The sequence below is a fragment of the Uloborus diversus genome, chromosome 2, assembly GCF_026930045.1.
Source record: "Uloborus diversus isolate 005 chromosome 2, Udiv.v.3.1, whole genome shotgun sequence".
Classification (NCBI taxonomy): Eukaryota; Metazoa; Arthropoda; class Arachnida; order Araneae; family Uloboridae; genus Uloborus; species Uloborus diversus.
In genome coordinates this window covers 148,429,503-148,501,591 of record NC_072732.1, presented here as the reverse complement: position 1 = coordinate 148,501,591, position 72,089 = coordinate 148,429,503, and positions in this window count along the sequence as shown.

The window sequence follows — 72,089 nt, the reverse complement described above, 5'->3', positions numbered from 1 at the left end:
TTTATCGATTCCCTCAAGGTCAGAATCATTAATACCTGGCTCCATTGAAGAAAGCAGTAGTTTTCGATTTGGACTCATTGAATACCCCAACCTAAACAATAACCTAAAAGGAGTGCTGGTAGCATCTACGCTTGTGGACCTTTCTATGGATGTAATTCCTGTGAGAGTCGCCAACGTGAGTGAAAGGCCCAGGAATATCCGAAAAGGTGATGTGTTGGCAACTTGTACTCCAGTAAACTGCATCATTAGAAGAATCAATTCCCCTGAGACTGTGTCTTCTGAGTCCTTGACATCGAAGTTAATTGGGAGTGCGCCGTTATCGAATGATCAAAGAACTGCTGCGGAACAATTGGTGGACGACTTCAAGCATCTGTTTTCATCTACATCGGAGGATGTGGGCCGGACGGATTTAACGCAGCATAGGATCTATACTGGAGAACACCCCCCTATTAAACAGCATCCAAGACGACTACCGTTTGCCAAGAAGGAAGAGGTCGAGACCCTCCTGAAAGAGATGCAGGAGAATGATGTCATCGAACCCTCATCCAGTCCTTGGGCCTCTCCCATCGTCTTGGTCCGAAAGAAAGATGGCTCCACCAGATTTTGTGTCGATTACCGGCGGCTGAATGAAATCACCAAGAAAGACAGTTACCCTCTTCCACGGATAGACGACACCTTGGACACTCTGTCCAGACACAAGTGGTTTTCGACCCTGGACTTGAAGAGTGGCTATTGGCAGGTTGAGATACACCCTGATGACCGAGAGAAGACAGCGTTTACAACTGGACAAGGCTTATGGCAGTTTCAAGTGATGCCCTTCGGCCTCTGCAATGCACCAGCTACGTTCGAGCGTCTTATGGAGACAGTGTTAAGAGGACTTTCTTACGAATCCTGTCTGGTCTACTTAGACGATATCATCATCGTGGGACGCAGCTTCGAAGAACATCTGGCAAATCTTAGGAAGGTGCTGCGAAAGCTTAAGGAAGCCAATCTGAAGTTAAGCCCGTCCAAATGTAATTTGTTCCGCCGGGAAGTGAACTACCTTGGTCACATCATCTCTTCTGATGGTGTACAAACCGATCCAGAGAAGGTATCTGCTGTCAAGAGTTGGAGTCGTCCCGAAAACATCCATCAGCTGCGAAGTTTCCTGGGGCTCTGCACCTACTACAGGAAGTTTGTAAAGGGTTTTTCCAACATTGCACGACCTTTGCATAAGCTGACGGAGAGCAAGCAAAAGTTTGAATGGTCCAAAGAATGCGAAGATGCATTTCTACGACTGAAGGAGGCTTTAACATCAACGCCTATCCTCGCCTATCCTCAGCCTGAAAAATCCTTCATCCTGGACACTGATGCGAGCAACGAGGGCATCGGAGCTGTTTTATCCCAAGAAATTGACGGAAATGAACATGTCATCGCTTACTGGAGCAAATGCTTATCAAAGTCGGAGCGAAATTACTGCGTCACCAGAAAGGAGTTACTGGCCATAGTGAAAGCTGTAGAACACTTCCATCATTACCTCTACGGCCGAAAATTTCTGCTTCGGACAGATCATGCCTCATTAACTTGGCTTTTGAACTTCAAGAATCCAGAAGGCCAGATAGCCAGATGGATACAGCGGCTCCAGGAATATGACATGGAGATCAAGCATCGAAAAGGGTTATCTCACGGTAATGCTGACGCTTTATCAAGGAGACCCTGTCCTGAGAACTGCCACTATTGTTCCCGAATCGAGAAACAGTATGGAACGACTAGCCCTATCGCCTATCAGGTGACAGTGACTCCAACATCATCAGAACCTGATCCATGGAGTGATGACCAAGTTCGAAAAGATCAACTTGAAGACCCCGACATAAAACCAATTTTAGAGTTCATGGAAAGTGACAGTCGACGACCTAGCTGGCAGGACGTTTCCATCTTCAGTCCTGCAAAAAAAAGATACTGGGCTTTATGGAACTCGCTCCATTTACGGAACGGCGTGCTACACCGAAAATGGGAATCTGACGACGGCAAAACATCTAGGTGGCAGTTACTACTTCCCCGATCAAGGATTTCAGATGTTCTGCAAGAAATACATAGTAGTGCGACTGGAGGACATTTTGGTGTCTTGAAAACCCTCAATAAAGTTCGGGAGCGTTTCTTCTGGAGCAAGGCGAAGGATGACGTGGAGAAGTGGTGCCATTCTTGTGACGCCTGTGCTGCTCGTAAAGGACAGAAGAAGAGAAGCAGAGGGAAGCTACATCTGTACAACGTTGGAGCTCCTTTCGAACGAATTGGGATCGACATCCTGGGTCCTCTACCAAGAACTGCTGATGGGAACAAATACATTCTTGTTTCCATCGACTACTTCACCAAATGGCCGGAAGCATATCCCATTCCAGATCAAGAGGCTACCACCGTAGCAGAGACTCTAGTCCAACATTGGATCTCGAGATATGGAACACCTTTGCAGATTCATTCCGATCAAGGGAGGAATTTCATCTCTGCTGTGTTTAAGGGCCTATGTCAAATTCTCGGAATTGAGAAAACTAGGACAACACCACTACACCCACAATCGGACGGCATGGTGGAGAGTTTTAACCGCACAATCCTGAACAATCTCTCACTTATGGTATCCAGAAATCAACAGGATTGTTACAAGAAGCTACCTTTGTTCCTGCTGGCCTACCGCAGTGCTGTCCACGAGACTACCGGATATGCCCCATCTCAGATGCTCTTCGGACGAGAGCTTCGGCTACCTTGTGATCTCGTCTTCGGTCGTCCTCCGGATGCGCCTGCATCGCCTGAGGAGTACATCCAGGATCTCCAGGCCCGGTTGGAAGACGTTCATAACTTCGCACGAGAGCGAATCAACATAGCGGCGGAGAAGATGAAGACCCGATACGACACAAGGTCTACTGGACATGAATTCAACGAAGGCGACAAGGTTTGGTTATGGAATCCCATCCGACGGAAAGGTCTTTCACCCAAGTTGCAGTCGCATTGGGATGGACCTTACAAAGTCCTTAACCGACTAAATGACGTCGTAGTGAGGATCCAAAAATCACCTAATGCAAAACCTAGGGTGGTACATTATGATCGGTTAGCCCCATACTATGGCCATAGTTCATGAGTATTACGTAAACAACCATGGTTGATAACATAAAAGTTGTAGATAATTTTTGCTTTTAATGTTTAGTAATATTTCTTGTTTTATTTTGTTTTCTGTATCTGTTAGTTATTAATTAATGTGTATATTTGTAAACTTGTGATAGAAATTTGGCACCCTTTCTGGGGATTGCACTGCCCGGGACGTGCAGTCCTTAGGAAGGGGGCAATGTTACAAATCCTGTAAATAGTAATTATTGTAGGAACGTAACCTGTAAATAATTTCCCGTAATGAATATACAACCCCTTAACATATGGCTAAAGTATACAACCCCCTATTCTTTTTTTCTTATTTCATTCACTGATTTTATCAATGGAAGTGTAGTTGTAGAACGTTGTAGCATTTTCTAGAATATTTGAGAGATTTCTTTTCGGTGTATTTAAGCCGTTAGCGATGGATAAACAGTTAGTTTCGATTCAGATTTCGAACTGAGAAGATTTTTGCTCTGTTTATAGCGAGGCATTTCGCTGTGTTGTTTTCGTATTTGGAAGTAAATACGTGTGTAAACGTTGAGTTTACGGTGTTGTGTGATAATTGCTTAATTGTTGATGAATAATTTAGCAGTTGTTGAAGATCTTTCCTGTACATAGTGTAAATAAATTTCCTGTGTTTTTATCAAGAACTGTGTCTTCATTTCAAGAAAGTGGAAGTCGCACCGAATCCGCTACAATATTTTGTTTTGCTTTGAATAAATAATGAACTTTAAGACTTTTCTTCTTTTTTCTTTTTACTTGCTCTCCACCTGGACGGACATTTCTCTACACAAAGAAGGCTCCCCACAGATTGAAAATTGTTGGAATAATGCACTAATAGTGAAAAATAAAAAAAAAATAAAAAAATAAGTTTGTCAAAGCGATGAAAGTAGGGGAAATGCTCTTGCTAAATAGAAAGCTCTGTCCTGGGGGGAAATTAGCTTAAGAGTTCCAATTGTTCAAGGTGTTTCCCAACCTAGCAATTATCCCAACTTAAAAAACTGAAAAAATATTGCATAAGAAAAAAGACTTACCTACAATATGTTCTTTTCAACCCGAAGCGAATTTCAAGAAAATTTCATGGCTTCAAAATTTTGGAGCTCTATCTTGTCATTTTCTTCTGAGAAAGTGAAAGCAATGTAAAGCAAAAAAAAAAAAAAAAACCCTCGCTTTAAAATCTTAATCTCTTGCATTAATGAGAAATTTTCAGAAGTTAGGTTCTTTCTTGTTCTGTCAATGGTGATGGAATAAGAAGTTGGAATTAGGCACCTTTAAAGCATCCAATGGCTGAAATAAATAGAAAAGGAAATAGGAATCCTACCTCTCTAATCGCAAGGAGGGAGAGCGAAATCCGCTTAGGTAATTTTAGGCTGAAATGCTTTTAATCCTTTAGGGAAATTTGCGCTTTCTTTTAAAACGAAAGTTGGGAACACATACTGCTTGGAATTGAAATTTCTTTGACTTTCCTTTTCTCTTTCACGATTTACAGTAAATTTGAAAGTATGTTTTGTGGAATAAAGAGCTGCGATAGATAGATTATGTTGCAAGATATTCAAATATCATATTTAGGAAATTTTCCACAGAGTTCTTCAAAGACCTTTTTCAAAAAAAAAAAAATCAATTTCTATAGTGATCGGTATTTTCTAACCTTTTACAAATAAGCATTTCAACAGCATGAGTACTCTTAATAATTTTTCAACAAAAAATTTGCCATTTAAAATCTTCGCATTTTGTTTGTAATTAAAGAAAACATTCAGATTGGAAATTGAATGCATATTATCACAACATACTTTGTTATTTGCTAACTTTGCAATTAAAATTGATTTTTTCTTCAAAAAGGTATTTTTTCACTTTTGGATTTACTAAAAAAGAAAAAAAAAACTTTTTTCTAAAAAAAATTTTGCGGAAGAGACTCCGCGTGATAGTAATGTTTCGTTAGATTGTTCAACCTTCAATGTGATAGCGCATCTCAATGTAAGATAATTCCGGATCTTAATTTAACATTACAACGCCTCAATATAAAGTTAATTCAGAGACAAAAGCTGTAAATATTTCACACTCAGCTTATATGCCTCTTAAGTTTTATCTTGCCACAGTGGAGAAATAGTACTGTCTGTCCATCGATTATAATATCCCTTATTAATATCCTGAAATGGATGTATCTATTAGTTTATAGGGGTGTTAGTTGGTTTGTTTCAGATGTGCACTTTTGCCTCTCTATTATTTAGCTTAGTTTTGTAAAAAGGAAGGTTTGACCACAGCAACATTTTTTAAATCTATGTATATTCGATCTATATTCTCACGGCAAAAATTAATTGATTTATTTATTCACGACAAAGTTTTGAGCTTACCATTTTGCTTTTACGTTCTTGAACGAAATGAAAATGTTTTATTTTCTTTTCTATAGTTACACTATTTCCATGGTAACTATTATTGTTTCCCCTTATTTTATTTTTAAAAAAACAATAAAAATGAATAGGGCACTAGTGATATTATAAAACGCGTGCATCAAAATCCCATCGTTAATTTCCCTTCTCCCCTGCTAGATTTATTCAGATGGAATCGTCTTTACGTGGCACTCTGCCAAATTACATACAATCGTGGTCAAACAGTGGATGATAATGTACCTCCGTAACACGTGAACGTCCAAGGTTGAAAAATATTCATCTATTACAAAAAGGAGGTTACTAATCTACAATAAAATTAATTCGACTTTACATCATTGTACTAATAGTTATTGCTGTTATTAATTATTATCTTTCAAAACAATTTTAGCCGTTATTTTTTCAACCATTTTAAGTTTACTTTAACTTTGAGAGAGATTTCTTTTTTTGTAAATGTTTAAGTAACCCAATTTCTCTTCAATATAAATGTTCTTTGTAGTTGTATAAGAAACATCGCAGATGAAAATCAAAAATCTCCGCAAAAGTAGAGAATGAACAAATTGAAATATAAGTGCCAACTCTAATATTAACAACATTCTAAAACTCTCCCGAACCAGCAGCATGGAAATTGTGTCCCAAACACAAAGTGGTATGATTTATAAAAATAAATAATTGTGGCTGCTGCAAAATCATTTCTTTTTAAATGATGATATTTCAGAAGGGTTGTCAAACGAGTGATAAATGGACTTTCTACAATTTCAGAAGGTTGCTATCGTTTATTACAAAAGTGGTCTATTGGTTAATTTGTCAGCGTCATGGTAGCAGGCTTTTTTTTTTCCAAGTCCACTTCCTTAAAGTGATTTTTTTAGCTATGATTTTTTCTCACAAAACTGTCAAGGATAAAACTCGAATATACGTTTCTTTTTTGCGTGATGTTGAAATAAATTCCATTTCTTTTACTAAGTGTAATTGAGATGGCTTATCACATTTAATGCTCACAATGTTACAGCATTTAGAAATTTTCATCCGTCTCATAGGAAAGAAAAAATCGCGCATAGTTAATCATTTGTTTTCATTATTTTATTCATTACACGTCCTGATATGCACGGCATGCTAAAATAAGGAATGTACCTTTTTATTCTTGAAATTAGTACTTAATATTTTGTACTTATGCAGCCAATTCTGCAATATTCATTACACCCATCCAAAACTTGAATTAATTATTTAATTCCACATAAATAACACATTTCGACTATTAATTTGTTGAAAAATGTTTTTGGGATTTTTTTAGAAATAAGTTATTTTTTCCCACCTACGAAAATCAACCGTTATGTTAACAGTTCCAGAATATTAATTTTTTCATAATTTTTAAAGCTTTTTTTGTCTAACTCTTAGTTAGATGCCAGATAATGATATGAACCTCCAGATTGGAAATATATAGATAAAAACCTGTTTTAAAGCTAAATGTTTAAACGTTTCCCACGAAAAACGTGGTTTTTACCTTATAACTTTAATTGACCATTATTTGAAAACTAATTACTTCATGCTTTTAGATGTTTATATCCCAGTAATATATTTAATTCCATAGTTGCAATGTTTCAAATGTCAAGAGATGGCATTTTCTTTGCTGGAGCTGTTGGCGTAAATAAAAACTTTGAAATCGTGGTTTTGAAAAACTAAAGAAAGAAAGAATAAACTTCATTTAAACAGAGTGCTTTGAGTTCGATAAACTTCGTCTAGTTTCTTATTAATTTCTCGGTTGATATTTTTTTGTGGATTTAGAAATCAGAACATCAGGTCAGTTCTGATTTGAAAAAAAAAAAAAAAAAGATTCAAGTTGAAAGAACTATAATTTCTAAAAATTAGCTTTTCCAAATTTGTAATCTTCACTTCTTAAACTTACTGACCCTCCTAGTTTGCTGAACTAGCAGAAACGACAATTTTAGTCCTTTTAAAACTGCCTTTTTTGTATAATATTCATTCAGCTATGAGTCGCACGAAATTACTGAAATTGCTGAAAATATTTATCTTCCAGAATCTAGAGAAGTCTGCTAAGCAAGTAATGACGTATCCCAAAGGTCACATACTAATAAATCTAAACAATAAACAGACATATTTATTAAAGCAATAAAGTCTAATTGACATTTTCTAACATAATTAAAATAATAAATTAGCAGCAGAAGAGTTTTCTTAATTAAATGTCAAAATTCATAACTCAAAGTGTAGAAATTTAGTTCATGAGTATTAGAGACTTTGTTTTAGATCTCGTTAGCGTAAAGCTCAGAATATATATTTCGTAAGAGCGTTTTTGAACGGAAGGATATTGGATGCAAGACAATGGAAACACTTAAAATGGTCATTTTTATAACTACCTTTGCATGTTATCTGACATTTATGTGACTTTTATATTTTAATGAGTATTTTTTAAGATAGGGTAAAAGCACCGAATATGTGGTGCTTTTTGTTATCATTGCTGCTGTTGTGATTAAGAAAAAAATGATAGTGATCGTAAGATGAAATTAAAGTTCTGCGATTAAGGGTCATTTCCTTAATAATAAAAAAAAAGCTAGTATTTACTTGAATGAAAAATAATAGCTTTGTGTTACAATATGATTAAAGTGAAAAACCAACGTAAATAAAGCACACATTTTGAAGAAAATACAGCATACAGCTATTTCAAGGCTACAATGAAGCCTCTTCATCAGTGCAAAAAGGTCACCAATACAGCCGAAAGTCGCGAGAGAACTGACAACGACCGCGTGGACACCGGTATTTATACCAAAGAAGACCAACCAGTAGGAGTTCAGGACACAAGACAACAAACAACCAATCAGCAAACGACATATTTTCCATGATATTTGGAAGCAATTTCTATAATTGCTCTTTCGGACTCTTCGTTGTCTCTCACTTTTTATGTCTCCTGGCTTCTGATTGGTTGTCTCTCCCCCTTGCTCTGAGCCCGGGGTTGACATTTCGTTTGCTAATTGGTTGTTTGTTGTCTTGTGTCTTGAATTCCTATTGGTTGGTCCGCTTTGGTATAAATACCGGTGTCCACGCGGTCGTTGTCAGTTCTCTCGCGACTTTCGGTTGTGCTTGTGAGCTTTTTGCACTGATGAAGAGGTTTCAATGTAGCCTTTAAATAGCTATATGCTGTACTTTTTTCAAAATTTGTGCTTTATTTACGTTGGTTTTTCACTTTAATCATAGTATTCATTTGGTTCAAAAATCAGACAAAGGTTTTTTGTTTTGTTTTTTTACTTTCGTAGACTATATTAGCGTATTTGAGGCATTTTTGACTTCGAATGTACTGTATATTCTCCTGTTCATCTGAAATTGTCCCTGCGCAATCACATATGAGGCAGTGAGAAGCAAAGAGATGTAAGTGCCAAAATTAAAAATTTGAAGATTACCAGTACAAATGGAAGGTGAACCTGTGCTCTGTCTTATGGCAAAAAACATTAACTAGTCTCGCTGGTAGGTGCTGCTGTATAGCATGATTTAGAAAAACTTTTCAATGAAAACCTACTTAGGAAGTTGTCTTTAAACGTGTTTTACTCAAGACATTAAAATGTCCACTTACATTCCTTTGATTCTCATTGCCTGATATACAGAACAATTTTCATCTGTATGTTCCCTTTTTTATTTTTGCTTTTCAAAGAAGAATATATTTAGTCCCGTATTGCGTATCTTGCTCAATATTGTGTCCTACCCCATATTCCGCACTTCTCCCACTATTTTTTCATTAACATGCATTAATTATGCTTAAAATTAAAAAAGTACTAAAAAGGAATGCACTTAATGCTAATACAGAAAACTAGCAACGTCTTAGTTAGAATTTTCATAGTAAAATCAGTGAACTGTAACATTAAAAATAGTTCGGAACCGTGAAACAAGCAAGCACCTAAAACCTCCCTAACTACAGCTCAAACCACTACTTCTAGTCACAACAAAGAGCATTAACTCTTGTTCAAAAAGTACCTACATTCTCCGTAAATGTCGTAAGCACGTTCAGAAAATTCCCCTCCATAGGTCGCTATAGGGACCGTTATATTGGCGGACTTTAATTTATTTTGGTTGCATTCAACTCGATTGTGTTTAACTCAAACGAATTTTATTACCAGTAAGGTAGCGAGAAATTTCCTTCTGAGTTAGGAAAAGCAAATTTCTAGCTGTGCTATTGGTAGATTAAATTGCCCGTATTCGATCTGATCGAAATCTGTTCGATTTGAATCGGCCCCTTAGTTGAGCTGCTTTCATGTCATTTTCTCGGGAAACAATTGTTTCTATTAACTCAGAGGTTGTCAAGTCATTTTATTTGAGGCGTCGATACTTTTTCAAATTTTTATCGAGGACCAGAAAAACATTTACACAGCAGTGGTCTTGAACTTTATTTTAAGAAAGGGCCAACTTTTTGTTGTAAAGTGCTTGCGGGTTCCAAAGATCAAACTCTACAGGGTGAGTCTCAACTGTTGGACAAAACTATAAGGGGCGTTAGAGTGGATGATAAACAGGATTCATAAGGAACAATGATCGTAAACGCAATGCTGACGTGCTACATGCACACAAAGTCCGAAACTTATGGATACAAAACAGCTCACAAATTTATTACACAAAGACGATTTAACACAAAAATATTAAAGAAATATTTAGAGCAATCGTTAAGGGGCAACAAAGGTGCAGCTGTCGATGAAAAATTGCCAAAAGGCTCGTGATTGCGACACGAAGTGCTTTGTCATTTCTACGTATGTATTACAGCTGCAGGCCGCAAATTTCATCAACCATTTTAAATCTTTCTCAAAGACTAAAATTTTGTGTAAAATCGTCCTATTGTAGTAACTTTGTGACCCGTTTGGCATCCATAAGTTGCTGGCTTTGTGTGCGTGGGACGTGTCAGCATTGCGTTTGTGACCACATGTTCTTTAAGATTCCTGCTTCTTATCCTCCCCTCTAACACTCAGAAGTTTTCCCCCGGAATTTAGATTCACCGCGTTTATACACATACCTCAATTTATAGGAATACAATGTAAAATTTTAAAATATGTTCTTGTTCAGTTGGAAAAAGCAAGTTTTGCTAGTAGTCCACGGATCATAGGTTGAAAATCACTGTTGTACACTAACAACTAAAAATTTGAATCACTCACACAATTACTTCTAAAATACTAGAAAATGACAAAGGTAGCGCTTAAAGGTAGTGTTGCTTACGTAAAAATGTTCTTAACTATTTTTTTTTTTTGTGTAATTTTATACTCTCAAAATATTTTTGGCTGTCTTGTTTTGACCTTCCTCGGTTAAGACCTGGTTACCGACTGCTGCATGACTCCTTAAAAAGTCAAAGAATCTCTACAACTACCAAATATATTACTTTTAACTGAAGGAAAGTATAGTTTTTTAGCATTTTCCCAAGCTAACTTCTTCTTAATTGAAATTTCTTTAAAAAAAAGTGCATTGTTACTAAAAAAGAAAAAAAAGAAAGATCCGTGTTAGTCGCTTAAAATAAATTTTGATTAAACGATAAATAACAACTGCACTTAAAGTTCTGGCAAATAATGTTCTTCAAAACACATTGTGTGTCTTGTTCATTAAACACAAACGTAAAACTTGTTTTTTTAAAAATCTTTCTTTTAAGCAAGAATGCATTTTAATTGCTTCCTTCTTATTAAATTTATTTTACTGTTCTCGCATTCTCTTCCACACTTACTACCAAAAATACTCGTAAAATGGGTGAAAAGAAGTTGTGTTCGTACATTAAAGCACGGAACTGCAGAGCAGCAATTTTTCTTCTGTTTTAAATGCATTTAATCCTGCTCATCAATTTCATTTCTCCCTTTTAAAGCACTTGAAACTTTTACTTTTAAATTTCCTAATTTGACTTTTTTTACTAGAGAAATCTCTTAAAAGAGAAGATAGAGGTTAGATTACTTACTTCAGAATGGAGAACGTTTCTGTTATTTACGTCAAAGGAAATTTTTGAGGTTAAATCTTAGATTTTCAGCTGTTACTTGCAATTGTTAAATTTTGTTACTTATCTAACTAGTTTTGGCGGAAAGAAGAAACATTTATAATTTCTAAAAAATGGTCCCCCTTTGTGCGGGAAATATTAGTAATTAGCACATTTTTTGTCTGTTTTTTATTGACTTGCTCTCATATTTGAAAACGAGTCCTTTAAACTTTCGGTTCTTAACGTAGTGGACAAGTGGAACAATTTCAAGGGAAGTGTGAATGCTTAATTCAATGAAACAAAACTGAAATTATGCATAATTTTTTGTTCTCATGTACATATTTTTGACATTATAACCGTTTTTGCCGCTTTTCGGGCAGTTTACATTTAAAAAATTGTATTCTACAGTACCTTAAATCCATTTGTATTTAATTATCTGGTTTTATTTTTTATAAAAATACTTTACTTAAAGCAAAGTTTGTGTGGCAATGTTAAATGTTATGTGACGAACTTTTCAATGCTTGAGCTATCAGCTCTACCAACCAGCTTCAGTTCCAAATTCCGATGGCACTACTTGTAATGGTAACAAATGTTAGTAGGGGAAAGTCTGAAAGGAACATTTTGCGAGTTATGAATGAAAGACGTGAGCAGGAAATTAGTATTTTAGAAAGATATGCTGATGTCTTTACGGTACTCTGTAATATTTGAACGAAGCTCTAGGGAATAACTACATGGCCAGTAATATTAAGTTCTGACTTCCCACAGCTTATTCTCATCTTATCACCAGGAAACGACATGAATTATATAATTTAAAAAAAGTTTATCATTCGGAAAAGTACAGGCACACATTTTTAACGCATAAATTATTGATTCTCGTCAAATTCGCCTAATTTTAAAACTTGGCTAGAAGCGCAAAATGCCACGTGACTTTAGTGTCTGCATCTGGCAAGACAATGGTCATCAGCAAAGCGTGTGAAATATGTCTTCTATTTCTCACCGAAACTTGCTAACTTTCGAGACTTTCCTTAAGGCATATTTTAAGACCACTTATTTCAATAAACGAGAGACGAGAGCTCATTATTTACGAGTCGGAAAACATTTTTTACTCGTATCTTTTGATTGCTAGTTATTTTGATTTTCTTTTTCATTATTACACTAACGTATAGTTTCTGGTTAGTAAGCACGAATATTTAGAAAAAGAAGAAGAAGAAAAAGATTGCTTCACTTTTTGTTGTTATCTTAAATACATGCACGATTGAAATTTTACTGTAACGTATGAGCAGAAGCATTGGTTCTCTTATGACAAAAATTTCTAAACAATTAAGGTGTCCCTATCGCATTAAAATCGGCATTTTCGATGACATTAAAAAAAAAAAAAAATGTTATGATGCCTAATGCATTGACCTTCCAGAAGTATCTTACTTTTGACTCTACGTGGGTTGAAATTAGAGTTTTAACTGTATTATTAAAGAGTTTTAAATGAAACTCCAAACTGGAAGTTGCATGTAAATCCGTTTTTTTTTTTCTTTTTTTTTTATGATATTTTTGAAGAAAACTGTGTACTTTAACATTGATGCCGCAAAAAGTTATTCAAGAATTGATGTGAAAATTTCTAAGATAAATTGTTGCAATATGTTTGCTGCATTTCTCCAAAATCTAAGTTTGATTTTGTAACTAAGTGATGTTTTTATGTACACAAGATTAAACAAAAGTTTTTTTTTATTTTAAATACTAATATAGGAACTTTATTTAGCAATATTTTAGAAGTATTTTGAAAAACAGAAAAACACACATAAGTGTCATTTCTGCAAGGATTTATAAGTAAGTAGATCCTAATTTTGTCCATAGCTGTTAGCGTACGACACATGTGTTCGCTACTTTTATTCAAATTTTTAAATTTTTTTTTCAAAATAATATTTTGAAAGCTTCTTTTTACAGTATTTTCATAGTTTTGAAACAAATGCAGATGACATAAAAAAAAAATCCCAAGTTAATTTTAAAAAAAAAGAATCTTTAAACGCAGTCGGATACCGAATCATTCCTTTCTTCAGAAATTTCATTTTTTTTTTAAATGTTTAAATTCTTCATATTATATTTTCACTGGCATTTTTGAAGCACTGCATTTTAAAGAGCAGGCTCGAAAGTATTTTATGATACACAGAAGCTTGTTTTAAGTTGTCATTAATTGTTTCGTCTCACCAACTTTTATTGGAACGCTTTCAACATTCCGGATATTAAAACGTTGCAAGAGACACTGATTTCCGCTCATCACACTCATTTGGCGTCGCATCGAGTTGTATCCGGTCGGTATCTTCTTGACTCTCATTATGACTGTTCCCTGAAGCGGCATAATTGTTTGAATGCGGTTAATAAAGAATGATGAATTATGATTTTGTATGAAAAATAAATCAATGACGCATTTCGCACTTCATTCAAACTATTTTTTATAACTAATTCAGCAATAATAATAATAATTTTTTTTAAGGTTTATCTTATTATTGCTAAATGGGTATGGATGTCGAGTTTTTGGTATATAAGTATAAGATGACATGCAATGCATCATTGTTTTATTTTTTTATACAAAATAATAATTCATTTTCTTTATTAACCACATTCAAACAACTATGCAGCTTCAAAAAGCGGTCATAATGAGAGTCAGCAGGACACCGACCGGATACAAGTAGTTAAAAACTTGATTATCTTGCGTTTAAAAAGTGCAAATTCCTTGTGTGTTTGCCTTGTTGTCAAATTTGCTAATGTACTGTCCGCCTCTGGCAAGTTGAGCTCCGTTGGCGGGTGGATTAAACGATTCCATTTACTGAAGGTGAAAAGGCTTGATGTTAGCCCAACTGTGCGCTAACATTTGTAGAATAATACTAACTTAAAACTTCATTTCGTAATTGAACATTTTCATAATCAAAAATGCAATATTTTATCTTTCTATAACATTCAATAATACAGTTCTCGTGGTTCTGAAAATGTAAGTATTACAGTCTGACTGCAATCAGTTTGCCCATGGCCCCGTCGTCATTGGTTCCAGAGCTTGAATACCTCACCTTGGAATTAAAGAAATTAGCCAAAGGGGTAAAACATCTTATTTTTGTGCGGTCAAGGCAGGCGCCTCATTGGACAGGTCCCAACCTACGTAAATGGGTGGGTAATGGTTTTATTTCTTTCAGCAGCCATTGGTCAGAGACAACTACTCCTTCTATAATTAATTTCAATTAAAAATTGGCGAGAGCAGGGTTGCAATTAAGAATGCAAAGCTTGTCATTTTTACCTTTTTCCAAGTGAATGCAATTATTGCCGAAATTCAAACATTTCAGGTCTAAATAATCAAATGACGAAAATATACTAGAATCTCTTTTTTTTCATATCTTCAAAATGTATCTAAACAAGAAAATAGGACACTCGTCCTTTCTTTCTTCTCTACTTATCTTAAGGAATGAACTCGTTTTCTCAAATGATTGACAAGGGTCATTTGTTCGCGGTCGGACGATATATTCCTTAAAATCTAAACTATACATGTAAAAATGGCTTTATTTAACTACATTTCTAAGATGAAATATGTTGCAACGATAAATAGAAAAAAGAAAAAAAAATGCTAATTTCACCATGCCTGAAATGGTATGCAAGTTATTTCATCTTTTAAATATTTCTGCGATTTTATTTGCCTCTTGAGTTTCCTTGAGCTTTTGTTAAACTGCCCTCGGTTTCAAATAACATTACATGCTTTAACATGTAATTACTTTCCGATAAAATATGCCGGCTTTTAATTGGGAATTAAATTGATAACTGGTGACATTTTGCAACAGGATAATAAAGTATCGACTTAAAATGAATTACTTAGCAATTATGATCATTTGTATTATCGCTTGATTTGCATACGCTTCATGTATTGAATTGCAGTTTCAGTCTCATGTTTTATTAGAAAGCCATAATCTACAAAACTTTTCGGCATTTAACCGTAACTCAATTAAAGTTAATAACTTTTGCGATTTATATCTGTGTAAAGAAAAACAGAGATTTAAGTGCTATTAAAAAGAAAAAAAAAGAGATGTAATGATAAGTGAGTTGAAATCGTAAGGCCATCATGACGCTGATTACAGACAAAAATACTTAACTTTTTGAAAAAAAAATTCATATTTTTTGAAGGGCGAATTATAAATAATTGTGCATGATTAGTTGAATGTTATACAATATTAGTGCATTGGAAATTGCCAGTACACATTGGAAATGCATTCGGAACACTTTGACTAAGAAAGTGTTTTAGTCGCTTGAATGTGCACACTGTAAAAATGTTTTTGTGTATCCTTACTCCTTAAAAAATCGGTAGCAGCTTGGATGCCTCCACTACTATGGAGTAACTTAACTGATATAACTAGTGTAAAGTTACACAGCGCTTGTGGAAGATTACACCATGGTAATGTAACTACAGTGTGACGCATCACTCATTTCTGCGTAACGTTACACCAGAATTTTCCATATGCTTACAGAAAAACTGTTTCAAAGGTTACACATTTGCAAAACTGAAGCTTTCAGCTGACTTTCTTGAAAGATTTATCAAGTTCATGCTCTTTAATAACCAATATACACTAACTATTTTAACACATAATGTTTAGTTATTTTAATATACAAACAAGACATTTTTATTGCACTAAGAGAATAAATAACCTGAGTGTCGTCCGAACCTAGACCACTCAACTCACAGACTCAAAAAGCAAATAACACTACACAAAGCTAGAGCTTTTACCACTCGGCCACCAAGGCCGGTTTTCGTTTCGCTAATAAGAGTTCACCTGCTCTGCGCCGATTCTAATCTTTATACGTGCGCTTTGAATTCTACTGAAACCATAGTGCATGGTTCCTCCAACAGTTTAAGTTTTTAAAACAACTATGTTGCACCGTTCAGAATTCGTGTAATGTTACACCCATTAATACGGGTAACTTACACATTTTTTACAGTGCACTAAAATATGTTCCGAATTTTTTCTATTAAAACTGAAGTGTACTGATGATTGCTGAATAGGTACCGAATTTGTTCTGCTTTGGGTAGTTAAATTTCCACGGGGTCTCATTTGAGAACATATTGGTGCACAAGGACCGCATTTGAGCACTCTTATGATATTATCGTTTATTCCAGTACAAATATAATTTCAACAGCTATATTGATCTATCAGTCCAGAGAATATTTCAATATGATACAAGTAGAAATATGTGTGTGTACAGGCATGTGTGCGTGAGGGCGAGTGTGAGTGTAAACGCGCTCGTGTGTGTGTGAAGGCATGTCTGCGCGTGTAAGTGCAAATTACTTTGACCTTCACTTTTTTTTTTGTATTTTTTCATTTTTTTCTCTCATTTCAGCCCCTTCAAGCTGTATATCAAGATAAATTTCACAGAATAAATAGAAAACACTGCGCATCATATATAAGTTAGAAATACTATTTGAGCAGCAGAATGAAGCATTGTAATAAATTGAGCACTTGATGCAGAAAATAATAATTACAGTAAAAGTTTAGTGCACCTCCCCCAACATGGGTGAAACATTCAAAAAGTTCCTTTTTTAAATTTGCAGCATTTTGAGAAGCGAATCATAAAAAATACTTAAACACTCATAGAACTGTAGACAAATCTCGATAAGTTTAAATGCCCTGCCGCCCATGTTTCTCTGAAAATACATGCCCAAATAAAACTTTTACTTACACAGTTCTTTTATTGTATTTTAATAAAAACATTTGAATTTGTAGTTAAGAATAAATCAGTCAAAACATTATTTTTACAGATTTAAAGCTGAATTAGGAACTATTTTAAAAAAATTTAAAAAAAGAATAATTTAAATGTATAGTACATATAATAAGCCGTTGTTAAAGATTATAAATTTAAACTCTAGGATTATTGTTGACATGCATGTCCGTTAACATGTCTCGTTCCTTTGGTTTTAAACAACCGTTGTTTCATTGCCACCGATAGCTAGAAATTCTCCAACTCTACAACAAAATTGCAATTCTTATTTAACTGCTAATAGTCTCTGTGAACAACCTGCAATAGAGCTTTTTATTCAATTTAAGGCACTGAATGCCCTCTCGTATGCAGATAGGCTGTGAGTTATGCAATAGGGTGGGCCGAAAAAACTTTTTTTGGAAATCTGTTTTTGGATAGTGCGGAACAGTTGCTATATGGGCCCGTTATTACCCATACAAAATTTCGCTAAATTTGTTTAATATTTAGCCGGCGCTATTTGACATTGAAAAACTGATGAAAAGGGCAAAAATGCATTTTTTCAAGAAAAAAAAAAAAAAAAAAGGGAGGGGGGGGGGGTCGAAAATAAAAATTTGAAGCTAGTTTCAGCAAACATTAGAAGTATCTGTCAGTGAATAAGTTGGAATCCTCAAAGACTTTTATACATTTCGTAGAGTATTTAGCTACGCTCCTTTAAGACTGAAACATTGGAAAAATGAAAAAAAAAAAAAAAAATTAAAAGTAGTTTCGAAATAAGTAAGTACTGAAATGTTACGCAATACGTTACTTAGAAAAAACAGTGAAAATTCAATCAATTTTATGCGACATTTGTACGCCAATTTTAAAAAATGCACACACTCAAATAAAAAAATAGTTACATAAGATGCTAATTTTTAAATCTTCGGTTCCAATTGTTTCTCCAGGATAATAAACGGCGCTCAACTACTTCTATTATACCTAAGATTATTTTATAACTATTTTATACATATTTGACAAATAGAGCCCTTGAGTATTAAAAAAATGTGAATACTCTGAAGTCCTTTAAACTGATTAATGAATTGAACGCAAGTATTCTTCTTTTTCTCAAGCCATTTCTTCCTCTCGACTTGATAACCCACGTAAGAGACAACCCCCCCCCCCCCCCGACAAGAAATGCTGTAATTCCACACCTCCACAGCTGGGCATTAAGCAATTAAAGGGGTCCTCTCTTGTGTCCAATGTCCACAATGAGTTGCCACTGAGGCATCTTATACTGGAATTGGACGGTTGCACAAAGTGGCCACATTTATATTCTGGAGCTATCGAACAACTTCTTAGAGATTGTGAAAAAAATCCGGTGGTCAAATTTGATAAAATTGACTGCAATCTTCTGGTTTTGGACATGGAAGATATAAAAAATTTAAGTACTGAACAACAATATTAGCATAGAATCTGTCTTGCCGTAAAAGATGGTCAGTTGTCCTTCAAGCGTGGCTGACAGTAGCCCAGGCAAATTCAGTCAGTCGAGCGCGATGGCTGACAACTGCAAACCATTTGTTACGCTTGTATATAGGCACTCCAACTCCATCAGAAAACCTTACAATGCTTGTAAAGTATGTAATTTTAGTTTATGCTCCAATGTGGTTTGAAATAAAAATGAAACCGAACTGCCAGTACCGCGCCCAACATTTTTGGAAAATGATTTCTCTTGCAAGGCAATTTCCAGACAACGTTAAGGAGATAATTTTCAGAGTTCTCTCAAGTAATGCATATTTTGCTCATCCTGAACAGCTACTGTTGACAATGTTGTTTGACTCAAGAAAATACATTCGGGAATTAGCTGTTAGGCGCATTCTGAACTCTAGAAATAAGAAAACGAAGAGCTCGGATGGTGTACGATTTTTTGAGCGTCCTAAACTCAATTTCGAAGCCGTTGATTCAGTAGATTAGGCAAACTGTGTTGTAACAGAGCCACCTCTTACAATGCATCTAAAAGACCAACAATGGAAAGAAATGTGCAAAGAACATTCTACAGAGTTTACTTTCGAGAAATTTCCCTGTCACACGCAAGCTGTGAAACGTTGTGTGAAACTAATAACCGAAGCTGCAATAAAAGTTCGTGGTGAAACTGCACGAGATGGATACATTCGTGCTAAACTTCAAGCTAGGAAAGAACTTCCATAATTTGATAACAAGGGACAATATTATTCCAAAAAATAATATTCATTATGCATGAGGTATTATAAATCAAATTTGAAGATTTCTTTTTTAAAATTTTATTATCTATATATGCAGTTCTCGAAAATGTATGATACTATTGCGTGATAATAATCACTATGATTAATGGCGCTATTTAATTAATTAGTCTATGATTTAATTTTGAAAAATAATTTTCACTTTGGTTTTTAAAGAAATTCAACATTTTTTCATTTTTCTCCAATTTTTGATGTCGGAAAGGAGCGGTTAAATGCTCATTAAAATCAATGAAACATTTTATAGGCTCGAACTGGCTCATTATATAACATTTTCGGTGCATTCCAGCAAAATATTTGGAATTTAGTTTAAAAAAAATTTCGACAAAAATTCATTTTTCTCTTTTTTTTTTTTGGTTTTTCAGTGTCAAATAGCGCCGGCTAGATGTTTTTTAATATCCAAGAAATTTTTTGTGAGTGCTAACTAGCTCACTACGCAACTTTTGCACGCTATCCAAAAATTGATTTCGAAAAAAAATTTTTTTCGGCTTATTTCGGCCCACCCTATTATGCAAAGCTTAACCTCCACAAGCAAAAGCCTACATATATTTATAAATTCTTTTTGTTTACTCCTTAAATACTTAAAATACTATATTGTTACAAATTCTGTAAATAGTAATTATTGTAGTAACGTAACCTGTAAATAGTTTCCCGTAATGAATATACAACCCCTTTTCATATGGCTAAAGTATAAAACCCCCTGTTATTTTTTTCTTATTTTATTCACTGATTTTATCAATGAAAGTGTAGTTGTAGAACGTTGTAGCATTTTCTGGAATCTTTGAGAGATTTCTTTTCGGTGTGTATATAAGCCGTTAGCGATGGATAAAAAGTTAGTTTCGATTGAGATTTCGAACTGAGAGCGTTTTTGCTCTGTTTATTGCGAGGCATTTCGCTGTGTTGTTTTCGTATTTGGAAGTAAATACGTGTGTAAACGTTGAGTTTACGGTGTTGTGTGGTAGTTGCTTAATTGCTGATGAATAATTTAGCAGTTGTTGACGATCTTTCCTGTACATAGTGTAAATAAATTTCCTGTGCTTTTATCAAGAACTGTGTCTTCATTTCAAGAAAGTGGAAGTCGCACCGAATCCGTTACAATTTGGCGCCCAACGTGGGGCTTCTTCTAGACTTTCTTGGAGTAAGTGTGACTTTGGACATTTTTTTCATAAAGACTGTTTGAATTTATAGACTTTGTTTTTATGGTGATTACTCGCGCAATGGATGATCAATTAAAACAACTTCTGGAAGCAATTAATGCTGTGAAAAGTGACTTGACCGAAAGTTTGGCGGCTAATCAAGAACAATTAAAAAATGATATGGCGGCTAATCAAGACCAATTAAAAAATTAATTGACTGCAAATCAAGTACAATTGAAAAACGAATTGGCGGCTAATCAAGAACAATTGAAAAATGAATTGGCGACTAACCAAGAACAATTAAAAAATGAATTGGCGACTAACCAAGAACAATTGAAAAATGAATTGGCGACTAACCAAGAACAATTGAAAAATGAATTGGCGACTAACCAAGAACAGTTAAATAGTGATTTAACTGCTAAAATTACTACAAGTCAAGATGAAATAAAAAGTGACCTAACGTCGTTGAAAACCATGATGGAGAATCAACTAACCGCAGTGGGAGATAAAGTTGATGATCTGGAAGAAAAATTTGATACTGTGGAAGAGCGTATCGCCAATGTGGAAAATAAGTTGGAAGAAGAAGACAAGAAATTTACTTCATTTAAGGAAGAAATAATTAAAGACATGGAAAGGAGATTGGCGACCGCGGAAAGCAGCTCTGTACAGTTTTGCGCTCCCACATCTGTTGCTCGACCGTCCATTAAACTGGCCACATTTGATGGGAAAAGTTCGTGGCAGGTGTACAAGACCCAATTCATGATAGTGGCGGAAGCGAACGGATGGGACTCTGCTACCAAGGCCTGCCATCTTGCAGCATCCCTGAGAGGTGACGCAGCGGACATTCTTCAGACCCTTCCGGACAGCCAGCGCCTGGATTTCGCCGCCCTCACATCTGCGTTGGAGCTTCGCTTCGGTGAGAAGTGCCAGAAAGATTTCAGCCAACTCCAGTTGAAGTCCCGTTTCCAGAAAACCGGGGAAACCCTGCAAGAGCTAGCGGCGGACATCGAGAGACTGTCTCATCTTGCTTTTTGCGACTGCCCTGCGGATGTTCGAGACAACCTGGCACTCAACTACTACATCGACGGGGTTCGAGATCCGGAAATCCAGAAAGCTCTACGGATGGCGGATGTCAAAGACCTGAATTCTGCTGTTGTGTATGCGATGAGATACGAGGCCGCCCAAGAAGCAACCCGTGTGGATCGCCATCTAATCCGGACTCAGGAAGCTGATGAGTCTGATTCCAGGTCGTCCCACCTCGCTGAACTTGAGAGACAACTCGGTGACTTGGCAAGACATCTGAACAGCATAACAACCCAAAAGAAACAAGAGCAGAAGTGCTGGAAATGCGGTAGTGAAGGACACCTGTGAAGGAGTTGTCCGGCTCGCCAAGCTACGCGAGGGAAGGAAATCACCATCACCAGAGCTCTGCAGATTTCCTCTTCTAGTAGTGGCAGTGATGGACTTTTCATTTACGCACATGTAAATGGGAACCCCTGCAGACTGATTGTCGAAACTGGAGCCAATGTGACAATCATTAGGACAGATGTGGCTCGTGAATTTGGATTGAAACTGCTGTGGACATTGCCACGCGTAAGTCTCCAGACTGTGACAGGTGACAAGATCGAGATTGACGGTAAAGTGGACTTGGAAATAGTGTTTGGGAATGCCACCTACCATCATACGGCATTCGTCGCTAATATCACGGACCCCTTCCTTCTCGGATTGGACTTTTTGAAAAAATATGACTTCATACTCGACTTCAAGACTAATGAGCTGCACTCGATGAGAGAAGACATAGCCGTTTTCCCTGCAGAAAGTGATGTAAAATCCGCTCATCAAATAATAGGGCTAACAGATTTATCGATTCCCTCAAGGTCAGAATCATTAATACCTGGCTCCCTTGAAGAATGCAATAGTTTTCGATTTGGACTCATTGAATACCCCAACCTAAACAATAACCTAAAAGGAGTGCTGGTAGCATCTACGCTTGTGGACCTTTCCAAGGATGTAATTCCTGTAAGAGTCACCGACGTGAGTGAAAGGCCAAGGAATATTCGGAAAGGTGAAGTGTTAGCAACTTGTACTCCAGTAAACTGTATCATTAGCAGAATCAATTCCCCCGAAACTGTGTCTTCTGAGTCCTTGACATCGAAGTTAATTGGGAGTGCGCCATTATCGAAAGATCAAAGAACTGCTGCGGAACAATTGGTGGACGACTTCAAGCATCTGTTTTCCTCTACATCGGAGGATGTTGGCCGTACGAATTTAACGCAGCATAGGATTTACACTGGAGAACATCCCCCTATTAAACAGCATCCAAGACGACTACCGTTCGCTAAGAAGGAAGAGGTTGAAACCCTCCTGAAAGAGATGAAGGAGATTGATGTAATCGAACCTTCATCCACTCCTTAGGCCTCTCCTTTCGTCTTGGTCCGAAAGAAAGATGGCTCCACCAGATTTTGTGTCGATTACCGACGGCTGAATGAAATCACCAAGAAAGACAGTTACCCTCTTCCACGGATAGACGACACCCTGGACACTCTTTCCGGACACAAGTGGTTTTCGACCCTGGACTTGAAGAGCGGCTACTGGCAGGTTGAGATACATCCTGAGGACCGAGAGAAGACAGCGTTTACAACTGAACTAGGCTTATGGCAGTTTAAAGTGATGCCCTTCGGCCTCTGCAATGCACCAGCTACGTTCGAGCGTCTTATGGAGACAGTGTTAAGAGGACTCTCTTACGAATCCTGTCTGGTCTACTTAGACGATATCATCATCGTGGGACGCAGCTTCGAAGAACATCTGGCAAATCTTAGGAAGGTGCTGCAAAAGCTTAAGGAAGCCAATCTGAAGTTAAGCCCGTCCAAATGTAATTTGTTCCGCCGGGAAGTGAACTATCTTGTTCACATTATCTCTTCTGAGGGTGTACAAACCGATCCAGAGAAGGTATCTGCGATCAAGAGTTGGAGTCGTCCCGAAAACATCCATTAGCTGCGAAGTTTCCTGGGGCTCTGCACTAGGGTGGTTCGAAAAAAACGTTTTTTCGAATTTGGTATCCGATTACCCCTCAAAAGTTGCAGTTTTGTACCCTGAATTCGGGAAAAATAAAAAAAAAATTCTAAATTATCATCTATAGTTCGCGCATGTCGCCTAAAGTTACGAAAAAATCAATTTTTTTCAAAAATTTTCATAATGTTGAAAAAAAATTCTAATTATGTTTTTTTTTTTATCCAACACCAAAAACACAACAGTATGTAACATATATTTGATTTCAAAAATCGTTTTATTGCTGTTTTAAAATAATTTTGATTCGAAAAAAAGTTATAAAATGATAATAAATCGGTGAATTCGGACATTTTTGACTATATTTAAATCACATCGTTGTACCAAAATTAATAGTTAAAAGGTTTTAACTACACTTAAAAATGAAAGTGTGATCTATGCATGTATGTTTCTATAAAAGTCAAAAATAAACTAAATTATTCGCCAAGGCCGTGATCCACGCACTAAGCCACCGCGGCACGGCGCCTACTTGTCGCGACATGCAGCACACTGGCCGAACTTGTGCTGACATGAAACCATACCGCACCCGTTCCTCACCTCACAGTCAGTCAGTCACTCCTAAACAATCAACATGGCGTCTACCAAAACTTCTAAGCGTTTGAGTCTTTGTCCAATTCTTGGTAAGTCAAAACCTTTTAGTGAAAGTGTTTTACCCACACATAAAGATGTTTTGTTAGCATGCATTGAGGAAACATCAAATTCTGGGAAAAATGTACCCTTTTCCGAGATATCTCATTTTGTTGGTAATCAAATAGAAAAAATTTACAGTAAAGCTTCTATACCAACTGTAAGTCATCAACGTGTTGTAAAATTAATTAAAGATTTGCATGACAAGTATTTTACTTTGAAAAAATCATTCAATCGTGATAAACAAAAATCTAACTTTAAGAAAAAGCTTAACGAGTTTGTCAGTGAAGCCAATAACAAACTTTTTGACATTGCTTTCTGCAAATGTATTATGCATTTTACGTGTTCATGTGGTAAGAGGCCAAACTCTTGTAATTGTAAAATAGTTATGGATTGTAGGTGTGATAAGGAAAAGAAAATCCCTATTATTGAGAGAGAATTTATCTATGACCAACGAAATATGAGGTTAAGGTATATTGGTTCCTTGGACAGCAACGAAATATGAGGTTAAGGTATATTGGTTCCTTGGACAGAGTAGAGACAAATAAGTTAATTAAAAGAGATCAAAGATTATAAATCTGTAAGAAACCTAAAATTGATGAACCTGATGTTAATGCCAGTAAAACAGATATTACAATTGAACCTTTACATGACATTCTAATCGAGAATTGCGGAGATGACAGTGACAGTTTACCATCGACCTCTCAAATGCGAATTAAACTTCCTGCGACTGCATTGATGAGTGATAGATACGGGATATCAGATAGAGCCACTGCCGCTATCGCTTCAAGTGTTTTACAAGACATCGGCTTAATCAATGAAGGAGATTTATCGCTTGTAATAGACAAGAGCAAGATCAGACGTGAAAAACATAAAGCTCGAGAGTCCTTACAAACCGAAAATAACAGTGCTAAGATATATGGGGTATATTTTGATGGGAGGAAGGACAATGTTTATTTCCAAGAAAAAATTAGTAATAAAATGTATCGGAGACTGAAGAAGAAGGAGCACATAAGTTTAGTACAAGAGCCTGGTGGAAAGTACATAGGCCATTTGACACCAGTAAGTGGCACAGGAAGTGAAATTGCATCAACCATTTTGAGTTTTTTAGAAAGTAAGGAATTTGACCATAATGAGCTTGTTGCTGTAGGATGTGACGGCACAGCAACAAATACAGGTTGGAAAAACGGTGCAATACGTAATCTTGAGATTAAACTTGCCCGCCCAGTGCAATGGTTCATATGCTTGCTTCATTTCAATGAACTGCCGCTGAGACATTTGTTTGAAAGTGTAGATGGTGAGACTTCAGGGCCAACAAGTTTCACGGGAACAATTGGCAGACTTTTATTGAACTGTGAAAAACGCCCGGTTGTTAATTTTGAAACAATCACTGGTGAAGATATAAACATAACAAAAACTGACTTGAGCAAGGACCAAAAGTACTTACTTGACATATATCAAGCAGTGAAGACAGGAGAGTGTCCTTCAGATCTTGCTGTGAAAGATCCTGGTCCTCTTAGTCATTCTAGGTGGTTGACATGTGCAAATAGGACACTAAGGCTATACATATCTGAAGTGACACCCTCTGAAGGACTTAAGATGCTTGTAGACTACATTATGAAAGTATACGCCCCAGTTTGGTTTGAAATCAAAAGGCATCCATCAGTGAAGTTTGGACCCAAGCACATCTTCAAAGCTATTCAGTCGTCACGTCAGCTACCCGATAGTGTAAAGCATATCATTGATCCTGTGATGCAGAGGAATGCTTTCTTTTGTCATCCGGAAAATATGTTAATATCAATGGCAGTAGACGAAAGAATCCATGTTCGGCAGTTAGCTTTTCGAAGGTTGCTAAAAGCTAGAAATCAAGAGCCCAAAGGGAAATCCGTGCGTACATTTCAACCTCCGACCATCAATTTTGCTGCTTGAGATTACATTGAACTGATTGACTGGTCTCAGTGTAAACTTTCACCTCCTCCAGCAATGAACCATGTGTCAAATGAGAGCTTAGAACAACTGATTGGTAGTAATGTTTTTCCGGAGTTTGACCCGATGAAATTTCCTTGCCATACTCAAAGTGTGGAAAGAATAGTAAAACTGGTAACTGAGTCTTGTACAAAAGTTTGCGGGGAAGAAAATAGAGATGGTTTCATAAGAGCAACACTGCTCTCAAGATCAGTCATGCCATCGTTTAACTTTAAAAGTGAATTCAAGACAATGTCTAAAGATGATAAGTAAACTTAAATTCACTATCATGCTAGCCAAGAATTGGTGAATGTAAATATGTAAATATTGTAAAAAACACCCCTACATTTGGATGGATGGTTGGGTAGGGAGTGGGTGGAACTCGAAGTGCAGCCACCTCCCCGTGGTGAGTTCTGAGTAGTTTCAATGTCTTTGAGACGAGCTAAGAGCTGCACACATACATGCATCGATCACACTTTCATTTTTAAGTGTAGTTAAAACCTTTTAACTATTAATTTTGGTACAACGATGTGATTTAAATATAGTCAAAAATGTCCGAATTCACCGATTTATTACCACTTTATAACTTTTTTTGCGAACCAAAATTATTTTAAAACAGCAATAAAACCATTTTTAAAATCAAATGTATGTTACATACTGTTGTTTTTTTGGTGTTGGATAAAAAAAACATAATTAGAAGTTTTTTTCAACATTATGAAAATTTTTGAAAAAAATTCATTTTTTCGTAACTTTAGGCGACATGCGCGAACTATAGATGATAATTTAGAATTTTTTTATTATTTTTCCCGAATTCAGGGTACAAAACTGCAACTTTTGAGGGGTAATCGGATACCAAATTCGAAAAAACGTTTTTTTTCGAACCACCCTACTCTGCACGTACTATAGGAAGTTTGTGAAGGGTTTTTCCAACATTGCACGACCTTTGCATAAGCTGACGGAGAGCAAGCAAAAGTTTGAATGGTCCAAAGAATGCGACGATGCATTTCTACGACGGAAGGAGGCTTTAACATCAACGCCTATCCTCGCCTATCCTCAGCCTGAAAAACCCTTCATCCTGGACACTGATGCGAGAAACGAGGGCATTGGAGCTGTTTTATCCCAAGAAATTGACGGCAATGAACATGTCATCGCTTACTGGAGCAAATGCTTATCAATGGCGGAGCGAAATTACTGCGTCACCAGAAAGGAGTTACTGGCCATAGTGAAAGCTGTAGAACACTTCCATCATTACCTCTACGGCCGAAAGTTTCTGCTTCGGACAGATCATGCCTCGTTAACTTGGCTTTTGAACTTCAAAAATCCGGAAGGCCAGATAGCCAGGTGGATACAGCGACTCCAGGAATATGACATGGAGATCAAACACCGAAAAGGGTTATCTCACGGTAATGCTGACGCTTTATCAAGGAGACCCTGTCCTGAGAACTGCCACTATTGTTCCCGAATCGAGAAACAGTATGGAACGACCAGCCCTACCGCCTATCAGGTGACAGTGACTCCAACATCATCAGAACCTGATCCATGGAGTGATGACCAAGTTCGAAAAGATCAACTTGAAGACCCCGACATAAAACCAATTTTGGAGTTCATGGAAAGTGACAGTCGGCGCCCTAGCTGGCAGGACGTTTCCATCTTCAGCCCTGCAACAAAAAGATGCTGGGCTTTATGGAACTCACTCCATTTACGGAACGGGGTACTGTACCGAAAATGGGAATCTGACGACGGCAAAACAGCTAGGTGGCAGTTACTACTTCCCCGATCAAGGATTTCAGATGTTCTGAAAGAAATACATAGTAGTGTGACTGGAGGACATTTTGGTGTCTTGAAAACCCTCAATAAAGTTCGGGAGCGCTTCTTCTGGAGCAAGGCGAAGGGTGACGTGGAGAAATGGTGCCATTCTTGTGACGCGTGTGCTTCTCGTAAAGGACCGAAGAAGAGAAGCAGAGGGAAGCTACATCTGTACAACGTTGGAGCTCCTTTCGAACGAATTGGGATCGACATCCTGGGTCCTCTACCAAGAACTGCTGATGGGAACAAATACATTCTTGTTTCCATCGACTACTTCACCAAATGGCCGGAAGCATATCCCATTCCAGATCAAGAGGCTACCACCGTAGCAGAGACTCTAGTCCAGCATTGGATCTCGAGATATGGAACACCTTTGCAGATCCATTCCGATCAAGGGAGGAATTTCATCTCTGCTGTGTTTAAGGGCATATGTCAAATTTTCGGAATTGAGAAAACTAGGACAACACCACTACACCCACAATCGGACGGCATGGTGGAGAGATTTAACCGCACAATCCTGAATAATCTCTCGCTTATGGTATCCAGAAATCAACAGGATTGGGACAAGAAGCTACCTTTGTTCCTGCTGGCCTACCGCAGTGCTGTCCACGAGACTACCGGATTTGCCCCATCTCAGATGCTCTTCGGACGAGAGCTTCGGCTACCTTGTGATCTCGTCTTCGATCGTCCTCCGGATGCGCCTTCATCGCCTGAGGAGTACATCCAGGATCTCCAGGCCCGGTTGGAAGACGTTCATAACTTCGCACGAGAGCGAATCAACATCGCGGCGGAGAAGATGAAGACCCGATACGACACAAGGCCTACTGGACATGAATTTAGCGAAGGCGACAGGGTTTGGTTATGGAATCCCATCCGACGGAAAGGTCTGTCACCCAAATTGCAGTCGCATTGGGATGGACCCTACGAAGTCCTTAACCGACTAAATGACGTCGTAGTGAGGATCCAAAAATCACCAAATGCAAAACCTAGGGTTGTACATTATGAACGGTTAGCCCCATACTATGGTCATAGTTCATGAGTATCACGTAAACAACCATGGTTGATAACATAAAAGTTGTAGATAATAATTTTTGCTTTTAATGTTTAGTAATATTTCTTGTTATTATTGTGTTTCCTATGCATTATTGGTTGTTATTTAATGTGTGTATTTGTGAACTTGTGATTGAAGTTTGCACCCTTTCTGGGGATTGTACTGCCCGGGACGTGCAGTCCTTGGGAAGGGGGGCAATGTTACAAATTCTGTAAATAGTAATTATTGTAGTAACTTAACCTGTAAATAGTTTCCCGTAATGAATATACAACCCCTTTTCATATGGCTAAAGTATACAACCCCCTATTCTTTTTTTCTTATTTCAATCACTGATTTTATCAATGAAAGTGTAGTTGTAGAACGTTGTAGCATTTTCTGGAATCTTTGAGAGATTTCTTTTCGGTGTGTATATAAGCCGTTAGCGATGGATAAAAAGTTAGTTTCGATTGAGATTTCGAACTGAGAGCGTTTTTGCTCTGTTTATTGCGAGGCATTTCGCTGTGTTGTTTTCGTATTTGGAAGTAAATACGTGTGTAAACGTTGAGTTTACGGTGTTGTGTGATAGTTGCTTAATTGCTGATGAATAATTTAGCAGTTGTTGACGATCTTTCCTGTACATAGTGTAAATAAATTTCCTGTGCTTTTATCAAGAACTGTGTCTTCATTTCAAGAAAATGGAAGTCGCACCGAATCCGTTACAATATGTTTTCATTCTTAATGAAATCAGTTTATAACGTTTAGGCTCCAATAAAGTGCTTTACTCCTGGTTGATTTGATGCTTTTTATTGACGCTCCAGCAGTTTCAGAATTTTTTTATACCCAAAATCGTAGTTTTGTTTGGAGGGGGTGGGGTTCATCCTTCAGCATGATACCCCTACAATGGCAGTCTGTATCTACCCCTGCATGAATGGATTATAATATTATAGGTCTCGTATCGCTTCTCAGAAATTCATGCAATAAACTTTTCCAGATGTTTTCATTATCTTAATGAAAATATTTCAATTGGTGAAGAAAAATGATATCTTGTCTAAGCAGCCAAAAGTGTCGCACTAACTGGAGTTTCATAAAAAATATGCTGTGTAATCTGGTGCCACTTAAGATTTAAATGATATGCAATGTGTTTGGGACTTTGATTAATTAACACCATTAAACAAATTTCCTCAAAAAAAAGAGATTATTTTAATATTGAAATTTTTATTCTTTATGCCTTTAATCAATTTTTGTTTTTAAAATTATTTATTTATCAACATATTCTCATTATTTATTTATTTATATATTCTCATTATTTATTTATTTATTTATTTTTGAGCAACCGTGATTAATTTCACTAATAAATTTATTTTTGCCGTGGATTAACCTTAGTCCTTTAATGCGCTTGGTGATTCATAGATAGCGAGTCACATGATCGATTGCTTTTTGCTTTATCTGACAAGTGGACCTTATGTGAGCTGTTGTCGTGTCACGATGGGAATATTTGATCTCTTTTATGTTCCTTGAGTATACGCCGCATTTAATGAATTCATTAAAGCTGAATTGAGGATTTAAAAAGATGTGCATCTTTGATTCAGAACATTAATATTATTTTTCACATTGCTACATTTAAAAGTTTTAACGATATTGACTACTGTAAACGATATCGAATAACGAAAGTCATTACGTGGTTGGAAAAGGCTTTTTAAAATGCCGATTTTAAGAGCGATTCGGATTTGAACAGAGTCAAATTGGTCTTTTGGGGGGAAAATCAGGAATTTAAAGTTAAATAAAATCAAATATCACTTGAAACAATGTCCCGGAACGGTATGTTATCTAGTACAAACGCATCGGAAGGTCGCGTTCCGGGTGCCGAAATATTCGGTGCCTCCGGCAAAGAACTTCGAGGTAAGCGCAAGATGACCACTAAGCCTGACCGCTTTATCAACGTGCTTTGTTTGGCTCCGCTGAGAAGACGAATTATAAGTGCAATTTCGAGTTTCATCATTGAAAAACCCATTCAAACGAACGAAGTGAAGCTCTGGTTTACAAAATGGTTAGACAACTTCAAAATTCGCCGATTATTATTTGAGTAATTAACTTTTATTTAATTAATGTTTAGTCGATCAGTGTTAGCTTGAAAGTTTAATACCTTATCGGAAGTTTTTAATTTTTGTAATTTTTATTTTTTCACCGATAGACTTAAATCTTTGAACAAACATTTAGGTTATCAATATCCATTCATTAAAAAAAATGTGTTATGATGTCTCAATATTAACCAGTCTAATTAACTTAATTACTTATCACAACGTGGTAGATTTGGACATATTTCATGATTTTTTTTATTTTTACAAATAAATCTATTTGCTATTGTGTCTTGAAACTTTGTACTACTTTCATAAACATAGAAAATTTTGGCTGGAATATTTCAATTTTAATATCCTCTAAATTAATAAAATCTTTATTTGCATTTCGGAAGAATAGTTCAAGTTTTAATTAAATGTTTTACAAAACGCACTTGGCACATCCATCTGTAATCAAATTATGCATTTTTATTAAAGAATTGTCTAAGCTGTAATTTTGAAGTGGTTTCGAATTTCTTCCATTTATATTGATTGTTAACTAATATTTTTAATTTGGTGAGTAAATTTTTTGCAGTCTTTTGAAAAAAAAAAAAAAAAAAAAAAAAACTCCCGAAAAACTGTAGTTTTCATTTTTTGAAATTCTAGTGGTATTTGGAATCAGAAAAAAAACAGAAAATGAACTGCAGTGAAACTGTAGATATTTTTTTTTTTTTTAATTGAGGTGGTATTTGGAACTGAAAAACTGCAGTTAAGAAATTGCAGTTGCTTTGAAACTTTATCTTGCAGTTCATTTGCAATGGTTTAACTGCAGTTTATTGGTTCCAAATACCACCACTTTTTTTGCAGTTTAACTGCATTTGTTTTTTGGCTGGGAAGTGACCTACTGCACCCCATTCAATGAAAGTTTTAAAGATGTAGACATTCCTTTAACTTCAAGGCTAAGCTTGAAGAAAATTACGCTGGAACCCTAAAATGTTAGGAGTTTTCAAGTCCTTAAGGTTGTTGATACGTTCTAGTATTTTTTTTACGTTTATACTCATCAGCTTTTGTGTAGCACGCATACCTTGACAAAACGTGATGAAGAAACGTTAGCTTGGAATTTAGATTGCCATAAATTCTAAACAAAAAATAACTCAGATTCTCGTACTTTGTAATTATATTGTCAAAATGATTGATTTCGATCAGCTACTGTTGCAGAGAATACACAAGGTGTTCCGTTTAGACCTGCAAGACTTCTATTTTCGCAACCGTTAGTCCTAGATGCATACTTCCAATTGTAAAAACGTTCAAAATCAGATGCAGGGTTAAGATATTGCAAATTGGAAGCGAAAATAAATATGAGTTAAAAACACAAAATTTAACTTTTTATACGGGCCCTATGTGCCCTAAATTACATTCAGGAGAATAATCACCATAAAAAACTATTACTGGCACAAAAAAGCACTTGATATTTGTGCGACCAAAGCTCAAGGATTTATTCCAGCTCAAAGTTTTAAAGGACCATACAGAATATGAGATTGGAACTTATCGCCCTTTCAGAAGAATGACAGGTTGTCAACGTAAAAAAACCAAGGCATTTATATTTTTCATTACTAGTTAAAAATTCACGCAATGGTTAAGCCGCGAAACGCAAAAACACACTGCAAAATCTCGTACCATTTGAAAAACCACACTCTGCACATATATAATTTTAAGCACATGTTGACTGCTATATTTCCCCCAAAAGGTGTTATTGACGGCGAGTGTAAATTGGTGTAAGTCACAAAACGCTGCATTTCATATCTCGGTGAATATTTGTGTCAGCAATAGTTTCAATGGAGAAAATGTCTCTAAATATAAGTAAGGGAACCTGGGGCCCGTATAAAAGTTAAATTTTTTATTTTTTTACTCATTTTCATTTTTACTTCAAATTTTCAATATCTTATCTCTGCATCTGATTTTCAACATTTGTGTAACTGGAAGTATGCATCTAGGACTAACGGTTGCGAAAAAAGAGGTCTTGCAGGTTAAGACGAAACACCCTGTATATCAATTTTGTAAAAGTCTTTACCATCCAGAATATTTATCTTAATCCTTGTTGAAAATATTCTGTTTTAAATGCGTTGTAACACAAATTTGTCACCTTGAATTTTCTTTTCGATTGCACCATTATAAAAAATCGATTATCCCCCTATCAGAATATCTTTTTTTCGATGCCTTTCTTTCAGATGAGGATGGAAAAATGAGCTTGAGAAACCCTCTGTCAATAATGAGAAAAGATCGCTCTACCATGCATGGCCATAGAAACGGATTTGCACTGATTTTCATGTGTTATTAGTCTCAAAGTGTTTTTAATTCTTCTTTGAAAATGTTAGTTTGCAAATTAAATGTGATTGTAAAAAAAAAAAAAAAAGATTTGAAGCTGCAAAGATTGACAGCGCATTGAAAACAGGCTATTTTTAGTGTAAAAAAATTTGATGGCCATTTTGGATGACAATGTATTTTAAAAAATCGATATTTACGCTCTGCAACTGTAACCCATCAAAAAGAAGTATTTTTACAATAGAACAATGATGTTTCTGCTTTTTGAATTAGTTTGTTTTAAACTTATGGCAACTTAAAATACTTAAAATACAAGAAAACGTTTCTCCACCGCATTTTGTCAAGAAATTATATGCATGCTACACAAATGCTTAAAGAGCTTCAACTCACAAAAAAAGTTAAGGGTATATTAACAGCGTAAAGTTTTTTAAGCTCTTATAATTTTAGGTCTCCAGTATGATATATTTTCCTGTAAGCTTAACCTAAACATGGGAATTTGTTTCACCTTGGTGCTATTTTGTAAACCCTTTTTTAGGATATCCTAGAAACTCAGGATTTAGATCTTGGAAGCTGAAAATTTGACAAGCTGTTTTGAAAGGTATGTCTATGCCTCTATGAAATGCCATCCAAATTTGAGATGGTTGGATTTAGAGCAGTAGTTCACTTGACATGGAATAGTTAAAGCTACGCTACTTTTGTGATCTTTAGAGCGTTTGGCCAAAACCACCGTCAACGGAAAGTGTCTGAGTATTGTTTACTAAATTATTACATTGTGTAACGCATATTTCTATGAGTTACACATTACATTGAGTAACGTATAAAAATCAGCTCTCAGAAAATAATTAAAGTTTACATTTTTTGTGCGTACATTCAACGCCTGGTTCATGTAAATTGGCAGTCGACCCAAGAGCTGGGATACGGAGGGGAGCTTGGGGATACTTGATCCCCTCTTCATTTTTCAATTTTTTCTTGACTGCAAATTATCAGTCTTTTTCGAAAGATAATTTTTTCTTCTATCTGACAGTATTTTTTTAGTTGAAATTAAACAGTTAGTTTTGGTAAAATAATATTTTTCAATAACTTTATAAAGGGATCATGTATCCCCGCATCAAGGGATACATGATCCCATCATGGGGGATACTTGATCCTACTGAGAAAGTACATAAACATTTGTTAGATCAGCCTTACTTATGAATTAAGTTTTCTACAAAATGTTTCTAAAAAAAACACTTGTTCTAATTTTTTTTAATTAAATTATAATAAAGTGAACACAAAATAATATTGCTTTAAATTTCACTTGGACATTTGTAAGAAAAATGTACACAACTTAAATGAACTTATGATTTTTTTTTTTATCAGTAACGTATTCTCTAATACAGTTGTGAACATATATTTCATAAATAAAACTAACATGTTTTTAAAAGTAGCGTAATGAAACTCAAATTACAACAAATAAAAAAGGAAAAATGACGACAAGCACAAAAATAATTTGCTTCTTGCCTTGGAATAGTAAAATTAAGAGTTATTTCAACTGAATTAATTTTAAAAAAGAGGAATGAAAAATTGGCAAGTATCGGCATTCTTATAGAAAAAAATAGGAAGCCTAGCATATTTTTTTCAAAACCTGAAAAGTCAAATGCGAACAATTCGTTTGTTGTAGTTCTTAAAGTTCAGCTCAACCCATCTGGAAGTAGGCTACTTAACACATTCATTCTCATTTACTACACTTTTGTCAATTTTTCAGGAAAAATATATTGATTAAGCATGTTACCTTTTCGCTTAAGAAAACTTATTTCAAACTCCTAGAAGTCCAACTTTGTATTCTATTCGCTAATGGGGTATATAATGAGCAACTAACTTTTTGATGTAAATCAAACGATAGCAAAATTATTTTGTTTTCTTTCAAACGAGGATTTGACATCTATTTCAACTTGTTCAAGCTCTTTTGGCTGATCAAAACATAATTCATCAGTAGAGTTAGTTCATGTTTAGATGTTTGAGGTGTTGTGTGGGTTACATGCGCGAATTGATATTTTTATTGTTTAGCAGATTTACTTCAGTGATTATATAAAGCTATCACTCATACTAATGAAAAATTTTATTACGTTAATATGGTTTCGAATGTTTAAAGTTAATGTCAACTAAGTAAACAACAGTTATATTGTTTTCATTGTGTTTGTATTGTCATATGGATACTTGATCCCTGGATCATGTATCCCTCTAAATGAAGGGATCAAGTATCCCTAATATGCGATTTTTACAAGCCTACTTGTTATATTATTAACAATCAGTGGCAATTTACTAAAAGTATGTCTCAATTATAAAAGACTGTCTATACTTTAACATTACACTTCAGTATTTTTTTAAGTTGCATACATCGGATAATGTAAACTTCAGAATGCTTTCCTAAAAAAAGTTTCCCTTGACATATTCAATCATTTCTTGAACTAAAACTAAATGGCTGAAAAAAACAAAGTGTTGCCAAATTTTATGTACAAGTATAACTTTAACATAATTCTCGGGTTTCAAATCTCTATTTAATGATTTTGGTACATTTTTGGCTATGGGATCATGTATCCCCAGGGATCAAGTATCCCCAGTCTCCGCTTTGTTTAATGTGCTACTAACATTGTTTCTTCCCCACACATTTAGTTACCTGGAAATTAAATAGGCAGCCCTAAGCTTTTCGACTATTATTTGAAAATATGACTTTGAAATGACTAAAAAAACACGTTTTATTATTTAAGAGATTTTAAAAAACTGCATTTTTGCTATGATTTTTATAGATTTAAAGCTTGATTCAAGATGCTACTTCGAACCTAAGTGTCCAATCGATCGTATCGGAAGTATTTGCATAAGTTGAAAGGCCCTACGTTTAAACGTCGCGTTTTTTGTTTTTTGTATTTTTTCATGATTTAGAAATTTATAGTTCTTTGAATGAAATGTAAGCTCTACGTAAATTGATTTTTATCTACAAACAAAAACTGAAAGTATGTTACTAAATTCAAACACTTTGACTATTTTTTTTGCACTTTATGTGGGGAGAAATCATTTAGCCCGCTAATAAATGAAAACTGAGAAACATTATGCTGATTTAAAAAAAAATATTTATTTTATCAATGCAGCTTGTTTATTTCTAATACATGTCTTGCAAATACAGAAGAATATTGAAGAAAACGCGACAAAGTATTACGCATGGAGAAAAACTTAAAATAGTACGAAATAAACAAAAGGTTCATCCTACTTTTTATGCAAAGTTTTCATTTTTATACCGTCAATACAAGATTAGAAATAGCACTCAGACCTAAAGGCAAGCTTTGAGTAGAAAAATATACGAAAATGCGTAGAAGTCTAATGAATTTAGCTTAAATCCGTAATTAAGAAATAGTAAAGGAAATTGAAAAATTAAATTTAAACTAAAATTCAAACTAAAAAAAAACTAATAAAAAGCAGTATACAAAACAAAACAAAAAAAAAATAAATTGTTAAATCAATTTATTTATTGCCTACAGAATTTCTTGTGTCTAAGGACTAATAAAAACATTCTGGTTCCTAAGACACACGTACTATTATCAGAAAAAAACCTGTTTATTTACTTATTTTTCGGTAAACATGTACTTGGGTATAAAATATTAAAGAGGAGACCGAGACTTCGTTAATTATCAGAAAAGCTTGTGCTTTGAAAAAGATAATCTCATTCTTTGCCGAAGGAGGCGTTTCTTATCTTTTAAGTCGAGAAAAACTAATTAGTATAAACAAAAATGTATTAATGAATTTTTATAACAACAAAAACGCCAAGCGATGGCTTAATTATCGCTTTATATGTTGTGCTTATTCTTCTAACTACATTTTAGCCAGCTGCATAATAAATGATAATTTCATTTCTCAAAACAGTAATTAAATTTTCTTTGTTGTTTTTGAAACATGTTCTTCTTATCACCACTAAAAACGCAAATGCTAAGAAAAAGGTATGTTTTGGAAACTACCATATTTTTGAGGTAAATCCTACCCTACAAAAAACAAAAAAAAAACAAAAAAAAAACAAAAAAAAAATGCATGAATGTAATGTTCTTTTTTAAAGACAAGAACTGTAATTTTGTGGTCGGCACTTTTGTTGTTAATTTTTTTTAAAGCGATAACTCTAGTTGGAACAAAATGAGAGTAATAATTTTTACATGTGCGCAATTTTGATTACATTATAAACTTTAATATTTAAAATAAAAAGATTAAACTAAAGGAAATTCCAGCCATTCAATTGATAAAAATCATATGAAAAAAAGAAAGAAAAATAAATACGAATGCTAATAATGACTATCATAAAGCAAAAAACAAAGAAAAAAAAGTTTATATATAGCATATAAAAACAATTAATCAAAATCTATAGAGGGAGTAATTTTTTTACGACGATGAACATTTAAACATAAAAAAAGAAAAGGAAAAAAAACTTATTAAATGAAAAAAAAAAAAAAAACTGTTAGAAAAAACTTTAAGAAAAGAAAAAATATGTGCAACGTAAAATATCGAAATAAATAAACAGAAAATATAATAAAATAAAGTAAAATAAAATAAATTATTCTATATAAATGAAACAAAGAATATATGTGTGTGTGTTCCCAATACAAATCCACAGTTTACGTCTGATCTCGACCAAATTTGGCAGGGAGGTACTTGTGTTCCTGGGAAAGTACGGGGGGGGGGGGGGGGAGGGGGGGCCAAACTCTAAAAAAGAGCCGAACCGTTCGAATTTTAATTTTAAAGCCCGAAAATTGCGTAAAATGTCTCTTTCTACCCTAAATACTTATCCGGTTAATTTCATTTTGGCACCATTCGAAAGCTCGCGAAAAACATCCATAGAGTTCATTCATTTTCTTCGAATTTAAAGAAAAATCACCGGGAAATAAATTAAAAAGCACTGCTAATCCTAAAGGAACAGAAACTTTAAATCGGAAAGTTGTCGTTTGCGCGTTCTCATTTTAAATTAGCATTCAGAAGGTTGCCACTTTTTTTCTCGGCTGTGACTAAATAAAATTTTATTTTGAAGTAAAAATTTCCCCTTTTGATTATTATTTCGCGGTGTATCTTATTTCTTTCTTTTTAGGATTTTAGTTGTATTTATGAAGGGTTGCGTTTAATTTCGAAGGGAACTTCTGATTTGCCGTTTTCTTCCTTTGAGAATTATTATTTTGATGGGAAATTTTGTATTAATTTTTTCTCTAATTGAAGCCTAATTGTTGAACATGTGTCACTTGACATAACTTTTATTTTCGAGAAAGACCGTGCAAAGCTGAGCAATGCAGCTAGTATTACATAAAATTTAAAAAAAATCTTATGTTTCAGAGAAGGTTTTCGTGCTACTTTTTTTTTTCTCGAACGCCTTGATATATCTTAAAAATATTACAGCTGTATAGTTAGGAAGAGAGAGAGAGAGATTTTTACCTTTTTCTTTCTGCTGAATCCATAACTTTATGAACTTAATTCGCGACTAGCATTAAGTTCTTCAGTTCTAAACTGAGTTCCAAAATGCAAATATATTTAAATTTATCTTGTTGATGACATACATTAGTCATTTAAATGGCACGAAGTTTTGAGATTAACTCCATAGTTCAATATAAAGCATACTGCTTCCGAAAAACGACCACGTGCATGAGACATGATAAAATTAAATTAATAAGCTTTCATTGAACTATGAAAAACCGTTACCGTAACACTCGTTTAGTGCCTTTTTTGGCAAATTAATTTTCTAGATAAGTAAAGAAAACAGTCTCTGGTATCTTTTAATTTTCAGGAGAAATTCATATCTTAAAGTTGCATTTTAGAGCAAGTTAATGAGATTCTTAAGGAAGTAAGTTTCACGAACACATCCGTAAAAAGAAAAGTATCCATCCCGAAGTTATAATACCTCGGAAAAGTATTTAATAAAACACTCCAAATAAACTACAACCCTGTTTATCAATAAAATAATAGGAAAGTAATTAAAACATAAACTTCAACCAAACGAACAAAAAAGTTTCTAGCGATCATTAAAATGTGGAAGAGAAACGTATGCACTCTTATTTTGAAACTGCGGTCTTGGCAACGTAATTAATGGCTGGAAATGTCTTATTTTGCTTCTGATGAAGGAAACATACAATTATGTTATTAAAGTATGGGAACAGAAAAAAGTGTAACGATGCAACACAATCATTACTCTACAGATAATGACTTATGATAGGAACTTTATCAGTGCAACAGCCAGGTAATGCAAGGAAATATTTGACAAAGGAATCATTTTTAGGAGAAAAAAATCCCCTTTCATTCAACCTTTGAACTTTTATTATCTTGAATTTACTTATAATTTTAAAAGAATCTATTATTTATAACTGATGAGTAACTAATTTTGAGATTTGTTAAAAAGCCCTTTTACTAGCTGGCAGTTTTTTAAAAATTTTATAACCCAGTTTATTTAAGAGCTACGTAGTTGCATTATATTGTTTTTGGAAAATACATGTACTTTAATTTAATATCTAATTTAAATACTTTCCGAGAATGATTTTTACAAAATTTTAAAATTTATAAATTGAAAAAAGGTTTGGGATTTTTGAAGATACTGAAAAACCTTAACACGAAACGAGAACATATAGGAGGCTCACGCTACAACGCGATTCGACTTACGTGAAATGGCTATAAGGCGAGTTATTTTCATGAGTAACGAATTTTAAATCTAACGTGAATTCCTCGTCTACATTTGAATTTTTTACTAATTTTTGACTGAATGATTTCGGCCTTAAGCAGAAGATCAATTAATCATTCTTTTCTTTTCTTCCTCTTCTTCTGACGAGTTGATGTGCATGCGCTGTCAAGAAAAAACGGATAAAGTAAAACCTGTAAAGTTTACCACCTTTGTAAGTTGACCACCTGTCTAAGTTGACTGCTATTTTCAGGCACATAATTAGATCTATATCACATAATTCAACCTCTATAAGTTCAGCACCTCTTTAAGTTCACCACTAAAATAGTGCACCGCAAGTGGTCAACTTACACAGGTTTCCCTGTGACAGCATGATCGTGCAGCATATATTATCACCATCTTAATTTTTTGAGGAATAAATAGAACTACTGTATCTACTGTACGGTGTTACTAGGGTACTACATTTTATCATTACAACATACTGTACCTGCCGTTATGTTTTATTTTATATCTCCCCGCCCCCCAATGATCATTGATTTGTCTCATCGTTGTAACATTTTCTTTTGAATAATACAGCGTTTTGATGATACAGTAAAAATTCACTTATTTATGTGAGAAATTATAATACATAGTTGAAAAAAAATTAAAACAGTTTGATGGGTGTTGGCATGTGCATTAAAAAAATTCGTATTCGTACCCGTTTCCACAACGCGAAATTTCGACCTACTCGAGGGGTCTTGAAACGTATTATTCGCGTCAGTCAAGTCCCAACAGAATTTAAAAGAATAGACAAAATCCTATAAAATGAGACTTTATTTTCGTCAAAATTGCAGAATTTTTCTGCGAGCAACAACCTTTGAATCTTTGGAAGTACTAAATGTTCAAGTGACGCCAAAAATCTGCAATTGTCTTTTTCAAAGACGATTATTTGAGCCTGAAATCAGTCAAATCTCACATAAACTAATCCACTTTACTAGCTTTCGAATGATACCATAGCAAATCATATTAAAGTTCAAGTTTGGCAGAAACTAAGCCTTTTGTTTGAAGCCAGCATTTGTGAAAAAATTGAACTAGTTCAAGTGTCAGTCTTTTTAGTAAAAGATTGCTCTGAACATTTCTGCCCTCATTTGTTTTTTTAATCAAATCAGATTCTAAATGAACTGTCTATAGTGCGGTTATGTATCTACATTGACCTCTAGAGGAAGTAAATGAGATGTTTCAGTGTAACCTTCTTAGTTTCTGGGGTCAACAATGTATTAAACAGTGTTGCCAGATTGGGGGAAATTTCCCCATTTTGGGGAAATCTGGTGCTCTCTGGGGAAATTTTGGGGGAAATGGGTTTTGAGGGGAATTCTTCGGGGAAAATTTTTTTTCTTGGGGAAAACATATTTTTTTCGTATTTAAATTCGCGTGTTGACATCTGGTAGTTACATTGTTTGTATCAAACAGCGTTGGTTTAGCTTTGCTCAACTTTATGGAATTTGCTTTTCGCATTATGTGTAATATTATGCTACGGAATTCGCATTAATAGTTCTGCGTGAGTAACTAATTGATACGTGAAACAGGCAAAAATAAGTGTGATGAAGAATGTTCATAGATAAATATATTCAAAAATCATAGTTTAAATGTACATACAGAAGCAGAGTAAGTAAATGCGAGTGGAAAATAATATTAGGTTATTTCTTATCTCTCGGTCAGGCGCTTGTATTTATGACTAGTGGCACCCGCACGGCTTTCTCCGTAGTAGAAAATTAAAAAGGTATTTTGGTTCTCCTGTATATTTACAAATAATGCATGATGAATTTCTCGCCAATCGGTTTGCCCACGTCACGGTTCCGCATTATGATAACTTGGTAATTTAATCGTCCATCTTATGATAATTTTGCTCGGGAAAATGTTCTTAAAATTGGAATAAAAAATGAACAAAAACGAATTTTCAAAAAATCGCTTAAAGGTGCACACCCCCGTTCTACAAACTAATTCTTTGGCAAATTTCATGAAAATCGATCGAACGGTCTAGGTGCTATGCGCGTCACAGAGATCCTGACACAGAGAGAGATCCGGACAGAGCGGCTATCAGCTTTATTATTAGTAAAAATAAAAAAAGATAAAGATAAAGAAGACAAAAAAAAGCAAAAATGGGAAGAAAAAAAAAGTTGGGGAATTTTATAAGAAAATTTGTCTATTTGGGGAAAAAAAAAATTCAAGAGACAAAAACACCAGAGGAAGTCGACTCATTTTATGAAAATATTAGTGGAAAAAGAATTTTTGAATTTGGGGAATTTTGATAGAAAATATCGCTTTTTGGGGAAAAGTTGGAAGGGAATTGGGGAAATCTGGATTTGACCATCTGGCAACATTGGTATTAAAACCCCCACGCCAACAAACCGTCATTAACTCACATTTCTTGTACACCCAGTTACTCTCCAGAGGGTGTAATCTTGAATACAATGCCCTATTTTTTTTTGTCTCAGTTCATCGAAAAGAAAGGGAAGGATCTAGAAATGAAACACTAAGGGGAGTGGTACCTCTTTCAAGTCACACCGAATTCATGTTTCTATGTTGATTAAAAGTAACTCAGTTTGCGGGAATGTATTATAATGTACGTACAATTTTGCTTTCAGACGTGATTTTCTTAAAACGATAATTTTAAAAACTCATGTTTGTTTTAATAGAAAAATTATCTGCATTTTATTTTGAAACTTTCACCACATTTTATTTATGTGCTCATGATTATGCTGAAGTGAATTTTTGCTTTATGACTAGCACTTGTTCCTAAACAGCTGTTTTTACGGTGAAAAATGGTTTTCTTTTTCATTTAAAAATAACTGTTGGTTAGAATTTAATAAATTATGTACTAACGAAAATTTTCGTAAAAGTTTATTTCAACACTCTCTTACATACATCTTCAAAGCACGGTGAAAATTGAAAGCGTCTATCATTGAAACTTGTAAATTTTACATAAAGTTTACCGATTTAAAGTTACACGTATGCAGGGTACCAGCTCTTCTTAAATTTAAATTTCTCACTTTACCTCAGTTGATCTTATATTATTAAAAAGGAGGATGTTTAAACAACCTAAAACATTACACATAGATTACGCTTTTCAAATAGTTTTTCAAACAATGCATTGTAGCAATTAATTACTTTATTTAATAAAATATTAAACTATTTAAGACGAATTTACACAAGATTTTGGGATCTCACATGTAGCTTACTCTTCAAGTCAAATGTCTTTACACTTAGCTTTAACCTTTAGCTTTAAACCAAAACGATAGTAATGTAATATAGTCTTTATTTTCGTCTCGACTAAAATTTTCTTTAGCTGTATGTATTCAAAGTAATTGCGAAATTCATCAGAAAAATAACTCGAGCTCAGCAGTTTCCTTCTTCTAATGCCTCCATACAAAGCAAACTTTATCCGACTGGAGGTTAAATACTCTTATATATAAATGAATACTTCTGAATTCCCGAAAGTGGAATGGAAGTATTTAGTTAAATGACTCCTTCGAGAATCCACGGACATGAATTAAAGAGCAAAGTCATTAGTCTGGATCTTGGTGTGCCTTAGCTAAAACAACTTCTTTTTAGTTTTAAGCAATGCAATTACCAGAGGAATGTCACTCTTTATTTAGTGGCAATGTTGCACGTGAAATTATCCAAGCATTAAAATTATATACCTAAGATTTTGTGTTTAGAAATCTACATGTATGAAGTTTTAGCTTCTGTGTTATTTGACATTTGCATCGTATACATAATGTTTACCTGCCTATTTAAATTTTTTTTTTAATGCTCTTTGGCTTTTATTTATTTTTTAAATCAGGAAAAACAAGTTTAAAAATAATGTTTTAAGTAAAGTTTACGGCCATTCTTTAGCAGCACTGAACTTTTATTTTAAAAACATCTTTACATTAAAGCTGTTTCTAAACTTTAAGTATATAACAATAATTATATAGCATAAAAATAACCCGTTGTATTAAAAAAGGTGTTAAATAAAAATCATTTCAATAATTTATTACCAAAAGGAACAATATTTTAAAAATAAGATTTTTCTTTCTTTTGACTTGTAATAAAACAACTGTAAATCACAGAAGATATAGAACAGGATTGAAAGCGACATCAGTAAATTTATAAACTCAGGGCAGCTCTCGCTACCTAATAAAGTTCCCAAATTGAAGTCGGAGGAAGAGCAGGGCATTTGTGGAGATGTTGCATGTCCATATGCTCTTTAAGATTGCATCGAGGACCAAAAGAGTCCAGTGTGACATTGATGCGATGAAGGTGTTTTTTAAGGCACTCGTGTCCAGTAATGAGACGGAAAATTGCCATGAATCGCTTTCTGGGCCGTTCTGGTATTTTACGAATTTTTTTGATCCATGATTTATTTATATTTTTGATTAAAGGTTCTGAAGAAAGGAAGTCCTGAAGGTTTTTTTGAGTTAACTTGATGGTGTAGAAAGGCAAGACATATTGAGTTGTTTGTAGTACAGAAGCTCCTCTCGTAGGCAGAAAATCGGCAACCTCATTGCCCTGAAATCCTCTGAAACACCCCCCCCCCTGATAGCCAGTTGAGGAGATCATAGCACGGATCTGTTGTTCAGGAATGAGATTTATTCAGTGAATCAATAGCTTGAAGGGCAGCCTTGTAGTCGTAAAATAAAACTACCTTTGAAATAATCCATGACGGGGCTGTAATTGTGGCAGGGCTTAATGAATAACAGCCCACAGCACCGTCAAAAGTGGATCCATATTAGCCAATGAGGATGTATAGAGAGAACAGCCTACAGTGAAAACTAGCTCCAGCATTGGTGTCTACTATGAGCTGCTCTCTTTCACAAGAGAGAACGTCTCACTGAAAAACTCAGAGGAGCAATATATTGATGCTAAATAAAAAATTCTAAATATTTCGTGTCGAAACTGAGCCTCTGCGAGCACCACTGTCCACCTGACTCCACGAGCGAGACCTCCTCCTGGGCGGTGGCGTCTATGCCCTACACCCACACACATGCCTACACACATACACACGCCTACATACATGCACACACGCCACTTCCCCTAACTCAAATAATCGTAATCAATAATGGTCTTCATGACCGAGCAATGAAAGACGTTTGCTTTGCGAGCTGTTTGTGAGCAGTAAGACTGTAGTGTGTTCGTTTCCACATAGGTACTTTAAGTATTATTTCTTCTTATTTTACAAATGCCTTGTCTGTAATTGAAATAAATTCCGAATCGGTGTACATTGATTGGGAGAAAACATGAAACTCAAAATTATTGAACTATCAAGTGATTGAAAACTACATGGAAAGTAAATGCTGCAACGAAGAGGAAGAACAAAAGGGCCTTTGAAAATGAAATTGCTGTTTTCTTACCAACTAGTTTATTTTTATACTTTAAATTTAGAACTTATAAAATAAATTATTTACCTTAACCTTTAATAGCTTTGAATTATTTATTTTATTGAATAGTTAACTTAAAGTATGGATCAACTTACGCTTAAAAAGGAATAACCTTCCAAGTCTGGTGAAAGCTTATTTTTCCTAATGTATAATCTTTCAAACGGTTTCTCCGCATGCTTAGAGATAATTTTAATGTAACCTTACACAAAAATTAGCGACGCGTTGCCAAATAATAACATTACTATGGTGTAACCTTGCTAAAGCTATACATTACTTTTCAGCAGTTATATCAGTTAAATTATACCAGAACAATACAAATAGCATTGCGGCAATTGCTTTTTATGGAATAACGTTCCACCAATGTGTTTGCAATGAATGTATAGTAACTACAAACAGGTAGTTCAACGTAATTTTAAACAAACATGACGATAATTGAAAAAAAAAATTAAACTTTGACATCTTGAATTCAAATTATGTTTTTCGCAATCAGGAGTGTGTGTACGTAGGCGTGTGTGGGGGTGTTGGTATATTTGTTTGTGGTGGGTATGTGTATGTGTGTGTAGGCATGTATGTGTGTGGGTAGTTGTATGTATTTGTAGGTGTTATGTCTATGTGTAGGTGTGTGTGTATGTGTTTTTGTGTAGGTGTTTGTGTGTGTGTATGTGTAGGTGTCCGTATGTATGCGTGTGTATGGATGTATGTGTGTGTGTAGGTGTATGTGTAAGTGTAGGCAAGTAAATGACGTAACCTGGAGACGGCTTTGGCTAAAAGAGCAGCATCGTGAGGCGGCCGGCCGACGGTGGTGCTGCGGAGAGATTCGGGGGGGGGGGGGGGAGGGGAAGAAAATCATAGGACATCAAAAATAGTCAAGTGAGAACAATAAGCAATGTGATTGCTCAAAAAATCGCCAATATTAAAAATGCGAAATATTTAGCATCAATAACTTAAAGTACCGATAGCTAAAAACCTTTCTAATACGCAAGCACTTCTTATAAAAACGAATTTATTATGTCTCCTAAATAAGTTCACGCAGTTTTAAGGTATTTGACTTACTATATTTTCACACACATGTATCCATTCAATAACCATTGACTGAATTTAATTAAGTGATTATTTGTTTTTTTAATCAACGTTCTTCCTTGAACAAACTCATAGTAAGCTGTACCTTCTTCAATATGTACCTTTGCAAATGAATATGGCAAAATAACATTGCTTTTGAGTAGGTTTCCTTGAACAGTTCATTTAAATGCGGCTTGTATTTACGCAGGTAAAAGAAAAAAAAGTAAAACTGTAAGAAACAATTTCATATGGCTTTTTTTTACATCAGAGTGATCTTTAAATATTAAACCGAAGAAAAGCAAACAAAATAGGTTTACTTAAAAAAATGATTCTTCAAATGTATTCTACATCATTAATTCAACATTTTTATGCTTTTTTTTCACACTGTAAGAAAAACGCGGGAAGTGGTACTCAATTATTTGTCCTTTGACTGTCCATTAATTGCGAATGTTCGAGGTAATCAAAAAAGATATTTGCAAGGTTTGTTGATTTTAACAACTTTTTATGCCTAGTAAGAGTGGTATAAATACGAAGAGTTATTTTCCTTTGATGATGCAGTACTTTTTTTTATTTATTTATTTTTTTTATGCAAGCAACTATTATAATAAAAAACATAAGCCGCAATAATAACTGATGATAATGATAAATATAAACAGTAAAACAGTTAAATAATGTTTTTTTTTTTTTTGAAATATTTGAAAATGCTTTAACATTGAAACTTGTTTACTGAAATAATTTATTTTAAAACATTTTTGTTTGTTTAGCACTTATGATGTTTTTCAAGAACAATCCATAAAGAGCAATAATTGAAAAGAAATCCCTATGTTTTTGCAAAACAAACGAATCTTAGAAACAATAGCGTATTTTGTAATACTGCTTCATTCAATAATGTTAGTTCTGTGAGATTAGGGGCTAGATGAACGTTAATGCGAAACCGGCAATTTTCCGATTATTATACCATATTGTATATAGAATAATATTCCGTATTGAGACATAACACCGTACAGAATGACCTCATTTATCCAGAATAACTGGCAATCCCGACAAACGAAAATCTGAGAAATAGGAGTAGTAAAAATAACAAATTCCTTAATAAGTACACGTACTTTTTATTAGATCAAAAAACAATGCTTTGAACAAAATTCCATTGGATTGATGGGAGAAAACACTATCATTTATAGTTCATCTGCAGTAGTGTCGGAGTGACACTCCAAGCTTGCGTTCGACGAACCTCACCGGTCGACCTGTGAGTAACCAGTTGCTAACTGAAGCGTTCTATCATCTTTCGGTAACCTCCCCGGTTACCATTTTAAGCTGTTGATTGGTTGATTGAAGCACGTGATCATTAGCTGTCACGTGATCGGTTAACCGGTAGCGATCGGTTGAGCTCGTCAAACGCAAGCCAAGTACGCCATAGGGCTATTCCAAGAAAATGTCAAACCTTTGTCCCGCACGTAACGGTTCAAAAAATGTATCAAAACCATTTTAAAGGGTAAAGACAAAAATTTTTAGTGAAGAAATCCCAATGAATTTGCAATTTGTTAAGCAGAAAAAAATTGTTCCATAATATTTTAAAGTACAACCCAAATTCAAAATAATAGAATACTTCTCACATTTTGAAAAAAAGTTTATTTTAACCAAATATAAGTGCAAATTAGGTATTTAAACAAACGGGCCACCTTTCTTAGACCTCAAACTGTGCATTTCATTTCAAATACAATCAGTAACAAATAATCCGAAAGCTTATAATGATGAAGGTTTACTTTGAGTCAAAAAATTAGATTATCCAAATTAAAGGGGGAAAAACAGTTTCAAAAGAACCAATATCAATACTGGAACGCGTCATTTTTTTTTTTTTTTTTTGGATTCAATGCTTTAATCGTTTCACACTCGGATTGTACCACTTGTTTACATTAATCGTTTCTGGCACTGTTTCCATACCCTCTTAAATGCGGCAACGAGCTCAATTTTGTTGGCGGGCACCAGGTCTTCAACCGCTTCCTTTAGATTTGACGTTACCACAAATTCTTCATCGTATTGAGATTGGTAGAGTTGCTTGAGCAGTTTAATGCCAAAATTTCGCTTTCTGTTTAAAATCTGGGAGTTGATTTAGAGATGTGACACGGGGGAGTAGAATCTTGCCGAAGGATAAAATGGGTCACTAAATGTGTAACTGGTGTGCCTTAGATAAAGTATCATGCAGTAATATTGACAAACAGCGGAAGTCACGCATTGTTTCCACTTTAAAAAGTATATAATTCCCAATTCCAGCAGCCCTCATGCACGCACAAACCAAAAAGGATACTACGTCAAATTGAAAATAACGTCTTACACAAGATTTCTCATTCGCTTTTCTTTTTAAACGTCAAACCCGAATACCTTTTTTCGTTGACATATATTTAAAAAAAATAAAAATCATCACTTAGTATAGTACTATTTTAACCTTGCTGCCCCTGTACGAGCTTCTCTTTGCTCCAGGAGAGTCGTGCACGTTTCTGCTTCATATTTTTCTTTGGTCTTACTTCGTAGATCCGCAACTGCAACTGCAGTTTATGCAATCGTCCAAGTGTAGTAGGCGTGGCCAAGATAAATATACATTCTTTCAAAAACCTATGGACGTAAGAAGCATTTTTCAACGATTATTTCGGACGATTTACTTTAATTTGGGTTCATCTCTGCCAGGTGTTACAATTTTTTCTACCTCGTTTACTTCGGTTACTTCTTAGCTGGTCAGTCCTTCTATATTTCTTTAAAATCTTACATACTATAGATTGTAAAACGTTCATTTGAGTTGAGTTAGATAGTTTTTCTTTTTTTTTAACTTCAAAAAGTGATACAATATGTAACTTCGTCTTTTTTCTTTTTATCACTATGACGACTTATTTTGAGCAATAAAAGTATTTTAAAAGAGCGTATAATTATCCGGGCGCCAAGCACCATACTTGCGACAAACTATTTGTTAACAGGTATGCAAATATTTTTGCTAATTTTTAAAATTCACATTGAATGAATTGATTATTCTTACTTTTTGATTTATATAAAAAATCAATTTTTTCAATGCGGTAATTATATATAAGCTGTTAAAATAATATTTGAAAATTGATGATCTGTTAAAATTGATTTATCCATTCATGAATAACGAGTTTTACTCTATTTAATTTGCATGCGTTCATTTTTCCCGACTCAGGGACAAGTTTTGTTCAAACAGTTCTGATATTCTATTAGTTTGAATTAGGGTTGTATAATTTTTAATGACAAATAAGAGGCGTTACGGGACAAAATGAACGTTTGATGTGGAATGGCTCCATATTGTTTATTAGATTACTTTTATTTACTGCATGATATATGCTTTATATATGAAGTTGAAATTTTTTAAAAATACCTTATAACTATTTTCTTCTTTTATAAGCTCGAGTTTCAACCGATAGTTTTGCATTTTACTTTTTTCTGCAAAGTAGTGATGATGTGACTCACATCGGTTTGGTTTTGACGTACAGAATCATTCAATCTTTAAATTAAAAACTAAGTTTTTTGGGTGAAGCCCAGATCTATAGCTTTTACAATCTCAAAAAGGAGCGTAGAACAGTTCTTTAGAAGGAAATGTGCCCTTTCATTACATTAAGCACTCTCAATTTGAAACGGAAGTGAAGGAATTATGGAAAATAAAATGCGGAAAAGAATAAAGGTTGATATTAAGAATACTTTACAGAAAAGTAAAATACAAGTTAAATTATGTTTTGAGTAAATTACATATACATATATATTCTATTGACACGAAGTGTACTTTCTATAGATATGCAGTGTTTTGTAATGAAAACTAAAGGCTAATGCGTAAAAATGCTAATTTGATAGTTAGAGTTAATGATAACGCTTCTCTCTTGCACGTAACAAAATCATACTACATGAATTAACTGGGGAAAACCATCGCAATTATAGCAATTACGTTGGCTTTTTGCAGTAAATTCTCTCAGCACGAAGGTATTTATTAATTCATTTCTCATCACTACATGGCTTGATTTTTCCTGTACCTCAGGGCCAGACTAACACAAGATCAAAAATGGCGATTGTCAGTGCTACTGCATTATATGTCGAATATTATTCCTATTTGACCCATAACAGCGTAACTATATACATTATACATATATATATATATATATATATATATATATATATATATATATATATATATATATATATATATATATATATATATATATATATAAACCTTTATAACTCTTTTCCAATGCTATAAGAGAGCTAATCCCAAACAGATGAACATTTTTACGCTTTCCTGTTAAAAAGAGATATTGTGACTTACGTTTGTCTGGATTTGAGACAGAAATGAAACGTTATATAACAAAAAAGGAATTTTTTATGGGGGAAATCAATAAGAAGAATAAGTTTCAACAATGAATATGGAGCTATTCTATGTAAACGCTTCTCTTTCTCATGAAATAAAATTATCACCACCGTTTTTTGGTGATTAAGTTATACTGAAATTATTACCAAACTAAAAACGGATTGATTTGGAATTAAACAATATCAATAAAAGTTATTTAAAAAATGGTTTGTAGCAGTTCCATTTTACAAATATTGCATTATTCTATTGAGTAATTATATACTAAAGAAAATGACTAGAATAATAAAATAAAACAAAAATGTCACCTTAAAAAGTTATCCATTCTATTGTGTCTAGTTTCTAACAAGTTTATTAATAAAATTGGTGCAATCAAATAAGAAAAATATAAACAATCTAGATTACATGATAAAATTAAATCAAAAGTAATTGAATTTTTAAAATTACTATTAAAACAATTTCATTTAACAAGGTATGCAATTTAATCCTTGTAAGCGATTCCCATCCAAAATAAAGCTTGAGAATAATGATATAAAATAAAATTTATTATTCCTAACAAAATCATGAAAGTTTGATAATTCTTTCGTCACTGTTTTTCTAGTACATTTCTTAATAAAAATGGAGCGATCGAAAGAAAGAAATACCGAAGAAATGTGTGATTCGCAAGAGGCAGCAAAAAACCCTTCTTTAGTCAATGTGGCAAATGGTAAGCTCAGCCCTTTCGTGATTGCAGTAAGTACATCTAATCAATTCTATCTATCCAACACTTTTGGGAGAGATTTTCATTTTTTCCTCTTACGTCGTGTACTCTCTAAATCTTCCAAGAGCTAAGCACCTAAAATTCTAGTTTTTATCGAGAAAAATACGTGCCTCGACTATTTATTGGTATAAGTTGATAAACAATTTTATCTTTCAATGCACGGAAGAGAAATGTTAGTTTAGGAAAACTAGGGGAAAAATAACAAAATCGTTGTAGGTGTTGTTAAAACTAAGCAAAAGTACAGTTAGCTTTAATGATTCGAATTAGAAGAGTTTTGATTGAAAGATACAAGCGGTAAGTCTTTAAGGATAACAACTTTGGTGATTACCAACGTTTATGAAATTTTAAAAAGAAATTCGAGGGCTAAAGAATGTTCATTTTAGACTTCATTTTAGTTGAAGCTTTGTAGTAGGGGAATTTCAAAAATCGATACTCATATTGTAATATTTTGTTGCAAGTCGAAAAATATTTTTGGTATTATTAAATGATGAAGATCTTGTAATTAACATTTGAAACATTAATTGAGGCCTTATAATCACCCGTGCAGTATTTATTTAGTTAATATTAAGCTTATTTGTATTTTTAATATTTTGTACAGTTAGACAAGTACACGGGGGGCAAATTGGATGGGGCAAAGTGTTAATTAATTCATGTTGTTTAATTATTAAATCATTTATTAAATCTCTTACGTATTCTTTATTCATTACTTTATCATCGGTATTTATTACTTTGTTAGTCGGTGTAAATAAGGTAATTCTATTAATTTGTTACTGTTTAAACGCTTTAATTTGGAAAACCTGTTTTGATTAGCGTATCATGCAAGTAACACAGTACAATAAGAAGTAAATAAAATGCAGTTTTACTTTTGTTTCGAAAGAGAGTAAATCTTCTATATTATTAACTGAATTACACATTATTCAGCTAATATATTATATAATTTATACATTGATTGAAATTATCTTTCCACTGGTATCTAAATTTTTAGCACATAGTTCTGCTTAAGCTACAGATAAGGGACTGCAGTTTCTTGAAGCTAAGTAAAAATAAAAAATAAAACATCTTGTAAAAGTTCTGGTAAAAAGGTAACGTAGTAAGAACAGTACAAACATTTTTCGTTTTTTTTTTTTTTTTTGATTACTTTAAAACTAACATACTTGAAGAACTGGTAATCAGCTTCTTCTCTTTTTTTTTCAAAATAATAATAATAATAATAATAATAATAATAATAATAATATAGTTATTATAAAATAAAGCTCTGCCGTTTTATTTATTTTTTGATATTTATCAACTTTTAGCGTATTGAAATTGAAACGGTCAAGGATTATTTCAAGTAAACATTTAAGAGCAAATAGGGCACGTGTTTAACAAACAGCAATACCAGCAATTAAACTAGATAAAAATAATACGTACTTCTATACTTCGTAAATATGTCTCGTAAAAAAATTGTTTAATTAAAACAACAAGAACAAAAAGCACATGCATCGAACGGATAGCAATACCAGCAATTAAACTAGGTAAAGAAAATATTTTCTTAATTTTGTAAAAAAGACAATGTCAGCATTTTGTTGAAAATTAGAGCATGAGGTTTGGTTTAATGATATTTAAGGATGATATATCTAGGTAGCAGGGTACATTAATACCGAAGTATAAGGGTTTTTATTTTGAAAAACAAGAAAATAAACTGGAAATTGAACCAGAAAAATAAACAGAGTTTTCACAAATGTGATCTAATGCGTGTAATGAGGGTGTCTAATGCGGGTAATAAGACAATATAGGCAAGGTGGGGGGGGGGGGGGGGGGTACTGGCAGATTTCAATACGATAATTTATCTAAAAGGACTTTTATGAGTCACATCCGTCACATCAAGAGGTATCTTGGTTGTGCCACTTAGTCTTGAATCGACCTTATCGCATTCCAGATGTGTTTTTACAGTGGGATTTAATTCACCCGAATCTAGGACAAGTTGATAACCGTTTCTCATTTACTATACAAATTTATTGTTTTTAAAAATTAATTAATGCCTGCTAATGCCACTATACAGTTTCGGTGCCATCAAAATTCCGTGAATAAGTTGAGAAGACTTTACGTGACCTTACGTGAAGCCTTATTCGTTGGAGATCACTCTCCCAGAGATACCGACCAGGAAACTATACAAATAGTGCTAGAATGGAAAAAGTTGAAATAGAAAACAATCAAAAGAACACATTGAACCATTTTTTTTTTTTTTTTTGATTTAAAAAGTATTTGTCCTTGTGCCCCTGTTATCGAGGTACAAGTAAAGTATGCCAAAGTTTAAAGAAAAGGGACAAATTTAAAGACTTGACTATAGTTTAAATTTTCGGGAACTTTTCGCCGATGATTTCACCGTCAGCATATGATAGCACACCCGCCTGCAAAGCGTGTGAAAGAGGTGTTTAATTACTCGCCCAAACTCACTAAATTTGTTGCTTTTTCTCAAAATTTTGGCAGATTTTTAAATCTTATACATTTTGATAACGGGGACACGATGGCACATGATTTATGTATTCAGAAACATGTATTACTATGCTCTAAATGCTATCAATTCAAAATTTTCTCTGTATTTCTCAAACGTATGGCTTCCTGATAAAAGCTCATACCACCAGCATTATTTAACCCACTCCGATCGCCCCCCCCCCCCCGCGCTCTCCTATTTACTGCATTTATTTGTTAACGTAAATGATGCTAGTCGATCTCCTATTTGGTTTTTCACTGCGCTCTGCCTTTTTATTTCACATTTTTAACTCGTTATTAATGTTTTTAGAACAGGAATATATCGTAAAATCTGCAGTTTATGGTCGATGTTACATGTTTCTCAGAAATTATATCTGTATTGTCCAAAGTTGATTTGAAATATATGTTTACGAATAAATAAACAAATTAAAAAAGCAATAAAAATAAAAATATGCGTAAATATGAATAAATAAATACGTATATATTCAAATTTCTGAAACGAATAAAACAACAATAAAAAAGCTTGTGCTTTTGAATTTATAGCACAATTGAAACTCGATATGTTTTTTTCCTAATTTGAATTGTATTTTAACAATAGGTTTTTGTGATTTGCTCCTGCAATGAGAAATATTTACGATATTCCCTATGGCGTAAAGCTCTTCCTTCCTTTTTATTTCATCTTGATTCACTTTACCTTTGAGATTTAGACGAAACGACGAACATATTTTTTAGCAGTAATTAGAGATATGAGACAACGAAAAAAAAAGAAAGAAAGACGATATGTATATATATTTATAAAAAGGGATCGTTATATACGAGGAGTTTTATGTTTCAAAGAAGGGTTTGAAAATAGTAAACAAAAGCATATTACCTAGGGAATGATAGAAAAAAATAATGTTTTATTGCATTTAGAAGAAAATATTTTTCTAGTTAGTAAAAGAACACAAAAGAAAATTGGAAAAGACACATGTATTAATGTAATATACTCGCTCAATTTATTTGAGATATAAGTAAACTTGTATGTTATTTAATACTTGTGGTAAAGACGCGGCTTTGCCCATAGTTGAAAATTAACAGGTCATTTTATTCGCATGTATATTTACAAAGAATGAATGATGAATTTCTCGCCAATTTGCTATTTAATTTGCTCGCCCCTGTTACCGTTCCACGTTAGGATAATTTGGTAATTTACTCATCCTCGTTTTGATAATTTGTTTGGAAAAATGTTCTTGAAATTGGAATAGCAAAGAACAAATCGATTTTTCGAAAATTCGCTTCGAGGTGCACACCCCCATGCCACAAACTAATTCTGTGCAAAATTTCATAAAAATCGGCCAAACGGTCTAGGCGTTATGCCGTCACAGAGATCCAGACAGGGAGACTTTCAGCTATATAATTATTAGTATAAAGTAGCTGTGCGCACAAAAAAGTCCAACATTTGGAAGGTATACCAATTAGTTTGTTTAATGTAAAGAATTTATCCGCGGGCCTTTTCGCATTTCTTTTACACTAACTTATGACTGTGTTATTAGATTTTACACATACATTTTATGCATAATATATTAGTAGATGATATGTAGCAGTGTTTTTATAGTTATAACTTAAATGTATGTGTTAGTGTCATCAATATTTTTTAGCTTTTGTATGCACTAAGTATCATTTTTTACCTATTTGGATTATGCGCAGTTTTAGCTTATTCGCGATTACAGTGCCTCCCTATTCCACGGATAATCGGGAGTTTACTGTAGTAGTATTTGTAATTAATGTATCTAAATTTTTGATACATTTTGAAAAATACCAAAACTAGTAAATTTTTTAATGCATGTAAAAAATATTTTGCAACGGAGTCGTTTCCAAAATTTTAAAAGTATTTTTTTTCTCAAAGAGCATGCTTAAAAACATAGGATCTAACAATTTTTTAAATAATTTATTTAAGTTTAATAGTTTTATAAAATTACTTAAATGCGCTTTCATTGTTTACACCTCTGTAGTGTGACATCACAAATGATGAAATCCCATTCAATGTTGCCATTCGCAGAACAAAATATTAAATTCGCATCTTTACTCACGTGTATTGGAAACGATATGGTTGCTAGCAAGCGTAAAGCGCAATATAAATTCGCTGCTTGATTATCATAACGTGGAAACGTAGTAGAAAGATGAGCCACAAATTGCATCATTTGTGACGTCATAAAGACCACGCCTTGTTTGAAAAATCGGACATTTAAAAAAATTAATTAAAAAAAACTGTACGGAGAATGAAAGTATTTTCTGGGTCCATGTATTTTTTTTTTGCTTATTCATTTCAATGACTGAGAGTTGTACTTTTGACTGAAGGAAACCATTCAACTGAGTGCTTTCCTATTCAAATCAAGTAATTTTTACGTGTAATTTTTCACGAAAAATAAAGCCCTGTAAAAATTTCAACAAAAATGGTTTTATGCCTTGATTTACTTTAACGAATATAGATCTGGAATTTCTCTCCAAAAGTCAAAATTTCTCATAAAAGAAGATTTTTTTAAAAATAACATGTCTTATATTAGATGAATAATAGCTTTAATGTACGCTAAAAATTATATTTGGTGATTTTAAATTGTTTTTTTTTTTTTTTTGTATTATAGCACTTCGAAATGGTTCTAAACCAATTGTACCTTTTCTGTACTAATATATGAGGTAAACGTAGGAAAGTTTCCGCACAATTTAACATAGTAGTAAAAAACACTCTTGTTATCAATTTTTTTTAAAAACTGTTCATGCATATGTTTAAGATCATTTGTTGGTAATGCATTTTCATTGTTATTTGGCTGTTACGCTTTAATGTAATGCAACAGTTGAAACAAAACAAAGAGGGTATTTTTGCAGAATCTGCCCTCATAGGGTTGGAGAGATTGCGCCCATGGATGTGACTTGCTAACTATTCAATTAAACTGTTAACATCAGTAATTACTCTTAAAATTATATTATCTTAAGTCTTTGGTAACCATAATCTCTACATAATATAAAATGAAGTCTCCAAAAAGCGTCTGTGTGTTTGAACTCGCAAAACTCGAGAACTACCCGGCGGATTTTGCTGAAATTTTCACAGTTTGTTCCTTTAAGTCCTGAGAAGGTTTGCAGACCAGTTCGAAAACAATTCGATGAATAGTTCTTCTTTTATTCCAATTTAGGCCCAATTTTCGCATAAATTTCCGAATATGGGGGTGAAAAATTACTCGCAAATAGTAATATTACATACCGTTTGAAAGGGTAGAATTCCATTCAAATTGTGAACCATTTTCTTTCGCATTTTAATTCCTTAAACTTATTTTATTTTGTTTCGATGGTTACGCATTTTAAATTCATCTTTCCGGATTTAATATGGAAGGGAAATCATGATGTTTTTTTCATTTATTTTTCACGCCTGATTGTTGAATATACGTCACTTGACACAATTTTTATTTTCAAGGTAGACCGGGCAAAGCCGGGCAACGCAGCTAGTGATATATATAATAGACATCACCCACGATGAAACTCATGCCATAGCATAATAGTTTGATGTTTTTTTTTTTTTTTGTAATGTTTGACATGCTAGGAAATACTTTATCTTGACAATGCTAAATTGGATCCAGTAGCATAACTGTTTTACTGATAAGACTGTCATTTTAAGAGAATGAAGAAACAAAAAGTGGTCAAGCATGCACGCTATCTACTGGAGTTTAGGGTTAATCCACTGGAGTGTTAAAGTTTCAACTATAACAATATCACCAAACAAGGGCAATTGTTTCGTTCAAATGTAGAAGCAATTTTCATTCGCATACCATGACAGGCGATTTTCCAGTTATTACAATAGTTGTAAATTTTTTGTTTAATCATTAGTTAATCAGAAAATAAACAATTCTTTGAAAGAACGCTGAACTTAAGGGAAAAAAAATAAAGGAACAAAGTAAGGAACGCCAGAAAATTTCGAAAATTTAATTTAGTTATTTCATAACTCGTTTAAGACAAAATTTGTCCATTATTGTTTTACAATACTAAGTAACGAATAAGCCGCGAAGTATCCCTAGCCACATGTCAAGGAATGAGACCAGAGTAAAAGACACTTAATACTGAGCGGAAGTATTTGCTTTAACTATGCGAAGGGATACGTTCTGAAAATTACCTAAAAACGTTGTCCAGGCAATCAACAGAAAAGTTATTTCGTGACAGGAGTCTTACTGCAGCAAATAGAGTAATTTGTCTACATATACAGGTTGTAGTGTAGTGGTACGTAGGAAAAGGTTTAAAATGACTTTTATTTTTACAAACGCGTTAAATAAAAATTCTGCTTATTATACCAAAAATTTGCAAAAAATATAAATTTCTCCGGTCTAGCGGAGGCATGTATTAATATTAGATGGTCGCAATTAACGATATCAGAGCTTTTATTTTTAATAAAAATAGCGAGAATTTTTTTTTATATGAACATCGGGCAACTAGTTCCACTACAAGCGACTAAAAAATTCGTACTTGAAAATTTTTATGTGAAAATTACAATTGTCATTTTTTACATACTTGCGAACCTATAAGGGTCTGACCTAGGGCGTAAATAATGTTCATTTCCTGTACTACGGAGAGGCAGGAACGTCCCTCCTAAGAGCAAGGGTGCACCTCCCCTTTAAAATCGCAAGGACGCCCTCTCCAAATCGAGAGCCCTCCAATTAAAGCGAAAAATACCCCTCAAATACCCCTTAACAATTTCAATGGCGCAATCTGTGCCATGACCCCACCCCCCAGGTGGGCATCCCTGTGGAGAGGGAAGACAGATGTTTAAATCAATTTTTCCTCAAAATAACAGCTTTTCTTTAGCACTAATCCCAAACACTCATTCTACTAAGAGAATTTTGCCGATCTCGGGACTCGAGTTGTGTTAGATCCTATCTTATTGACTAGGACTAGAAGAAAGTGAGACAATTAAAGAATTACCCATGAATACAAAGTCAACTACTAAACAGTTGGTTTCTTATTCTTTCATTTGCGCCATTTAATTTTTGTAAATTATGTTTTTCAGTACCCGTTCCAACTATAGTAAGCTCTTCTGAAATCAGAAATTTTTGTCTGATACACTCACTGTTAAGTCAATTTGTGCAAAACTCATACTGAACGAGCAAACCCCGCTTAAAGCGAGTAATATTTGCATAATTCATAACCTTTCTGATTGATACCAACGTTCCAATATGAAACATAGGAAATAGACGGCAAGATAATTTACAGCAAATTAGCCAATGCATTTTGCCTTGCAGAGAAAAAAAAGTACAAGTAGGGAAATGTGGGGCAAAATAGCGGAGCAAAGTGAAAACGTGAAATATTTACTCTGCGTTTGGCGACACCTATCTGGTAATATTTTTACAATGTAGTTGCACATGTATTCTATTCCAGTCAAGAAAAAAATACCGCCGAATATTAAAGCATATGATAATACAGGCGATTTTCAAATATTGATATTCTTATTGTGATAATTGTTGCAAATCAATAATTATTTTTTATGCTATAAAATAATAGTTTTTGTTATTAACATTTTAAGAATTAATTTTGACCTTCTAATATTACGAGCAATATTTATTTAGTGAATTTTTAGCTTATTTGTCTTTTAAAGTAAGTGAATGAAATAGCTTATTTCATTTACTCACTCAATCATTTACTAAAACACTTACGCAAAGTGAAAAATTTCCACTATTTTTTTACAACTCAAAATTATTACAAAACTGTTTCAATTGAAGTTTTTTTTTTATAAAATACAACTTTCTTCGTTTTTGTACTGTAATTTTCAAAGCAAATTTCCAATTTGTTAATTTTAAGAAAGATTAGTCATCTTAGCCATTTCACTTTCCCCCACATTCCCTTACGCATGAATTTTTGTCATTTTTTATTGAATTAACCCGTTTTTTACGAGCACGTTTATATAACGATAGAATATACTATCCTTCCCTATCGCTATAGCCTTCAATATTGTTATAAGCAAATGTAAATCTAATATTGTAAATCTAGTCTTGTAAGAATTCCGTTTAATTAGGTTAATTTAGATGAAATGTTTACAGCATATCAGTGTCTTCCAAATTTTATTATCCTATAGAGTACCGACGCTGAAGAGTTTTGATCGTCAGTTCTTAAGACAGATTAACGGTAATCGATCACACTCATAAATTTTCTGAAGCATCGATGTAAACTGAGAGTGAGCTAAACTTTCAAATTGTGAAAAACATTTTTGATTAATGAGTTATAAATCGCTTATTAATTTAACTGCATTTTGAAAGGTTTATAATCGTTACATTCAATGTTGTGTTATATAATTTAATATGAATTTAAGAGAAGCATTAATAAAAGTATAATGCATTTTTTGAAGTAATAGCTGTGATTTCCTATTCCTTCAATTCACCATTCGTGCTTCCCTGTTTTCCTCATTTAAGGTACCTTCCTGAAGAATAGCATTCTTAAACCAAATTTATATTTAAGGGAATGAATATATTCGTTTTCGTTGCACACATACTCATACACACGCATATATATATATATATATATATATATATATATATATATATATATATATATATATATATATATATATATATATATATATATATATATATATATATATATATATAATCATTTAAGTAAGTTAATGAGAAAGCAAAAATAAAATGTAAAACATCCTATGCGCTCAAAACTATTAGTTAAATAAATATTTTTATCAGTAAAAAAGTCATTAAATTAGATGTTAGGAAAAAAACCATTGAGAATTAAATGAATTTTTACCCTATTGAGCAATTCTTCAAGGTTAAGAAATACTTAAAATTCTATTAAAGCAAATGAAAACGTGTATTTTTACACGTGCCTTTAAAACTGCGCTCTTTCCAGAATAATATTCTGTTTTTTTTTTTTTTTTTTTTTTTTTAATTTGACATTAAATAATTTATTTTTAACAGTAACATTAGACCTGAAAACTGTTCTGAATTTCTCGGAACATCAACTAACTTTGAACGTTATTAATTCTTTAATAATAAGAAACCGCACAAAAAGTTAAAAAACAGGGGATTTATTTCCTTTTTTCATAGATTAGCATAAATAAGGATTTAATGGCCCGGAAAGCTTAAACATTTAGTTATCTTTCCAAAAACTAATATTGAATATTGACTTGAAAATGCATTAAATATACTACGGTTTAGAAATATAAATACGAACGTTGCGAAACTACTTTAACATTTCACAGAACTTCAAAAACTGCAGCTACTCAAAAACATTAGTGAAATATATTTTAGTTTATTTATGTTGAAAAAGGTTTGTTAGTTACAGATGAACATGAAAAAAGTTGGATTCCAAAAAAAAAATGCAAAATTCCGCAGAAGTTTTGAAGCATGTTCGACGCTACCTGAAAATCAATTCACCATTCCGAGAATTAGACAGAAAAAAGCTTCATTTTTGGAAAGAATTCGCAATTATTATGATCAAAGTTTCGTTTTTTTTAAATGTTTTTTTTTTAAATTTGGTTTTTGTGAATTCTCAATAATTGAAGCGGCATCTATGTTTTCTAACTTCTGTGTTTCAGAAAGAAAGGAGGACAGCAGAAATTAATAGATAAAATATGAATTTAGACTTAAATAAATACTTTGTTTTAGGAAGAAGTACTTTCTTGCTATTTATTTAAATATATTTACAAATGATGCATTAAAATAACCGGAAATAAACAACGTTTTTTCTCACAAATTATGCAGATTACTGCATACTCGTGTTTCAAGGTTTCAAATAATCCCTTTTTCAATGCAAATAGCGAGTTTTTGATCTTCTTTTTGGATGCTTTTACCGGATATCTTTACATCCAAAAGTTCACTATTTTGCATTGAAAAAGGTTTTCCTCGAAACCCCGAAACACGTGTATGCAGATCTGCCAACTTTGTGCAATACCACTTTTTTATTTTCTTCTACTTCTGTGCACAAAAGTACTTATTAATTTCATATTGAAGGCCCATTTTTACTTTTTTTAAAAACCGCCAAATTAGTCCAGGATTCTTGAAATTTCGATTGATGGTTTCTGCTCTTACTTGCAAAAGCCAATGCTAAATAGCTGTTATTTGGTAAACTTTATTAATAAAAAAAATATGTATTTGTGTCTGCTTTTTCGTTCTTTAAGTTGTCTAGTTCAGGATTAAAAAAAAAAGGAAAATCAAATGGAATTCAGAAATTAAGAATGAAATAAAATTAAAAAAAATTATGTGTCGTAAAGACACGATAAAAGTGAACCTTTTACATTTTCACATTTTTTTTTACAATCTTAATTGTCACTCCACTGCACGTTTTCTCTCACGCCTTGTTCTTGTTCTGCGCCTGATTTAAGTATATCCACAGCAAATTTGTATATGATTTGTATATGTATTTTAATGAAGAAAATATATTATCAGCAACAAGAAAACTATGCAATACTCAAAATCCACATTTTAATTGGTTTTAAAATGGTTAACAAACCAAGTTCAGGGCTGAACTGAGCAACGTATAATAAACTTTTAAACTGATACTTGACTTGAAACGAAGAAACCAGCATTATTTTTGAAAAGTTTAAATCCACAAATGTATTCCTGCTTGAGTTGAGCCTTGAGCCCTTTTTTAAAGTTTATTAACAAAACTAACTTTATAATTACTATATTTTTATTGGTTTCGGCAAAAATGAAAAAGCGAAAGTATTTTAACTTCATAATTTCGATTATTTTTCGTTGTTTTATGGCAACAATTATAAGCAACTACATCATTTCCGTCACACAAAAAGTTAGCTGATCTGAATTTCAAAGCCCTCGCATAAAAATCTCCACTTCAAAAATGTTACTTCGAATCTGAATGGAATATTAAATTCTGAATATACCATGTATATTTAGAACAATATGAATGCAATAAAGTATGGATTTTGTTCCTTTTTTTTGTTAATGGTTTAAATTGTGTTCCATTTTAGGTATATGCAATGGATTACCTTCTTTTTGTGTACATATTAAACATACAAAAAAAAAAAAGGGCAAAGCGAAGTTTAATTTCTTTTGAAACGCATAATTTTATTCTAATTTTAGAGACAACTAATATAGTATGCGCCACAAATTATTTTAAAATCTCAGCAACCTTTTTATACGATTCACTGTAAAGCGCATTTGTATTATTTTAGAATTCTACCTTTATATAAATGAGCTCATATAAAATAGCATACGAGTCGTGGATAAATTTTACTTACTTAAAATTATGTCAGTACACTTTTTAACCAATATGTTGTGGCTATCACGAAACTTTCTTCTATATCAGTCTTATAATGGGGTTGTTTCCTTCAGTCAAAAGTACTACTTTTAGTCACCGAAAGTGATAGAAAAAGCAAAAAATATAGCATGGAACGGAAAAAAAAAACTTTCATTTTCCCAACGCTTGATTTTTTATTAATTTTTTATAATGCATGATTGTGAAAATAAGGCGTGGTGTTTATGACGTCACAAATGATGCACTTATGCATATCTCTTACCGCGTTTCCACGTTGTGACAATGAAGAAGCGAATTAAATATTGCGCTCTACGCTTGCTCTCAACCATATCGTTGCCATTACACGTGAGTAAAGATGCGAATTAATTATTGCGCACTGCGAATGGCAACGTTGAATGGCATTTCATCATTCGTGATGTCAAAGTGTAAAGAATGGAAGAGCGCCGATTAAAATAATTTTTTTTAAATATTCAACTTAGTCGAATTGTTTAAAAAGTGGTCAGATCCTATATTTTAGGCATGCTTTTTCAGAAAAAATATTTTTAAAATTTTGGAAACGACCCCATTTTGATCCCTCCCCATGCTTGACGAGGAAATAAACCCCCAACAGTAGTATTCCCAACAAAAACAAAATTACACAGGCCAAAACTTGATGACCATCCCAATTTCCAATTTATCTCAAAAGCAAAGCAAAGAATTATTAAATATAAAAATGACTTTTAAAATTATTTTAAAAGCCTTGCTTAAAATAATCACAAAAAAAAACAAAAAATTGTTAAGAAAATAAGCTGGCAACAGTTAAAAAGTTTAAATCATCGCGATTTTCTGGTCATTTTCAAACAATTAAAATCACGCGAAATGCGCAGGCGACAGTCTATTATAGTTTATCTTTTTTATTGTAGCAATTATAAAGCTTTTTTTATTCACAAAAAAAAAAAAAAAAAATCAACCCCCATGGAGTGATTGGCGCCAAAATTAAACCAACGCCCGTTTCCATACGTATTTACATTTATTACAAATTTCACCCAGGACGTAGCATTACTTCTTGAGATATGGCACTCACAGTGGGAAAAAAAAGAACGTTCGATTGCGCCACCCCCTTTTCAGCTGTTGACGCCAAAAGAAAATCAGCTCTTATACCCTCTAGGGCCTACTTGTCGAAAATTTTTTGTTTGATTCCGTTTAATATTTCTTGAGATACAGCAGTCACAATTGACAACAAAAAATGTTCTATAGCTCAACTCCCGTTTGAGTTATTGACACCAAAATTGAATCCGCTTCTGTACCTCTTAGGGGCACCATATGTACTAAATTTTGTTTTATTCCGCCGGTTACTTCCTGGTGAATATCAGGTATGCATAACTCAAAAACGTCCCATTGCTCCCCCCCCCTTGGGGAATTCGCGCCAAAAACCAATGGGCACAAGTTTACATTGGGCACAAAAACTAATGTGTACTAAATTTCGTTCAATTTCATGCGGTAGTTTTTGCTGTAGTGCAGCCACAAAAAACTGTTCACACACATACGTGACATACGGGCGCGCACACACACATACACACACACACATTTTTCAAAAATGGTCAAAATGGACTCAGCAGACCTCAAAACGTTCGAATCCGTCAAAATTCGAAATTCAAAAATTTGCACGAACCCAATACTTTTTTTCTATATATTAGATATAGAAGAAAGTGAAAATGAAAGTAGGTTTAAGAAAGGTTGATTTAAAACTATTAGAATAAAAAATCTTATCTTTTTTAGCCAGACGCGTGAGTCTGCTAAAAATTACCTTTAAACACATACATATGCTTGTGCACACATATAAAAAGGAATTACTTTCAGCTGTTTTTATTTCTAAGCTTCATGAAAGAACTATTTTGAAAAAGTAAACTTACTCTTTTTTCAGGTCTTCTAAAGGTTTGCGCAAACAAAACATTTGTCTGTGCTCATTGAGTCAATTTCAAAATTAAGAATTTTTTTAGAGTGGAGCATTACAATGTTTCACTTACACATTATTATTATTATTATTATTTTTTGTTATGCCATACATAAGACATTGAAACGTAAAATATTCATTTTTTTATGCCATACATAAGACTTTGGAACGTAAAATAATCTTTTTTTTTTTGCGTTCACGATACGAACTTAGCGTTTTAAACAAAATTGCAAGTTTAAATCCTAAACTTGGTTCTGGTTTGTAAACAACTGTTTCTTTGTAATGCGTAAAACATTTTTATGCACTTGTGTCCCTTGGAATTTCCAAACTACACAAAGGGACTAGAAATGATTTATGGATGATATACTGCCGCATGGATTCTATCCTCGATATCTAACGGTTTTGTTAGAGGAGGTACATAAACAAGGTCATTAATGTGACCCCAAATCACTGCAAGAAGAAAAGAACAGCACCCATATTGTAGCACGAAAAAAAAAATCGACTTTTATATCCTTTTTCTTGAAAACATTAGGATAAATATGCTACGTAAAAAACTCTCCGTATTTATCTTTACTAATAATAAAGCTGAAAGTTTTGATAAGTGTCTGGATGTCTAGATGTCTGGAAGTCTGTGAAGTGCATAGCGCTTAGACTGTTCGGATGATTTTCATGGAATTCGGCACAAAATGACTTTGTACTATGGGGGTGTGCACCTCAAAGCGATTTTTCAAAAATTTGATTTTGTTCTTTTTTTTATACAAATTTTAAGAACATTTTCCCGAGGAAATTATCATAACGTGGACGAGCAAATTATCACAACGCGGGGGAACTTTTTTTCGTAGCGTGGTCGAGCAAATTATCATAACGTGGGGGAGCAAATTGGCGAGAAATACATCATTAAATTTTTATGAACATGCTGGTGAAACAAATGACCTTTTAATTCTCTACTACGGGCAAAGCAATGAGGGAAGCAATAATTAATAATAAAGCTGAAAGTTTATATGTCTAAATCTCTGGATCTCTGTCTGTTACGCGCATAGCACCTAGACCGTTCTTTCTTTTTTCAAGAAATTGTGCACATAATTAATTCTTAGCATTTATGGGAGCACCTCGAAGCGAGTTTTTGAAAATTTGATTTTGTTCTTTTTCGATTCCAATTTTAAGCCCATTTTACCGAGCGAATTACTATAACATGGACGAGTAAATTACCATTACATGGACGAGCAAATTACCATAACATGGACAAGCAAACTAGCATTGCATATCGGCGTGAAATTCTTCGCCCATTATTTGTAAATTGGTGAACCGAATGACCTTTTTGATTTTCTACAACGGGAACCGCTGACATTTAAATAAATCAACTTTATTAAATAAGAAAAACGCATGTTTTTCTGCGTGATTTTTTTTTTTTCTTTTCAGAATCCAAATTATTTAACTATGAATATATGTTCTGTAGCTGCACTCTTTTTTGTTAGATGTGAAACCTTGGTTTTAAGAACGACGGAAATGAAACATATATGTAACAGTTGGTAATAACAGCATCAATATAAGTAGTACGAATTGGTTTAAAAATATGTAATTGAATCTAAAACTTGAATAAGAACAAAGGATAAAATGTTTGATTTTCCTATATGCAATTGTAACGGTACGGTTATACATTCTGCAATGAAACCAACTTTTGTTGCTCTATACTTCGAAAAAAAATCATCCTATTTTAAATTTCATCGTTTAAAAAAGCAAATTGGAATTTGGAACGTCAAAATTGCGTACTTAGATGGCTATGAGTAAAAATTAAAATTCTAATTTACTTTTTTTAATTTCAGTTTTGAAAAATGTTAACTCTTATTCTTTTCCATCAGATAATCTCTTTAAAATATTCATTGCTTTTGATCGAAAGGAAAACCCAATCTCTTAACTCATAAATACGTTCATGATTAAAAACATATCTTCTAATTATTTCTCATTTCCCCTGTTCTTTTTTTTACCTCAAATTTTTTTTTTGCCCACTTAATGTCAACCGCAATTCATTTAATTAGCATAAGACAGAAACTTCTCCAGGAACAACTTGTTTAATTATCTCCTTCTTTCATTCGAAAACCGGAGACTTTTATTTATACAAAACAAAACGTTTTAATCTGATTCTCTCTTTTTTTTTTTTGTTTCCTTAGAATTTAGTGTTTCGCTTCATCTTTATTTATCCATTGAATATATTTATTTTATATTGATCATTTTATTTGTCTTTTAGGAGCCAAGTAGTTGTAGGGTATATCAAGCATACATGTTTTTTGAAATACCACAGGAAAGAAATAACAAACTGGCTTTATAATGAATTAAACTACAGTGGCCGCCACGCCGCTGATATGAATCACGTTTACTCTAAGCAGTTTTGATTCCATAAAGCAGCTGATTCAATAAAGCGAGCAATTCAATAAAGCTGGATTTTATTCTGTTTTTGACAATTTGATTCATTAAAGCGGTTGGTTCAATTAACCACTGATTCATTTAACCGGCGTCCACTGTATTAGATCTTGTTGAAGATCTGATGGTGCAGTAAAACCTGTAAAGTTGACTATCTGTCTAAGTTGACTGCTTTTTTTCAGGCACGGAATTAGCCCTTATCATATAAATCAACCTCTGTAAGTTGACCACCTGTTTAAGTTGACCACTAAAGTAGTGCACCGCAAGTGGTCAATTTACACAGGTTTCACTGTATTTCCTTTACTACGATTTGGGATGCCATAATATCAATTTTATAAATTTAGTTCATGATATTTTACTAATTCTCACTTATCTTATTAAATGTTTCGATATAAAATTGGTTTTTGTTTGCATGTTTGTTTTGAAAAAAATCCGAAAAAATAGTGGCAATCGTTAAGAAGAGTACCAATAATAATTGCCGATAAAGGGTAAGTTAAAAAAAAAAAAAGCCTGAAATACGAAGTAGAAGTTCTAAAAATTCATTGCAAATAAGTTCTATAGTGCTTTTGTTCATTTCCTATAGTTTACTTGTTTTCACAGCATTTAAAATTGTTTTATACTTTATTCCACAATAACTATGGATGTGTCTGTGAATGTAAACCAAACTAAAGCACTAGATCGCAGCTTAAGTAGCGACACGGCCGCCATCTTGGGGCAAATTGCCACTTTCTTCTTAAGTCTGCTATAATGAAGTAGCGTGTTTTGCGTCTTGATTGTGGTACTTCTCGGCATTGGATTAACGTAGAGTTGATATGAAGTCACAAGCAAGAAGCAAAACGCGCTACTTCATCATAGCAGACATAGTTAAGCCTCAAGATAGCGATCGTGTCACTACTTTTTTCTTCGATTCACAGCTTTAACCTACACCCGTGACTTCCCTCGTACAATACTTAACTAAGTAATAACCGAATTTTAAAATGTAAAGCGAATGAATTTCTATGCATATAAATTAAACTAAAGCACTAGATCGCAAAGCGACGCGTCCGCTATCTTAGAGCTAAATGCCGCTTTCTCCTTAAGTCCGCTACAATGAAGTAGCGTGTTTTGCACCTTGATTGTGGTACTTCTCGACAGTGGATTAACATAGAGTTGATCAGAAGCCACAAACAAGAAGCAAAAAACGCTACTTCACCCTAGCAAACATAGTTAAGAAAACATGGTTTAGCCCTAAGATAGCGATCTCGTCACTAGTTTTTTCTCCGATTCACAACTTTAACCTACACTCATGACTTCCCTCTAACAATACTTAACTAAGTAACAACCGGATTTAAAAATGACTTCAATTTTTTGACGCATAAGTTCCATAGTGCTTCTGTTCATCGCCTATAGTTACGTGTTTTTACATAATTTTTCAGTGCTTTCTGCTTCGTTGTAAAATACCATGTCTGCAAACCTAACATAAATAACTTGTGACTTCCCTCTAGCAACACTTCACCAAGTAATACCAAAATGAAATTGACTTCACTTATTTGAGGCAAATGGGTATACTATGTTTATCAATCATCAAATGCAGAAATATAAGTACGCCCTCCCCCCCCCCCCCTCCGACGGAGAAATAAATTTTTTAAGTCAATTTATTTTTTAAAAAAATGTACTTAAACTGGAATACAAACACACCAGCTCTGTTCTTAATCGCTTTCCCGCTTACTGTACTTCTGATTTTTGAAAGCATAATATTCATAAATAAAATTTAATTTGATCCGATCAAATTAATTCGTCAGTGTTTTCCATGAAACCAACATCAAATGGACTGTTTTTACTTTCTTCTATATCTAATATATAGAAGAAAGTATTGGATTCGTGCAAACTTTCGAATTTCGAATTTTGACGGATTCGTACGTTTTGAGGTGTGCTGAGTCCATTTCGACCATTTTTTTTCTTGTCTTAATCAACATTTTTTTTACTTAAAATGATACATTTCTTTATTTCAATTTTGAGAAAAACAAATACAGAATGGCGGACACATTTCAAAAATTCATAAAAAAGCAGCAAATTGTCGTATGAAAGACATCACTGGTTCAATAATTTTGAATGACATCGCAAGAAAATGGAATATAAGAAATATAACAAAAAAATACAATTATAGGTAATCGATGTATCATCGCAGTAAGTATATCTATTTATTTTACAATATACACATTGATAAATGCAAAAGAAGGAAAAAACCCTTATGATATCTAAACACATGATTAATTCCTTTTTCGGTTTGTAAATAAATATAATCCAGAACTGTTTTGCTTTTATCGACAATAATATCTGATAGTAGTGATTGAATGTATCAAAAAGAAAACCACCAGTAAGTTACCTTCTGGTTCATCAAACGTTATATTATGAATAAAATCACTACAAGGTTATACGTTATAGTAATTTACTACAAATATTATGCACTCTAAATTTGGGGAGGAAGGGGGAGGGAGTCTACGTGTTGTTGGAATGAATAATTAATCTCTTTTTCAAGGTTAACAAATATAGTACACACTTTTTTTTCCTTCATTGATAAGTAGTGTCTGCATGACAACTCGTAAAATCAGACAAGAAAACCAGATGATGCTAGTTCCGATGTACTAGTAATGAAAACATGAACTTTCCTCCGGCATTTCCTACAGTTTTTCAAGCTTTTAAAACAGGCTGCTGGTTTAATCAAACCATTACTCACGAGAAAGGACTTTTGTAATTCCAATTTTTCTCATTTTTTTTCGGGTACATAATCTTGTGCTGAAGGGTTTGAGGAACGACATGGAGGAATAGTTTTCGCATTTCGATTAATCTTCTTTTTGTTGTCATACACGCTTCAAATCACGTTTTTCTCGATGTGTTCTTGATATGCTACAAGACCGGTTATAAATTGAACAGACAAGTCCAGCTGCGAGCATAAAATGATTAAGTTTTTCAGTATTCTTATTTGCGGCGTTGTTTTACGGATGCTTTTTCGCAAGACTTTTGCCTTTTGCTTTAAAACGAAAGAGTTTTGTTGTGTTTAAAAACTTTGGCGATTAATTAAAAAAGATCTTGTTTGAGGTTTGATTACCAGAAGTTTGATTACAAGCACTTTTTAGTAGAAAAAATGTATGAATATTTTAAAAGAAAACTTAGTCATTAAAAGCGGTTTTGCACTGTTTGTTGTAAGATAGTTGGAACAGATGTCAAACAAAGAGCGCGGATTTATCTTTTTCAGGAAAAAAATATTGTAAATATTTTGAGAAAAAACATGTGTATCAATTTTAATAAGTTTCCTATCCTTATTTCCAAATGCGCTAACTACCAGTGACTTATTAGAAAAATCTATACCTAAAACTGCTTCGCAAAATTTATGCTCTATTGAAGCTTATGCTGCGAAAGTTTTTTAGTACTCCTATTTGCGGCGCTGTTTTACGAATATTTTTTTCTCAGAACGTTTGACTTTTGCTTTAAAATGAACCAGTTTCGTTAAGTAAAAACTTTGATAATTAATTAAAGGATATCTTGTTACACTCCAGGAGTTCCATTACATGCTGCTGCTTCTCTAAAAACATCGCATGGAATAGCTCCAAAAAGATTCATCAGATTACGTTTTTTATAGTATAGCGAAAACACTGTTTTAAATGAGGACAATATTTCCAGACATTAAAATAAGTCTCGAAAAACCCTTAATAAGGAAATTCTCATATATATAATTGCAAATGATCGAGTAATGCTGACGTCATCGACAACGTAACGTCATGAAAATTGGATAATATGTTTTGGTAATGTTTAACATGCAGCGAAAGGCTTTATTGTGACAAAGGTGAACTGGATTAGGCAGCTTAACTGTTTTACTGGTGAAACTGTCATTTCAGGAGAATGAAGAAACGGAAAAAAAAGGGCGTCAACCATGAACGCTATTCGCAACTCCAATAAACCATAGGGGGCGCTGCAGCCACTGTCTAATGGCGGATGAAAAAGGTAAAACAAACACATGCCATAACTTATAACTTGCTTTGACGCTTATGGTGAATGGCAGTAGTTTTTCAACGTCCTTGTGGGAAGTTTTCTTTTCTATTCTTCTGAAATTACATTACGCCACAAACTGTCTGAAGCCTGTAATTTATCCCAAAGAAAACATGCGGAATGGAACCTTTTACCCTTTTCTTTAGTATTGTTAATTACAGCAAGATAGCGTGTTCGAGCTCTGGAGTTGCGAATCTACTGGAATCCACTTTTCAAGTACCAAAATATCACCAAACAGGCAAATGCTTCGCTGAAATGTAGAAGCAGTTTTCACCCGTCATACCCTGGCGGGCGACTTTCTAGTAAGAAAATAAATATTAATGTGCGAAAACGTGATCAAAAGGGA